Source organism: Eleutherodactylus coqui, chromosome 6 (genome assembly GCF_035609145.1).
Source record: "Eleutherodactylus coqui strain aEleCoq1 chromosome 6, aEleCoq1.hap1, whole genome shotgun sequence".
NCBI classification, from domain to species: domain Eukaryota; kingdom Metazoa; phylum Chordata; class Amphibia; order Anura; family Eleutherodactylidae; genus Eleutherodactylus; species Eleutherodactylus coqui.
The window spans coordinates 100,666,369-100,738,457 of record NC_089842.1 but is presented as its reverse complement, the minus strand read 5'-3'; the positions used below and the strand labels follow the sequence as shown (position 1 = coordinate 100,738,457).

The window sequence follows — 72,089 nt, the reverse complement described above, 5'->3', positions numbered from 1 at the left end:
AGTCAAGATAGGAGGTGGATGGTGGTGCAAGAGGGAAAGGGCTTCATCAAGTTAAAGGAGATGCCTCGAGGAAGCAGTGAATTTTTTTTTTTGCCCAGTCCCCCCCCATTAAGTACACATTACTAAGCCCCCCTGTAAATGACATTTCTAGCTGGTTTATACTTACCGTTCCAGCAACTTATAAAAGTTTCCCCAAGATGGCCGCCGGCTCTTTTCCCGTCGCTCGCTGCAGCCCGACGTGCGCGCTCCCGAGACGCTGCTAGCTGTGTCTCCATGACAACACGACGCCCCGCAGCCGCCGACCGGACCCCTGGAGTGAACACGGCCGACCAGTCACCCACCGCCAGGCAGAAGGTAACCGGCGCAGCCCCCCCCCCCCCCCGGCCCAGCGCTAGTTCCCCCGGCGCAGCGACAGCCCCCCCCCGGCCCAGCGCTAGTTCCCCCGGCCCAGCGACAGCCCCCCCCCCCCCCGGCCCAGCGCTAGTTCCCCCGGCCCAGCGACAGCCCCCCCCCCCGGCCCAGCGCTAGTTCCCCCGGCCCAGCGACAGCCCCCCCCCGGCCCAGCGCTAGTTCCCCCGGCGCAGCGACAGCCCCCCCCCGGCCCAGCGCTAGTTCCCCCGGCGCAGCGACAGCCCCCCCCCCATCGCAGCGACAGCCCCCCCGGCCCATCACTTACCAGGACAGCTGGACGGCGGGACAGCTGGGCGGCTTCTCCGGACAGCTCGGCAGCTCTGCACCTTCCTCTAACAGAGGAAGGTACAGAATGGCCGCTCCAGCGCGCTCCCGAGCAGTAACAGCTCGTCTGCGCATGCGCAGAAGAGCTGTAGCGGGGAGCACACTGAAGCGGCTCGTGCTGAAAGGAGAAGACCGGACTGCGCAAGCGCGTCTAAAAAAGCAAGCTGCCAGCGAATTTAGACGGAACCATGGAGACGAGGACGCTAGCAATGGAGCAGGTAAGTGGAATAACTTCTGTATGGCTCATATTTAATGCACAATGTATATTACAAAGTGCATTAATATGGCCATACGGAAGTGTATAACCCCACTTGGTTTCGCGAGACCACCCCTTTAATGCAAGTGAGTAATTCTCTGAGATTTATATATTACAGATAGACCCTCATAAAATGGCCTAATTTAGATGATGAGGAGCTGCTTATCTTGTAGTACTAAAGTTTACTATGTCTTATCTCTGCATATCTTAGCAACTGTGATAGTGAAAACCCATGATGGCCTTGTACAGATGTGGAAATGAATGGGATGCAAGGTGGAGGCCCAGATGGTTGGATATTTTAGTTACGTTTTTTTTTTTTTACAAAAAAAGGACATGTTGTGGTATCGGGACTGATCCGAAAGGGCGCCTTCTGCTTACTGCAGATGAGTGGACCAAGCATGAAGTTTCTGGGCAGTGATGTATGTACAAAGAAGAGAGACCCATTATGGCCCTGGGTTTTGTAACCCAATAAGGACTTATTCACATGAATGCAATTGGGATACGTATTACGTGTGCAAAATTTGCGCGCACAATACACTGTGAATAGAACCCATGGGTTTCCTCACATGAGCGTATTTTGCACATGCATTTCATTATGAAAGAAAATACACAGCATGTTGTATTTTTGTGAGTATAGTGCACACAAATAGCACATTAAACTTCATTGTCATCAATCGGGAGCAGCCATGTGTGTTCTCTTTTGGTTTGTTTTTTTGCGCATGAAAATATGCAGGGCATGCGCATGTAAAAATGCAACTTCCATCATGCAAATACACAGCACAAATATGTGCATAAGCAAGCTGACACCCATGTGAAGTGAGCCTTTTAGAAGGGCCTGATATTTGTTTCTTCCCCCACCCATCCCTTTCCACAACCCTTGGGAAATTCTCCACCTCCTTGTGTGCTAACAATACTGATTCTTGCCACCTAATAACAGAGGGGTAGAATGAGCCAAGATTGGGTCCCCCTCTCTTCATAGGGCTGATGGCAGCTTCTTATGCTACCCCTATGGCACATATGTATTTGCCTTCAGTAGAACATATTATATTCCTCTTCACTGATGATCAATCTATCGACAAATCATCTTGCCTTAAACAAACATACCCTAGATGTGCGTTGAGATCTTTAATCCCAAGCTTCGGATCAATGTGGGTAAGTGACGTTGGACACTGATGTTGGGTGGTAAGAATTAGCTTTCAGTCAGTATTTTCAAATCTACACTAGAGGTGAGCGAGCACCCAAATGCTCGGGTCCGTGTTATTCGAGTCAAGCTTTTCGTAACATTCGAGAGCTCTACTCGAGTAACAAAGCCCATTGACTACAATGGGAGACTCGAGCATTTTTGTATGTGGGACGCCGGGTCCCGAGCTTTTTTTTTTCCTCTCTCCCTCTCGCCAAAAAATTTGCCAATGATGCGCGCTGCATCGTGGTGGGGAGGGGCCAAAAGAGGCACGTCACAGCGGGGAGTAGCCAAAAACTGGGTCGGGGTCGAACACGGCTTAATGCTCATTCGAGTAGCGAGCACAATCGATTACGCTAATACTCGAATGAGCATCAAGCTCGGCAGAGTATGTTCGCTCAACTCTAATCTACACGATGAACTAATAGACCCAACTTTGTGTCCCAGCACAGGACTATATCGTCCCCAAACACCACAACAGAATATCAATGAGCCACCCATTTAGGGGTTGTGGTGGGGAAAGTAAGTCAGACAAACCTTTTTAGCAGGAGAACCTTCCTGCTGAAGTTCAAACAACGTTTTTGTATGGTGGCCTTAAAGGGGTTGTCCCACTTCTAGCTATTGATTACCTATCCTCAGAATAGGCTATCGGTACTGTTGTATCTTGTCTCCACCAGAAGAATGGTTGGAGACAAGCTGCATGCCCACAATTTTGATTGGCTGGGGCAGAGAATGGGTCAAGGCTGTCTCCGCTGGTACCCTGCCGGTGTCCCATGTGTGCGCCGAGCTCCACTGTCCTACATCCCCTGGCGACCACCTTCCCTTGCAACTTTGGCGCTGTGAGTTCCCTCCCGTGCATTCCCCCGCTGTGAATATCCCCGCCTGGCATCCCCTGAAGGCGGCACCGCTCTGGCCTCCTAGCTCCGCTCTCATATTCCGCCTAATACTAGTCTGTCACTTCCTGATCTCTAAAGAAAGCTAATATTACAGGCAGGATTACACGGACAGGTAACACATATATGTAGATAGCACAGGACCAACCATTCACAATGGGTATAAACTGTGACTTTCCACTCCCCCCTCTCTGTAAAATGACCTCTGCACAGGACATAGAGCATGTCTAGAACATCTATTTACAGTTAGTGAGGCACTCGTGTCCATTGTGTGAATGGTCCATGAAGCTGCTGTAAAGCATCTCTCCAAATTCTCCTGTTGCTATTAAATGCAGTTGAGGAATGGCAGCAGTCTCTATTGTCATGTACGGACAGAAATCTACAATCAGAAATTGAAAACCGATTAGAAAAATGGAATAGGTTTCACTATCTGGTTTTAATACAAAAAAAAAGGTTTTTTTTGTCCCTTTTAAGCTCTAGTTCCATAAGACCACACAATTCTTTTAAGCACTCTGTGGTTCTGTTCTCTGCTTCACTATTAAGTTATTTTTGCCCCCAGTGGCATAATGACCATGGCCACAGCGTGTGCGACCATGAACAGAGCAGGAGGGGAGGCGGCCAGGGTGACCACTCCGCTAGTGTCGATGTTTATTTTTTATTGGCCCTTTTAGGGGCCGGTAAAAATAATTATATAAATTGAGCAGGTGCGGACAGGCTGCAGCCAGCACATTCACTTACTAAACTTCCATTTCAGGCTACCCGCTATAGCGCACAGGGTTCCGGACTCCCCTCCATGGCGTCTGCGTTCACACAAGTACTGTATGTAAAGTAGATGCCAGGGAAAACAGTTCAGTACCCTGTGTGGTATAGGGGATAGGGTGCAATGGAACTTTAGTGATATGCTGGCTACAGGCTGGCAGGGGTTTACACTTTGTGGGTTACTCTTACTACTGGGCCCACTGTAGTGGTCACTATGGGGAACACGATTACTATTAGGGCCACTATAGGAGGATGCACAATTACTAGTGGGGCCACTATTGGGGCTACTATAGGGGGTCACTATTACTATTGAGGTCACTGTAGGGATCACTATTGCTCTGGTGGCCACTATTACTATTGGGGCTGCTGTGGTGGAAACATTTACTACTGGGGCCACTGTGAGGCTCACTTTCTATTATGGTCGCTCTGGGGGTCACTACTACTGTTGGGGCCACTGCATGGACCACTGTTACTATTAGGGCCGCTGTGGGGGTTCCCGTTACTATTGGGCCCATTATGCGAGTGACTATTACTAGCTGGAAACACTAGAATAACAAAGTTAATAACAATGTTGTGATAAGCCATGCCCCCGAACAATGCAAACTGATCATTTCCGTATGACCCACTCTCTTGCTAATGTATTGAGGCTTTACATATTTTCATGCACTACTTATCAGTAGGTGGGAATGATGTGGCAGAACCGCTACATTATAAGGGGTGCACAAATGTGTAAGCATTACAAAATACACATTTTTCACATCATATTTTTTTATAGCTTGTCTCAACATATTTTAGTAAAGAATTTCCTATCTAATGACCTAATTCCTGGCAGCCATTAATGTTATCACACCCAGTATAATTACTTCTCAATCCACAGTGTGAAATTAAGCGTGTTTTTCCAACAGTCAATAGGGAGCAGTAATGTTTTGTCCCTGTCTGTCAGTTTCTGACAATCCCCAATCCCTCTAGTATGTATATCTCTCACATGCCGTCAGATGCCATTCTAAATGGGAATAATGAGGGGAGTTTCGTCAATGGGTATATTTATATATAATTAATTATTTAATTAAGTACGGATGATATTTAGGGCACACAGAGGTCGCACTGTTAACATAGCTCAAATCTATAGGGATGTTATTGCCGTACAAGGCCAGAACTGCCTTAGCACCATTCAACAGCGGTTATTTGCATTGCGTGAACCTGATCTTTTCCCGGGGCATTTAAAGGGGTTGTCCAGGGTTAAAAAAACATGGCTGCTTTCTTTCCAACACAGTGTCACCATGGTCTGTGAGTTGGGTCTGGTGTTACAGCTCAGCTCCCATTCACTTCGCTGCAATACCACACACTACCCTATGGACAATGATGGCGCTGTTTTTGGAAGAAAGCAGCCATGTTTCTCAACCCTAAACAACCCCTTTTTGTGATTAAAGCTGGGTAAAAAGAAATATTGAGGATCTATTTTAAAAAGTTTGGCCATCTAGACCTTCATTCGTTTTTGAAGATCTGGTCTGTCATTTGTTATAGTGGAGAATGGTCAATACCCATCATCAGAACAGAATGTTACTGGGGAAATGGCCACTGGTCAGTCCTCATAAATTCTCAGGTGAATATTTCAAAATTTTTAAAAAACTTTTGTGAATGGGGAAAATATAAGGCTACGTATACTGTAAGTGTCGAATAGCCAAAGCAGTATGCTGATATTTTGAGATGTGTTGTCATCTCTATGGGTAAGGCCCTATTCACACAAACGTTTCATCGCAGCTATTCTGCCACGATATATGTTGGCCGAAAATCGTGGCCATCTGAAGCATTGGATCCCAATACGTTTGATCAGATGGGCGATTTTCTGGTGCGTAAAATCAGCCGTCCGGAAATGATAGCACATACGCTGCGGATTCCAGATGGCCATTTTTACATTCATCCAGAAAAGATAGGCCTTGCCCTATCTTTTGGCCGTGATCAGCCAGCAACTTCCATAGAAGTCTATAGGAGCTGCCAGCAAGTGGAATGAGAAGGACATACACCACATCCAGCTGTCTGAATGGGCAAGAAAACGTGAGATTTAGCTTCGACTTGGTCACGGTTTTCTTCCGTTCATGTGATTTCTGATTACAATGGTCAGCCGAAAACGCCTGTGTGAAAGAGCCTAACATGAAGCTTCTGGGCTCAAATGTAAAATTTGTAACAGGGCCCCCACCTACCCTGCGCCTTTTATAATAATGCTGATTTCTTATATGGCAGAGGGACCCCCTCAGTCGTGAGGGCCCAGGTATGACAACTGCTCCTGCATCCGCTATAGCTGTGCCCCTGGGCAACACTACAGCTACTTTGGAAGATTTAATAAATGTCCCCTTGTTGCCTTGATTTTCCAGCCTGTAATTATAGCTTAGTAATAAACTGGAGATGTTACATAAGAACATTAACCACACACCTCAGGTGAATTGCAAGACAGGTCGTAAAATGCAGGATTAATAAGTAGCACCTACACCCCAAACAGTTGGAGCATAAGGTGAGTGTATTGATAAACATAGTACTTTACAAACCAGAATTATATGTATCACATCTGTTTCTGGGATCGTTAGGTAACAATGAACTTGGTGCCTATTACTGTATTCATAGCAATGTAAGGGTGGATTCACATCTGTGCTCAGGGTTCCGCTTTCCTGCTCCGTTGGGGTAGCAGGAAATAGGAATCCACATGGCCAAACGGTTCTGTCTTAGGACAAAACCATACAGCGCCTGCCGGTCCCCATTGACTATTAATGGGTCTGCCCACTTTCCGCCCAGCTTTTGGACAGAAACACCCTTGTGAAGCTTCTCCAAAATCCTGTGCTGGCTTGGTTTTCAATTCCGAATCATTGCTCTACAGACCTGTATAAAGGGTCGAGCATAGATTTGAAGAAATCCAATAGGTGGCGCTGTAGAGGTATTGTTCCCTTATTTGCATATTACCCAGAGAAGGCCTTATAAGTCTCCTTACTCATCTTCTTGGTTCTCTCCCTAAGGAGTGATTTACCCTTCCTGGCCCACACCATAGGCCTCTCACTACCCAAGCCAGGATCTTACTGCACACTGATGAGGGGCAAAACCCTGAAACAGCTGTCTGTGTATGGATTCTGGCTTGGTTTTCAATTTCTAGTCATGGCTCTACAGACCTGTATAAAGGGTCAAGCATTGATCTGAAGGAATGCTGCCTTCCAATAGGTGGCGCTGCAGAGGTATTGTTCCATCTTCCTTATTTCCAGAATCCTAAATGCTAAATTTGCCTAGTGATGTATTGACACATTCTCATATTACTGCAGCATATTTGTTTTCCTGGGCTCGGGAAGGCTGGGTGCCAATGAACATGGTGATTATTACAGTCCTTATGAAATTAGCATCCAGCTAAATTTGGTAACTGACACATTGATACATTCCATGCTCCCTCCCATATTACTGCATAACTGGGTGTATTTTCTTCTTAGGACTCTAGGAAGGCTGGGAGACAGTCCCTATAGTTGTCAGAGAGTTTTACTAGCAAGAGATAAAACCGAAAGATGGTTGTAAATAATACCAGGTAATATGGCCGATCAATAATCCCAAACATCTGATAATCCAGCACCTACCAAACCCCATTGATGATGCCACATCAAAAGACTTTTAGTGTACATGCTTCAGTAGTATTAGAAGATGTAGGTGCACAGACTACGCTGTCCTATCTCTCACTTTATGTTCAATCCTTTTTTTTAGTTAGCGCATAGCTTTAATTTCGTGTGTGAGTAAACGCTAAGGAAACTCCACCCAATTTTAATTAAACAGCAGAGCGAGTAATAACAGGGATTTCAAAATGGCATCATGTAAAGGTATGGGTGGATTTTCCCTTTAGAATCTTGTAAAGTACATTATAAAACAGTACATTATCAAATATCATTAGATGAATAGTTTGTATCTATCTGTCTATGTTAGATTACACAACTTTGGGCACAGCACACTCCATTCTTCTAAAGAGTCTGACATTGACTTGCAGGAATGCTGCCTTCCAATAGGTGGCGCTGCAGAGGTATTGTTCCATCTTCACTATTTGCATATTTCCCAGAGGAGCATGCATGGCCATATAAGTCTCCTCACTCGCCTTCTTGGTGCTCTCCTTCCAAATCCAAAGATCGCTGTCACATTGCCTTCATCACAAGCAATGGAACTGAATGTGGTTACATTGCTACCTTCATGTTGTTGTGACTGTGATGCAGCGGTCACAGTCCAGAAACTTTGGATTTCTTTCAGCTGTAGTGTCGCGATCGCAGTATATTGCATTCACTTTCATTGCTTCCGATGAATGCAGTCTAAAATCATCATGTAGCTCTAGTCTTCCACCGACCTTGAATGGCCTATAAGTCTACATTTTGATGCATTTAGTACATGAACCATGAAGTTTAGGAATAACAGAATTATAGGGCCTGTCCAGATGGGTGTGAAACTGGGATTCAGTATATGAAATTCTGGGAAGACAGATAAGAAGCAGAATCTAAACATATAAGGTCTCCTGCACATAGTGAAACTTTTATGGTCCCTTTAGTTCTTTTATTATAGAGCCGCTGGCACTCCATGTGTTGCTGTATGGTACCTGTATACAACACTGTATTCTCTCCTAGAAGCAATGCACATATGGGACAACACATCTTTGATAATATAGCTTATGATGATAGCATATGATAAGCAGCTTGGTGTGAAGAAATCAGCTGTGGGAGCAATAATTAGAAAATGGAAGAGATACAAGCTGCTTGCCTATTGCAGATTCAGTCTTCCCAGTTTGGTGCAGAGCTACAATTTTGTTTCCGGTGTCCTTCGACAGCTCTTTGGTCTTCATCATAGTGGAGTTTGGAGTGTGACGGCTTGAGGTTGTGGACCAGTGTCTTTTATACTGATAACAGGTGCCATTACTACAGGTAATGAGTGGAGGACAGAGGAGCCTCTTAAAGAAGAAGTTACAGGTCTGTGAGACCCGGAAATCCTGCTTGTTTGTAGCTGACCAAATACTTATCTTCCACCATAATTTGCAAATAAATTCGTTAAAAATCAGACAATATGATTTTCTGGATGTGTTTTCACATGTTGTCTCTCATAGTTAAAGGGGTTGTCCCGCGCCGAAACGGGTTTTTTTTTTTTAACCCCCCCCCCCCCCCCCGTTCGGCGCGAGACAACCCCGATGCAGGGGTTAAAAAAACAAACCGGAGAGTGCTTACCTGAATCCCGGCGGTCCGGCGTCTTCATACTCACCTGCTGAAGATGGCCGCCGGGGTCTGCTCCCTCCGTGGACCGCAGCTCTTCTGTGCGGTCCATTGCCGATTCCAGCCTCCTGATTGGCTGGAATCGGCACGTGACGGGGCGGAGCTACACGGAGCCGGCATTCTGCACAAGTGGCTGCATTGAAGAGAGCAGAAGACCCGGACTGCGCAAGCGCGGCTAATTTGGCCATCGGAGGCCGAAAATTAGTCGGCACCATGGAGACGAGGACGCCAGCAACGGAGCAGGCAAGTATAAAACGTTTGATAACTTCTGTATGGCTCATAATTAATGCACAATGTACATTACAAAGTGCATTAATATGGCCATACAGAAGTGTATAGACCCACTTGCTGCCGCGGGACAACCCCTTTAAGGTCTACCTATGATGCCAATTACAGGCCTCTCATCTTTTTAAGTGGGAGAACTTGTGCAATTGGTATCTGACTAAATACTTTTTTTTCCCCACTGTACCTAATCTGTTACAACTGGTTTAGGCAGTACTCATTTTATCCTCCCCCACCCTTCCCCCCCTTCGTAAAAAAAAAAAAATGATAGTGTCCATTATATAGTATGACAGGAAGCTAATAATTAATCACCAGATTAATCACCAGGGTAAGAGAAAGGGCAGTGTTGATGGCACTTTAAATGGGAGATCTGGGACTCAGATACTGAGGATGGGTCATCAATATCAGATCTTTGGGGGGTCTAACTCCTGCTATTTGATGGGACCATGGCTTCCTTCAGCCTGTGACATCACATTCATTAGTTGCATAGCCTTTCAAGTGAATTAGATTGAGCAGCAATACCAGGCACTGCTGGTATATGCAATATACAATGTATGGAGCTGTGCCTTGTAAACGATGAAGAGCGTGGGGGTATACCCGAGTGTTACGGGCATTTCAAACAGCTGATGAGATACAAATAGGTTATCGCATAGTAACATAGTATACTAGGCTGAAAAAAGACAAATGTCCATCCAGTTCAGCCTGTTTCCACCCCCTTCCCCTCCCAATATCTCTATGTTCAGGGTAGGATGGTTTGTGTGTGTGTATATATATATATATATCAGTACAATGGGCATGACTCATGATGATCTATAGCTTTCTGGAATCAAGAAATTTCCAGAAATTTGCTGACGTTTCGCAATAACATCCATATCCTGTGTCTTGTTCTCCCTAATTCGTTCAGTCATAGTAGAATTTTGCAAATGTTGGCAAAAAATAAAACGTGTAGATTTTACAAAAAGAACATTGAGCAAAATCATGTAAAAAACACAAACTCAGTTTCCCCTGTCTGGGGCTCTGCCCGAGTGAGTGAAGACAGCTCATAGAGTAGAAAAGGCTTATTGCACTGCACAGGAAATTAATGGAATATCTGGAAAATAAACGTGGGCTGACACCATAGTATAAACATAGCTTACCGGACTGGGTGGAGGCTCCATTACTTGCTCAAGAGATCCTACACACAACAGGAGGGACTCATGCAATAACAGGTGAACACACCCGAGGTCAGGACAAAAAGTACAGAGCAGTCCAGAGTCAAACTTCCAGAATCAACCTCTACCATCATAAAATCCACAATTAGGCTATATTCACATAGCCGAGTGCTAATTCGGTCAATGAAAAGCTGCCCAATGTCACTGCAAGAGTATGTGCGGTTTACATCAGTGTCTGCGGTGTTAACTTGCATCCATTTTTAATGCAAAAAATGGAAGGTGTGCTAATTGATGTAATTTAAAGGTGTGTTTAATTGCAAACTATTGATAGGCATATCAGTAGGCTAGTCTATCAGTAGTAGATCAGTGGGGGTATGCTGCCCAGAATCCCTACTGCTTAGCTTTCCGGACCATTGTGCTCTTGCACTGAGCTGATTTCCCCCGGAAGTAAACAGCACCATTCTTACTGCAGTGGCCAAGTTTGGTATTGCAGGCCAAGTTACCAATGAAGTGAAAAGGAACTTTGCCTATAATACTAAGCCTGGCCACTGCAGCTAGAACGGAGTTGTCTGCTTCCTGCAGAAATCAGCTTATTGGTTCAGAGAACAGCAAGTCAGCAGTGGTCCTGGGTGGATTCCCAACAATCTACTATTGATGGCTTTTCCTCCAGATAGGTCCGTCAGCGGTTTGTAACAGCACAACCCTTTTAAAACTTCCATTAAAGTCAATGGGTGTGTGAATAAAATGGAATGTCCACATTTTAACACACCTATTGACTTCAATGGGCAATTCTGGTCCAAGAATCACAACAGAACAGAGCATGCTGCATTTTTTTTATAAGGACCATGGTACGTGAAAAAAAAAATTGCACATGTGAATATACATATTGACTGTAATGGGTTTGGGTTCTGTCAGCTTTAAACTCTGACATTAAAAATTGCCCTTAATTCAAGTACTTTAGATATCTTTTAGGGCAATACCTTGCTTTGTCCTCCAGAAATGTCCTTTTAGATCAACAGATCTATTTTATGGAATTTGTCACCAGTGAGGACCCCTTTCATTTAAACATTTACACCTGCTAAGTAGTTGAAACCCTGCTCCTTTTTTGTAGAGCGCCCCAACATAGTATTCCCATGTATACAATTTAAACAAAGTGTCATGCCACTCAATTGGCATACACAAGTGGTCTCCACTCTGTGGTTCTCCCACTGTTTTGAAACTACAACTCCCAGGATGCCCCAGGCTGTCAGTACATGCTGGGAGTTGTACTTTTACAACAGCTGAAGAGCCACTTGTTGAGTGAGGTAATAAATTTACTATCCCAGAAGTTTCTATCCAGTCTCTAATTGCCTGTAAGCCCCAAATGGTTTCTGTATTTCGGCTTTTTTGAACATGGTCATGCACAAACATCATGAAACACTCCTTCCATGCCAGCTGTTGAAATGTACTTGATGGTACTTAATAAGACTTACATATCTATAAAATTTGAAATAAAACTAATGAAACAGGTTTTATTGCCTAGGCATCGTATAATCAAATGATAAACTTGTCTCTTGTATTGATTAGAAATGTCTGGCTGCTTGGTTACATTTCTCGTTAACATATTACTGTGTGAATTATCTCCAGTGTGCTATAAAGTCATGAGTGTTGGTATATCCTGGCACCAGGGACATGTGGCATATTTAAGTGTTGATATACAACAAAAGCCGAAGAACCATGTTCCAGAGTGCTTTTTTCTGTGGACATTTCCCATCTTACCCTCCAACAATTTAGGACAAGCTCTGTTCGTTCTGCAGGAAAAGGACATTACAGTTTTAGGCCTCTTTACCACGAGCGTATATCGGCCCGCCGTTTTCACGGACGGCCGATATACGCTATGATCTAATGCATTGGATTCCAATGCATCAGATCACATGGCCGTATTCCTGTGGCGTGTAAGCGCCTGGCCGGGCTAATATAGCGCCAGGAGCTTTCACGCCGACCAGCAAAGATAGTCCTGGAACTATCTTTTGGGACGGAATACGTAGTGCGCTGCATGGGCTCTTATGGAGGTCAATGACAGCGGCCGGAGAAGGGAGGTGGGAGGGAGTTTAGCAGCGTGACTGCTAAACTCCCTCCCTCTTCTCTCCTCTATGGCTGTTTGCAATGGGAGGGGGTAGAGGTGGAGGCGGAGCTATGCTTTGCCCCATCCCGCCCCCTTTCATTGCTGGCTGCAGAAAAGAGAAGGGGGTGGGAGCTTAGCTCTGCCCCCACCCCCTCCCATTGCAGACAGACGGGAGGAGAGATGAGGTGAGGTGAGGTGAGCCGACGAGGGGGGGGGGAGGCCCAAAGGCATTGCGGGCTTAGCGTGTATGCGCTGGGGCCCATGCTGTCTGAATGGGCGCACAAACGTTAGATTTGTGCGCCCGTTCACACATTTTTACAGGACCGTCGGGCGCACGTAGAAACGCGTACTGCCCTCTGAAGCAACCCTTAGGCAAACAGATTTTGTTACTTTTGTTGTCTGCAGCTCTGGTTCTATCAGGGCTACCAACATGCACTTACAGAAGCAGAGCTATAATCCTTTGAAGTGGGGTCAGGAATACTGACTTTACAGCTCTCACTTTTCGGTCAGCGTGCAGAGAAGAGCAGGAGGAGAGGGTGGACCAGTCGGCAGCAGAGAAGATCTGTGATTGTCCTGTATATCTCCCTGTCCCAAGGGAGGGGTGATATGAATTTTTGTTCATATTATCATTCCCCATCACCAGAGAACAAATATCAAAATCATGCCGAATGGGTCCTTTTTTGCATATGGTCATACTAGCGCCCAGCTGAAAGTACCATAATCAGCTTAAGGCTGGGATACGCCTGCGGATTTCTGCCGTGGTAGTAGCGCGTTTAAAAACGCGAGTGCGTGTGAGCAATTGCGTAATTCCGTGGCGGAAATCCCGAGGTCTCCATTACTACTAGATTAATGAAGACCTCCCGCGGTGGAAAAACGCGGTGAATTAGAACATGCCACGATTTTTTTGCCGCAGCGGAAATCCACGGCAGAATCACACATGTGAGCATTGAGCTATTAGGTTCAATAAAACCTAATAGCAGCGGAAATCCACCGCAGGAACCGCAGTGAAAATCCGTTTGTGGGCATTAGCCCTAAATAATACCACCAGTTATAATCAGTACCATAGATTTCCAACATATTAGGGTCATATAACAAATAGTGCCTAATTATCAGTGCAACATAACTAGTTTTCTCAACTCCAGTCCTCAAATACCCCCCAACAGGTTATTATTTGAGGAATCTCATAACGAGGTCTTCTGTGGATCATTCCTGATGCCCTGACAAGACAGGTCTGGAAACATGACCTGTTGAGGGTATTTGAGGTCTGGATTTGAGGAACATTTCTATATAGTACCTAAATAAAACCACAATATTGGGCCTAATTAGTAGCGCAGCACACGGTGGGATGTGAAGGTCCATCTACACAAGCAAATCTGTTAGATTTGAAAGCCAGTGAGCGACTGCGCACAATAACCATTTCACGTAAATAGGTGAAACGACTAAACAGCTAATAGTTTATGTGAACTATTCCAACACTTAGTAACACAAATCCTTTGATTAATAGCCACCATGAGACATTTTGGTAATCTTTTTTTGCTGTACTACTTTTTTTTTCAAAGACATTTCATTTTTTAAAATTATTTTCTGCAGCCATCTTCTGAGCGTAAAACCATAGTATAACATCATACTGCGATCAGGCAGGTAGTCTATCAAGCCACCCCACGGGGAAGGATTGATAGGCATTCTGCCATGACAGCCCTGGGGCCTTTCAGAAGGCCCTCGGCTGCTATGACACCTGCACAGCTCCCTGTGATCTCATCTTGGGTGGGCCATACAGGACCCCTGAATATCATTCGGGGGATTTAAATGCTGCTGTTAGAATTGACAGCGGTATTTAAAAGGTTAATAGCACCGATCAGCTGCATCATGATTGCAGCTATTGCTCACTGGTGTCAGCTGTAATAATCAGCCCACATTGTATGAAGAGAGGTAGCCCCGCGATCTCTCTTCATACATACCTGACCCCGCATGACGTAACTGTACGTCCTATAGCGGGAAGGGGTTAAATTGCAGCATTATATCTCCTGTATGTTAGACATCTGCAACAACAATTCCAAAAGACGTTCTTAAGTTCTGCAGCAGAAAACTTTCCGCTACAGAATTTAGTGGTTTTGAAGTAAAGGCGCAGCATTCAAGCTCCATAGGGATAATATAGTGACGCAGAAATGTCTGTGTGGACTAATTCCGTCCCTTGTGAAAGGTCCCTTGGGAGGAACTACAAGTTTATCGTAGATATGACACCCTTTCTGCTATCATCACATTGTGTCCACACCTCTGACTCTATAATTGCCATGACGAAATGATTCTTCCTTTGCTTTAGCATTTAAAGATGAGTGTCTTAAGTGTGTGGTTGTAAAATACATGGCATCTGAAACGCTTTTCCATGGCTGTATTTGACTTGCATTGGAAGAGATAAGAGGTCATGCTGTAGATGGCTAGATATGTCTCATGGTCATTTAAACCCATGCTGGACATTGCTGAAGGTTGCACTAGTAGACCAATGCACTACTATCTGAGGTACATATGTCATGTGGGAGGGCTTAACTACTGTTTACCCTTCTAGGCCATCTGTAGGCAAACGAGATCCATGTACGCAGCCGATTTCTGCACTTGTGTACATCAGGGCTGGTTCCTGGAAATCATCAATGGTATATACATTACTAATTATAATGGGGTCCACTGTCAATGCAAGCAACTGAGTGGTGGCCTCCCAGCCATCTATTGTATGTCTAGTATTACCTTGGGCCTACCAGAAGCTGGTAGACCAGTTGGATCCAGTATATATGTATATTTTTTAGCTTTCCTCATAATGCAGTGAGTAAGGGTGAGAATACACAATGGATGGAAGTGTTGATCAAATTGAGGGTGCATCTAATGTAGAGGTGCATTATAATCTGTGTACACCTACCTATTTTGCCTCCAGCTTAAAAGGGCCATTCCGGTGAAATTTTTTCTTCATTCAAAAAAGTAGCTACCCCCTTAGTATATATAAATCAGCTAGTGTAACCATGGTTAGTTATTCATTTCTATCTGAAACTTCCAGGCACTTTCCTCTCAGCTGGTCATGTAATCTCAGTTCTAACTAGCTCAGATTTATGAAATTTATGTGTTCAGTTTCTAGTCAGTTTCTCAGTCTGATGCTGTTACTTGGAACCTATGACAGAATTTGGTTAAGGGGGTGACACAGGCACTCCTGTCAAGTCAATGATGATGATGATGATGATGACACAGCTCCTGTCACACAGTTAGAATAGAGGAGATCACAGCTCATCCTCTTGTCGTGGATTTCCTTTTGCGTCCAACAACTTATTCAATTAGTCATTTTGTTATACAAGAATACAGGTTCATTGTCCATTACCAAAGGCCCACAGTCCAAAATATAGATATGTTGGGTTTCCACTACACTCTTGACTGTATACTTATGGTCTGTTTATGTATGTGACTATAGAAGCTAAAGATAATAAAATTGTCCTTCCTGCAGGCAAAAATGGTATAGCCTCTAGCTAAAGCTGTGTTGAAGGATCATGGGATTGAGGTGAAAGCAAATTTTATCAAGAACCATCTTGATGCTAAGCATCAGACAGCGACTGCTCTGTATGGGAGACATCCAGTGTGCGACAGGAAATTAGGCGAGATGAAATAAAAAAAACAATCCAGTGTATTAAGGCCCATTTAGAGACAACGATTATCGCTCTAAAGGGGTCTTTCGAGCGATAACAGTTGTGTCATTTACAGTGCAAGATGATCGCTCAAACGTTGAGCGATCACCTTGTGCTCCCAGCGGAGGGTGCAAAATACAAGCGGGGCCGCTTGTCTTCTGGATACAGTTGTTTTGCCTGCTTGGAGTGCCCGGCTGTTATACAGCCGAGCGCTCCAAGCGGAGGATGCAGAAGACAAGCGGGGTGTCCCCGCTTTTCTTCTGCATCCAGCTGTTCTCTGCTTGGAGCGACCGGCTGTTATATGGAGAACAGAGCTGGACAGCTGTGTTCTTCATACCCCGCCTGTGATCAGGGAGCGGGATACAGCTAAAACAATAGTATCAGCTGTATCCCGCTGTGAATCCCTGATAAGGCTCATCATTGTGTTTCAGCATGCTGAAAGACAACGATGAGCGACGGGGTAACAAAAACTGCACGAGGTCAAGTGCAGTTACACACAACGATTATCGCTCAAAAGATGGCTTTTGAGCGATAATCGTTGTGTCTAAAGGGGCCTTTAGCCAGAGTTGCCCTTTTAATTTTATGGCCTATTTTCACAAAAATAACCATCAAGTTATAATCAAGCCCTTTTGAACAGTCTAGCTATTTGGATTACATCTTTCACGCCTCAGGAATGAGACACAAATTTCATAATCCCTTTGCCTTGAAGAAGCTGTTCATTACCACCCCAGCTGAGTAATACTACCCATGAGGAGTGGAAATGAAAATTGCTTTGAAAAACAAAAAAAAAATAAAATTCTGGCTCAGAGAAGTGGGCGTCATTCTTTATAACCATGAATCATAGTAACATAGTATGTTAGGCCGTAAAAAGACATATCCACCCAGTTCAGCCCATCTTCCTTCCCCCGCCCATGGTAATCAAGTTGAACATATTTACCACACTGGCAGTAATAAAATGATGCTTCCTACGGATTATGCATCTGAATAGATCAAGAAATAAGCTGGCACCATAAGCAATGTCATAAATAAGTATATTATAGCTTTATTAATTTCAAAAAGACATGATAACACAGTATTATCCAAAAACAACAAAATGAACAGAATCATTCTTTGTCAAATACTGTACATATGCCAGAATATCAGTGCATTTTATGCGAATATTTATACCTTCATTTAGTCTGTATTAAAAAAAAAAAATGTAACTTAAATAGTTAATTACACATCAGTTTCAAACTGTAAACAGCATGTGTATCACTGAATTATGAGACAGATACAGGGATTGATATAAAACACCAGTGCACAGTTAAGCGGGGGTGTTACCCTCAGCAACCAATCAGGTCAATGCATTAATTTTAGACAAATTAGTGGTCATCTGATAGGTTGCTACAGGCAACATCACTGTTTAGACTTGTACCAGCTTTTATAGATCTTCCCAACAGTGTTGTATCTGTTTCCCCAGCAGCACCTCTTTTCCTTTATCAACATTCCAAAAAGATGGGGACAGTCAATCAAAAAAAAAAGTGTAGGGATGTAGATCCTTCTGCCCTTGGGTTTGGGCACTGCACCATTCCTGACCATAATTTGCTCATCCCTGTAAGTGTGACACTGGAAACTGCTAACACATCTCAGTTTCTTCTAAATATTTAAAATTTAAGAAAAAGAAGCCCATAAAAAAAGACGACAGGAAAGAACGCTTACTTACAAAAAGGCACAAACATACATCTTCTGGTAGCCTGAGGGAAGATAGTCCTACTGTGGTTTCTGAATTAATACTCCTGGTATGGTCCGTTAGTCACCACTGGGTGTCTTGGTATACAAAGTTCCTCTTAAGGCTAGGGCTATATGGCGACCTGGTTTACACAACAGCAAGTTTCAAACAAGTCGGACAACCACAATGTTTGGAGATTTGGTGGTGAAACAAAACTAAAATCACACATGTTCCAAGCTTATGGCTGGCAAAGTTGCATGGAAGTTGTTGCAAAAAATCCACTACTGCTGTTGTGTAAGGTCACAGGTTAACTTCATTGACAATCATTAGATATGAGGACAACGCGACACTACAATCTTCATGTCATGTTACCTGAGTGACCATGTAGCCCTAGCCTTAAGGGTATTGGTTGTCTAGAACAGAGGCCATCATTTTAGGGACAAAGTTGGTACATACCAAAACTTTGCTGGCTCCAAAGAGTGTATAAGGGCCTACAGGTGGTCGGTTCTCAACGCAGCTCTGTTAAACACAACCAGTGGGTACCACTACTTCATCATGCAACTTAAAAGTCTGGTTTACCAGAAAAATGATGCCCATTTCACTTGGAACCAGAAATACATTTCCTCAGCAATCTCAATGGTTCTACATGGCTAGAACAGATTTCTCATATTGAAAGTAGCTCATTGAATAAGAAGTCAAGATGTTGCCTCCTGTATAGGCAAGGACCAAGTGATCTTTAATCCCACTATTGGCCCAACTTTTTTATTCCCTTGTGATCTGTAAATGAAAGGGATTGTAGTGTTGGCAAAATGGATAATGGCACCTGTGAAAGACTGTCAATTTATGCATTCACCCCTGGTTGTAAATAAATGGCTAGCAACAGTTAAACAGGCATATAGGATTTTCTCCAAATTGAAATATAACTTTTGGCTAAGGTTCAGAAGACTGTATTAAGAATTAGTTATAAAGTATAGCATCAGAGGCCACCTAACAAAAAAACTACATTTTCTCATCAGTCCCAAATTAGAGCTCAAATACTGTTTGGCAAGAAATCTTTTTGAAACTTGGATGAGTCCTCTGCCCAGACCCAAATTCTCCCTCAATGTTGTCTCGGAGATGAAGTGATAACCCTAATGAGCACATGTCACTGTCCGAAACTCACCCAGCCATTACCAGTAGCCTACACTGTTAAAATTATAATCCAATGTTGTACAAATCTGGACCAAAACAAAGTAGTCCATTTTTTGGACTAGCCCATTAGCCCCAACAACCATTGCCCTCAATCATACGTTAATGCTCTGACCTCTATAATGTGTCAGGTATACAGTACTGTGTAAAAGTTGTAGGCAGGTGTGGAAAAAAATGCTTCAACAAAAGAATGCTTTCAAATATAGAAGGCACCTGATTGACAACAACCCAGAAGGACAACAACCCAATGTCATTAACAACTATCTTCAGCATAATCAACAAGGAGTCCTGGAAGTGATTATATTGTTCTAACAGATGATCTTATCACCGTCCAGTCGGTCTGGGATTACATGAAGAGACAGGATTTGTGCAATCCCACACCCGCAGAAGATGTGTGGTTAGTTCTTCAAGATGTTTGGAACAACCTTCCTGCAGAGTACCTTGTGGAAGTGTACCTAGAAGAACTGATGCCATTTTTTAAGACAAAGGGCGGTCACACCAAATGTTGGTTTACATTTCTCTTTTGTTCATTCACTTTTGCATTTTGTTAATTGACAAAAATAAACTAATAACACTTCGATTTTGTAAGAATTCTTACAACATTTTTCTTCCACACCAGCCTAAAACTTTCGCACAATATTGTAAATTCACACTTTTTTTTTAGCTTTCTGCTCATCTAAAACAGAGTCCTTTGAATCAGGGAAAAAAAAAAAAAGAATATATTAAAAAAAATCCATATATTTATACACAGACTGTACATACAACCACACACTGACTGCTCTATTGACCTTGGCAAGACGTTTGATGCCATGTCACTCACTCACAGCAAGCCTGTGCATAACTTCCTGTAGAGAAATTGTGCCATATGCCAACAATCATGATATTTGCTATAATTTTTTTCAATGCACAAGAGGAAAAAAAAAATACTGAATAGATAGCATTAACACAAGGCCAGCTTGTGCTTTAGATCTATTAATATATTAGAAAAAGAGGGAAAGAATGAACAGAGAACTTACTGGCAATCTAGAATAAACACTTTACTAGAAGTGGAAAGAACACTGGGTTTTCTTCAATTCACTCTTTGGACCATAAGAGGAAGGCAAAGCAGAGTCTAACAAGCACGAAGAAAGTAACGTGAATAGGAGCTAATTGTTCCAGTCATCTACATAGTAGAGGCAGTCAATTTGTCAGTCACTTGTCTTGACTATCCAGCCCATCAGAACCAGTGATAAAGACACGAGGCACTCAGGTTGAGGTTGGACAACCACATCTCCGATTGGTCAATCTCCAAGAAAGTGACTGCCTCCACTATGGTTTTCTAGGTTGACAGATCCATGGAAAATTTCCCATTCAGAACATCTTAGAAATTCCATTTGTTTGTGCTTTATTTACCATCTAGAAATAGATCAAATAGAAAACTGTGTCCTAACATAACACACAGCTAGCAGCTTGTTGAGCTTCAGCCTACGTTTAAGTCCAGATCTTCAGACAAGTTAAGAGGCAAATGTTTGAGGAAGAGTTAAAAACAAAGTAGGATACACAAATACTGCACTATTCTTCTTGAAACCTAAAAGTTTTCATAAAATATCAGCAGTACATAGTCACAGGGTCATCTTTTTATAGGTAACTGCCCAACTTATCTTTACTGTAGTCTACAGTATGGGACCGTTCAGCAGTGACTTAGGCTCCTCGCCCACTCATCACATTGGCACAACTACAAAATTATACCTCACATTATTTTTAATAAGGAGACCATTCATAGACTCCATATCTGTTCAGTTTTTGCTTCATGGAAACCGAAAAGGATCACTTAGAACTGAGAGTCTTTGTTTTTCTAGTTCAGTTTGCCCTTCCTCCACAAGGTAACATCCTGTAGTATGCTATGACCTACTCATTCTATATATTACAGATCAGCTACAGAGAAACTACATCCGCAAGGTGTTTACACTTGGTATGGTTATTGTCCAAATTAGCCTTGGCATCTGACTTTGTAGAAGCTGAAGATAGGCTACTGTCACTGGACCATGATTCTGAGCAAGCATCTTTAGAGTCTGTGAAATACTTTTCATATCAGTAAAGGTACGGCGGCCTCTCTGGTAAAAGATAATAATGTGTTGAACTAACCTTCTTTCCATTTTCTATAATGGGCAAAATGCAAGGGATCTTATTGGTGGACCCTTCACTGTTATGTCTTTGAAGAGCTTTGCTGCTAACATATTTTGGGTCTGGTGCAAAACTTTGAGTTGGGGGCATTACACCATTGAGGTATGAAGGCAAACTCTTCGGACTTGGTGTACGAGAGTTGCTCCTAGACAAAGGTTCCCTTGGTGGCACCTTAGGAGGCCGGTCCTCATCGCTGTATGTGTTTGAAGGAACTTCTGCTGACCACCTTCTGTAATCTGGATTTATTGGCCTAGGAGGTATTGGAACCCTTGGTGGAACCACAGGTTTGTCTTCATCTGAATTAGGAGAAGTCCTATTTGCATGTATCCGAATAGCAGGTTTATTATATGATCCAGCTGGCCCAGAATGAGACCTCCTTAGTTTTCTGTGTTCAGGTTTCTGAGGTTTTAAGTTTTGTACACATCCAGTCTGTTGACATGTTGGAGTTTCATCTGCTTTTTTGGTTGCAGATACTGAATCAAAATAGGCATAATTGATCTGTCCACATCCCCTGAAGCTTCGTCTGCTTGGAACACCATATTTAAATGCCAAAGGTCTTCCGTCTTGTATGAGCAAGTCCGTCTCAGAACTCGTAATAAATTCAACCTCACTATCGGCCTCATCTACAGAATAATCTTCTGAAATCGGAAGCGGTGGTAAAGGCCTCGAGCTCCGATCATTAGGTGGAATGGAGTAAAACTGTGGCGGTCCACTTTTAACAGGTGTTAAAGGGGGAGTCCTCTCTGATCCACCATTCACTGACAGTTTCTTAAAAGAAGGAACAACTTGGTCATCTTCACAGTTTCTAGAATGTTCTATAATAGGCATGCCAAGATGAAGAAAGTTAGATTTCTTCATGCAGTTTTCAGAGCAGCAATGTCCATTCAAGGTGGTTGGCCTAGAATGTTGACCTGAAAAAGACAACCATAAATTTTACTGTCTCTCCCTTCATCTACTGGTATTCTGTTCTAACCTTTTGATGATTGCTCACTTGTAAATTACATTATATTACGAGTCTCTGAAACAAGTTATTTCTTTAAAATTTTCAGAAACAAGCATCTTAAAAAAAAAGGTGCTGACAAAAAGTGGATTTTCCCACAGCAACCAAATCGACTTAGGGCTCATGTCCACGGGCAAAATAAGAATTAAAATCCGCAGCGGATTTTAACTCTTCTCCTGCCCGCGGATCCGCACCCCATAGGGATGCATTGACCACCCGCGGGGTAGATAAATACCCGCGGATGGTCAATAAAAGTGATTTAAAAAAAAATGGAGCATGGAAAAATCTGGACCATGCTCCATTTTCGTGCGGGTCTCCCGCGGGGACGGCTCCCGCGGGCTTCTATTGAAGCCTATGGAAGCCGTCCGGATCTGCGGGACACAAAAATCATATTTTACTTACACGCTCCGGTTCTTCTCTTCGGCGCCGCGCCATCTTCTCTCAGTCGCGGCCGGATCATTTTGCTTCGGCCCGGCGCATGCGCGGGGCACGTCACCGACGTCATCATGCACATCCGCCGAGCCGAAGAATGAAGATCCGGCCGCGACGAGAGAAGATGACGCCGCCGCGAAGAGAAGAAACGGAGCGGATGGGAGGTGAGTTAATTCTTATTTATTCTCCTTTTCAGCGCTCATGTCCGCGGGGCAGGAGGGACCCGCTGCAGATTCTACATGGAGAATCTGCAGCGGATCTGATTTTCCCCGTGGACATGAGGCCTTAAGCTTGTTATGGTAACAACTCTACTTTATATTGACTACACTTACTGCATCTATAAGACACTACTTACCAATAGAGGAAGCTTGCTGTTGAGCAGGGGATTTTATAACATAGGGCATAGAATCCATTCCATAGAATGTACTGCAAAAGAAGAAAAAAAAAATGTAAGATCAGCATCAGAATCATTAAGGTCTTTCTGAGATGGGCAAATACACAATGACTATACGATCGTGTGAGAGAGAAGGTCTAGTATCTGAATACACTCCCATTCATGTTCCAACTATAGATCCACACACACACACAGCCACAATTATATACACAACCATTTAAAGTAGCCTTTTCCAGGAAATCCAGTTTCTAAAAGGTATGTTGCCTAAAGCTTGATGGATAATAGTCTGATGTATGCTATTAGAGCTACTATAGGGGTGGAACTTAGCTTTACTAGACCTATGCAAAGCCCTTTCAAAGAATTCCCAGTGGATGCAGCTAATATGTTTATATATGTACTATAACTAAGCTATGGACATACTACTTATCTTTTATGCTTCATTATGGTTTCCAATTTGACTGTAAAAAAACGGTATCGGTCTGATTTCTCGGCAAATTGTCCAGGAGGAGAATAAAAAAAAACAAAACAAAAAAAACCCTGATTGGCAAGCCTGTTTTCATGTCCTGCTCAAAAGCAGATCTGGCATTGCTAACATGAAGTTACAGTATTTATGTTTATGATGCTAATATGAATAGAACCCTGAAGGGACCAAACAATCAGCCGAATCATAAAAGGGTTTCCTAACAGCAATGGGTTCTTCCACCTAGATTGACTTGAATGTTAGGTCTCATTTTAAAAAGACTTAGTTTTACTGTGCAGAATGTTATCATATCACTCTACTTACTTCTCATACTCGTTGTGGTTGGCCCAACATGATTTCCCGCACAATAAACCCTGTGCACTGTGCATAAAGCTATTTTTCAATGAAACGTCTTGAGTTGCAAGCCCAGCTGTTGTCATTGTGTCTTGTTCCTTCTAGACTGCAACTATTCACAAAGAGGTCCAGACATGGGATCTATGAACAGCTGTCATTCCCTCTACTGCAAACGAGAAAAAAAAGAAAGAAAGAAAAATAATTATACAATGATGTAACAATCTAAACACATGGAGACTACAGAACAGGTGTGATATCACCACGCCAACATACTTATGCAATTTTATGCAGATTTATAAATCACATACGTCTGCCATTCATCATCAAGAAGAGCTTAGAACATCAATTACATTTAATTACAGCTGGTTGTATGTCCAAGGACATTGACGAAGAAGATCAAGCGAAGAAATATTACTGACCTACATTAGATATACTGTGACTAGAGATGAGCGAGTGTACTCACTAAGGCAAACTACTCGAGTGAGTAGTGCCTTATGCGAGTACCTGCCCGCTCGTCTCAAAAGATTTGGGTGCCGGCGGGGGAGAGCGGTGAGTTGCGGGAGTGAGCACCCTTGGAGGACAGCAGAAGACCCTTTACAATATTTTCTTAAGGTGCTCTGCTAATCCCTACCAAGTGTGTCAGACACTAGCTCAGTATTTAGACATAACACAGCTACACAAACATACGGGTGGTGCAGATTTGTTTATAACCGCTGCACGAATGAGAAGCAGAACTGTAGCAGGATTGATTTTTGCTTACATTCATGGTCAAAATTTTTTTTTTTAATACATCCTGGCTGCTACATCGAAATACTGTGAGACTATTCCATATTCCTGAATGCAACCTTGTGATGGACAATAACCCTACAGAGCAATGTTTTTCTTGGGAATTAATTCATTCATGATGAATGAATTCATTAAGCTTAGAGTTTGCTTACATTTCTTATAAACGTTTGTATCAAATGGTCCATATAAAACAAACGCTCCCTTGTAGTACACATTCTGAAGTGAAAAACTGAAAATGGTTCAGGGGCCCCAATGCAAAATCTATAACAGGCCTAAGCCACCACCAATTATTTACAATACTCAGTATTATTATTTACAATACTCTGCACTTGCTATATCCAAGTCCCATCAAATGATAAAAACAAGCAAAAATTCATTTTCATTAATCTGAGGAGATGGTAAAGACTGTAATACTTTTGGAAAAACCATGTAATAGCCAATTAAAAGGGAAAGGTCCTCCGAATAGAAACCCCGCTACCGGAACCCTGAATGATCAGGTGTCAACTTCAAGAAACTAGTATTTATGTCAAACACAATGCCCGTGGGACGAATCTGGCCTGCCACCTTTATGTGGCCCGCCATCCATGCAGCATTCCACTCACCCAGCTGGTTTCAACAGTCCAACGGCGGCAGTGAAGAGTGTGACCACTGACCTCTTCCTCGTAGAGACTAAGTGTGCAGTCATACATGGAGCGCGGATGCCGAGGGGAAAGGTCAGTGGTCACAGACTGAGCAGCGGTCACCGCACCGAAGCTGCAGGCTGAGTGAGTGGAATGCCTCTGGGGATGTTGGCCAGCCAGAGACCAATACGGGGGTCGTAATTACTACTGGGACTACTATGGGGGGCACTTTTACTACTGGGGTTCACTATTATTACTGGAGCCACTATGGGGGACGCTATTAAATGGGTTTTTTCATAACTTGAAATTGCTTCACAATGACGGTGTACTTCATGTGACTGCTATAGCCAATCAGTGGCTATAGAAGGTCACTGCTGTGGTTAGTGATTGGCTGCGGCAGTGACATGTTCTGTTCAGCAGCAACCAGGAAGAACAGAGCGGTTGTAAAGCAATTTTAAGTTGTGGGAAAACACTTTAAGATTAGTTTTCTAAAGTAAAAGTGAATAATAATAAGTCATAGCAGTCATTTCTATGGTTTGTGCCCTACTGCCAAGCTCAGGGCAACTGAGAAAAGCCATCTGGTATGATTAATGGGGCAACTTAAGATAAATAAAATTAAAATATCCGAGTTGTGATCACAGGGACATTTTTATAGATTTTCCATCCATCAAACCACTATAGTAAGCCTGGCTGATAACAGGGAACAGCAGCTTAGGTTCCAATCAACAGCTAATGGAGGTTTAATGTCTCTTTAATCCTTAATACTTTATTTGGACGTTTAACAAGATGCCAAGAAATCTTAACTGCCTTGTTTGCACTTTGCTGTTCCGATACATTAGGCCAGATTTCTATTTTGAAGAAGTGCTGTTAAAAATACTACTATGATGCTGCACTGTGTACACACGTTTCTATGGAGTCTCTGATGGAAAGCATAATTGATTTGGACCATTTATCATGGAGTCTCTTGTTTTGACTGCTGGCATCGGACTTCATCTGCGTTTTCTTCCATGTATGGAGGTCTAAGATCATGGTTTGTTTTTGTGACAAGCACAGAGTCCTGAGCACAAAATGTTCTAATCATCATCCTAATGGTGACGCCGATGCTTAAGATAACATATCCTACATGTAGAACTACAGTTCACCAGCACATATAAGGATCTGATCACACTGTCTTAGAACTACATCCCGCATAGGTGCCCAAAAAGTATAGGTGTCCCCAGTATATGCCAAAATGATAACCTTTTGGCAAACATCAGGCTGGTAGCAGAATACCCCAGCACTGTATGGAATGGTATAGCAAACTACGCCATTTCATATAGAGGCACAAAAAAAAAAAAAAAAAGTACCTTTTTTTTTAACTATGTGGTCCTATGGGCGATATATGCCACTGCATGCCTATATAGTCAGTGGCATATGTCACAGTCTTCACTTGTGTTTTACAGCGATACTAGACACAACCTTGAGCGGAAGAGTGAGCAGAGCCTTGCTGATTGAAGATGATGACTTTGTCACTTTGTTCTGGAAAAGCTGGATAGCCATTAACACGGCTGTAATTTCAGCTCTCACAGGGGATCCCACCCAGCTTTTCAAAAAAAGCCTGCTTTATAGATAGGCAGATATGCCATTCACGACCCAAGGAAAGCTGGTCGACAAATCCTGTTGGGCATGTTATGGGCATTTGGGTCAGCTGTCACTCAGACTTCTCAGAAACAGGGGTTAAGCCTACCAGCCTTTTTGCACTGGAAAGATTTGATGACCTGTAATCTTATAATTGACAGGAGGAGACAGTGCAGGTTGTATATCCACCCCTCCCTAGTCTATGAGACTGACCAGAGTCCATACCTGCATGAATCATCGTGCCACTGTAAGATAGGAGGAGATTCTATTTAGTTGTCAGTGTTCTAATTTGGGAATTTGCAGCTCTGGTGGGCCAAAGTTTCAGATTGTAGATTATAAAGTCCAACCAAGCATACATAAGGGGCAGGCCAGCCTTAGGATGTGACTTTATATTAAAGGGCTTACAAAGAGTTAGATAGAAGGGTGTTTTTTTCGTCAGGGGCACTACCACTCTTGCCCATATAATATTATATGCCCATTCCAGTGAATGAGGGCATTTGTATACAGGCCAGTAGTCACCCGAGCGAACGCTCAAAATGGTGATTCCAAAAGACCGTTGACCCAACAGGGCGAGTGAGTGAGAAATGCTCACTTGTTGGAGGCGCTTGGTTTTTAAACCCACCTAAAACTCAAGTGACTGTCGAACCACGTAAACAGGCGGCTGTTAATGTATAAATGACTGGTGTTTAGGCCGGGCTCACACGAGTGGGTTGTAAAACGTTGTGCGTTTTTAACGCAGCTTTTTACCGCTGTATCGCCATGTATTGAAACGATTTTTCACTCTGCATGAGTTCTTTTTCCCTTTATTTCCCGCTCTCTCGCTTAGCGACGTTGCAATGTAATTGTGCGTGTACAGCGTTTATTATGCGCCCATAGAGAATAGCGCTGTACTGCGCGTAATACATGATAAAATAGAACATGTACACATGTATTATACACAATGTATATATGCTATTGTGAATGGATCAATGACAATCAATGTACATTCACTGGATCCATTCACCGCGTAGTATGAGCGTGTACATCGTGCACGTAATACGCTAATAAATTATGCTCGTGTGAGCCTGCCCTAACTCTAAATGGAGTCCGTAGGCGGAAGAGATGTCCATCACGCTCCACCTGTGTTCTGTGAGGGATCATTACTCCTGAGTAAAAGCACAATAGCGGCCATTGTTAGGATGGAGGTCATCCGGTGTCAAAGTACCTAGACGCAATGCCAAGCCCAGTCCGTGCAGAAAGATGCACATTGTCTGAGGAGGGAAGAGGTGGTGGTGGTGGTGGTGGGGGGGGGGGGGGGTAGAAATAACAAAAATGGACTCCTTAAAAAGCACTCACTTTCTTGAAGCAAAGGTAAAACTTTAGGTAAAACTAAGGTTTGCCTCTGAAGCACTTCACTACAATATTTCTATTCTAGGAAACACCACATTTATAAGAGGGGCCATAGAAAGTATAGAAAGAGCCTAGTAAGCAGGGAAGGAGGGCCGACGGGGTGTAATCAGGATGAGGAGCCTTAGGCCTGAAGGGCCATATAAGCCCCTTCCATATTGGAAAGCAGTAATGCCAGCAGTAAGTGGCATCAAAACATCACAACAACCAAATTCCCATCCAAATCAATGCAGTCAGCAATTTCATTGAAATCAATGGGAAACACTTCCGAACGCACAAATTTCACAGATATGCAAGGTGCTCTTTCCTGAAAAACGCCTCGCATCCGCAGGTAAATCGCACGTTTCCAAGTGCGATACGGGCAGAGTTTTTTTACAGCCTGTTATGGCGCTTGCCCATGCGTAGGTAGCTGAAGGCTGATACATGCTGAATGATCCTGAACACCATATGGGCCCAAACTATATGACTAGTAAAAGCCTGTTCCAGGACGGCAACCGCAATGTATGTATATGTCCTCAGGAAAACTGAACATCTACACCTCTTAGCCTGATGTGACGGAGATTGTTATCAGAACAATGTCTGAACCCTCATGTGTATACTTTATATACCACCACACTATATACAGGATAGCCATGGGAAAGTAACCTGGCACCATGCGGTTATGAAAAGCGGTCTAAAAGAAAATCTGTTGCCCATAGCAGCCAATCACAGTGCAGCTTTCATTTCTTATACTGCTGAGGTAAAATGTAAGCTGCGCTGTGATTGGTTGCCATGGGCAACACAGATTCTCTTTTTTCATAAGTTTGTTGTCCATAACAACGAAACGCAACACAGCTTTCATTTTACCTCAGCAGTGTAAGAAATGAAAGCTGCGTAGTGACTGGTTGCTATGGGCAACAGCCAAGAGAAAATCTGTGTTGCGCATAGCAACCAATCACAGCGCAGCTTTCATTTTACCTCAGCAGCATAAGAAATGAAAACTGCGCTGTTCTAATGACATATGGCACCACATCAGGCTACAAGATTATATATATATATATATTAAATCCCAGTAGCACATTTATCATACTGTAAACCATACTACTACACATCCCAGCAACGAGTGCTGTCCACAGATGGAGACAGTAGTAAAGTCTACGGGTTTTTGTAATTAATTCTAAATAAGCTACATTGAGTTCATTATTAAGCAGCATAAACATGTAGTATTGTCCATCTACTTCTCCCTCCATGTACAGTCAGACATCAGGAAGCTAAGTGCTCATCCGTTACTACACACAAGCAGCATCATAGATGGACACGTCCGCTGCAGTCCACCTGCCCACCAGGACCACGTACCACGTTCAGACCGGGGTAGAGAGCAACATTTGTTAACGAAGGATGAATATAAAGTCCTCACAGTCAGGCCTTATTCACACGACCGTATGTACGCCACTATTTAGCCGCGTCAAAAAGGAAAATTGGGCAAAAATTGTGACCATCCGAAGCATTGGATTACAATGTATTCATTCATATGAACGATTTTTGGCCATGTAAAAAAAAAACTAAATAAACTGCGCCGAGGAAAAAAACAAAAAAAAAAACAAAACAAAAAAAAAAACGCACATCGGCAACAGTTTTCACTCACTGAACGCTGGAGGCTCCCATGAACTTCTATGGAAGCTGAAAAAAAAGGGAGGGAAGGGGAAGTTTAGCTGCGTCCAACGCTGTGAAGATAAAACAGCTGCCGCTATTTAAGCATTAGTAGTCATTCCGAGGAGTTCTGCTGGCTGAGGGATTTCCGCGCTACAGCGTATTTTTTTGCCGATACGAGGCAGCTGCCCGTGTGAACGACAGAAAACGTACGGCTAAAAACAGAACTTGATTGCGGCAATTCTTCATTCCTGTGATTCTATGGCGCATACAGGCGACCATAAAAACGCATGCAAGTGATGCAAGGCAGTTTTTTTTTTCCCAAAACGCCTCGCATCCGAAGAGAAAATGCATGTTGGCGAGCGCGATGTCACGTGTCATTCACAGCCCAATATCGCAGTCGCCCGTGTGAAGTTAGCCTAACTAATATTCAGATTCTGATCATCTTGGAGAGTGCAGCCAGACAGAAGTCAGATAAGTATTGGTAAGCGGATGCCTAATACCTGGGAACTGACAAGTCTCAAGGGAAGATTCGAGAATGGTCATTAATGAGCATTAGGGGTCTTCAGATACATGGCTCCCCACAGATGCAGAGATGAGGGGGCTTGAGGAGGACATATAGGAGTGTACAGATGGATCCTTGAGTCTAGGCCAGGACTTTCTTCAACCTGTGGCAATACCGCCACTTAAGTCACAGGCTGTCAGGACATGCTGAGTGTTGTATTTTTGGAGAGCCATATTTTGGGGACCACTGACAGAGGTCATATTTAGTTGGAGTCCACTACTTTATATATTGCTAATATCATAAGCCGGAGTTGTATTTGTTTTACAGGGGAGATCAGTGTCCCACCTAGAATAATTATCTGTAGTGAGTGGATAAATGGCTGTGGCGCTAACTTTTAGATGACCAGGTTGCAAGAAGGGAATTAGCAGAGTAATGGGACTTGACAGAAAGTTCCACCACCCGCCCAGCAATGACTTGCATAATATATCTATGTGGCAAGTTAGGTACATCTAGTGCAATTACACACTATAGCACAATGACTGTGCTCCATTATTGCAGCCGTCCACGACTTCTGTACTCGTAAATGTGTGTTTTAGGCCTCTTTCACACGGACGACAGCGCTATCGCCGCGAGAAAAATCGCAGGATTTTGTAGCCTGTGTGAAAGCAGCCTTATTCTGAATACCAGGTATATCTACTCTTCCTCTAATTGAATAGCTTAACACTTTCCTCCCCACTATATTCGCCCACTAGGTGGCACTGTTCAACTGTTGTCTGCTGAAGTAATATGCTGCACCCAAAAAAAAAGTTAATATACCTCAACAAAGTAACTCAGACACTTATTTTGCCACATACACAAGGTATTTTCATGTTAGATGATAAACAGTCCCCATATCTCCATAGTACAGGCCTTTATCAACACTGTGATCTTTTGCCATGCTCCATTTAGCAGCAGTGGCCTTACGGGTATTTAACACATCCCAACCCCCACCTGCACCACTGCTTTAAGGCCCCACACATAATGGACAGTATGTACATAGATCTCATTTAAGCTCATCTGTCAGCGATTGTGTAACTAGGGTCTGCTCCAAATTCCCTGTGGAATTCCAAAGTTTTAATGAACACTTAAAATATTTATACTTGCTGTAAAAAAAAAAAAAAAAAGAAAGACAGAAAAAAAGAAAAAGGTTATTTTTGTTACTCTTTTAAAAATGTTGCTAGCTTCCAAGCGTAGGGGGAAAAAACATCTCAGGCCTTGCCTATGACAGACAAATGGAGTCTTTGTGTCAAACGAGGTGACCTGCCTTGAGTTTCTGTGGAGAATTGTGAATGGCCAGTATTATGAATGTGGGGAACGCTGCATGGACAGGAAAGAAAAGAGAGGGGAGGGGGGAGAGAGGATACAAAGTAATTATATACTGTTGACAAGTCAACTTAGCAGATTTGTGGGAAGCAAAATAATGGCCCTGAAACGAGTTAATAGATTTCAGTAAGGTGGTTGGACATTAAGATGGATTGTACAGTCATACATTAGATCTCAGAAGCTAATAAAGGCTATCTGGTTACTGAAAATCCCACAGCACAAGAGAACATGGACATGGGCAATTTAAAAGTTGCACCCAAGATGTGCGGACTGATATGCTAAACACCACATATTGATATGTACTATTCTTGCCCGAAAAATGGACTATTAATCTGAATAAAGAAAGAAAAAGCCAATAAGCATACATCCATTTAAATCAATAGGTGCCATTACTGTCAGATTTTTGTGCATAGGTCAAATAGTATAAGTATGAAATGTCAGAGTCAACCAATATCGATTTTGACACCCTCAACCAAGTCATAAGTGTCAGCATTCCTTTGGTTGCAGTATATGTGTGGTACTTGTCCATTTACTACCATTGTATACTACAGCGCCACTGTTGTATTCAGGATTGAATTGTAGTTTTACTGCTTTCACAGATTGGGGATAGAAATATTCTGGAATGAAGACTTCAGACTAAAGAAATAAGTCTGGCAGGCTAGGGACTGGACCGAAGAGGGGGACACTAATACTGGGTCCTTTACTACTAGGGGGCAAAATCCAGGAGAATAAATGGGGCCTATTTGTAACAGCAATATATTCATTAGCAGACAGTGGTGGACACCCAAAAATCTGGACCCTCTATGGACATCTTAAAAAAAAAATAAAATTAAAAAAAAAAAAAAAAACAAAAAAAAAAAACACCACAATAATTACCGAGTACCTGCACTTTCCGCTTCGCAGTGCTCCTGCTTCGTTGGCCTTTTTTTCGTCTCCTTCCGGTAGTCGAAGACAGCCCTATGTCGTCTTCAGCTGCTCAAATGAGCCGAAAAAGGCCGACGAAGAAGGAACACTCCAAAGGTGAAAGTGCAGGTACTCGTTAAGGAAAATAAAATTATATAATGTCTGCAAACACGACTCCAACTCATTGAAGCCAAAATGTTTAGTTTGCAATTTTTTTTTTCTGACACATCTTCTAAGCTTCCTTTCGTTACTCAGCCATGATGAAGGGAGGGATCTGTAATTAAAAGGTATCACCTTGTGCTAGGTCACTGGCATATTATTAATGGAAGACAGTAATCAATTTAAGGAGGAGGCGCATATTTCTGTGACATATATCATTATCACGCACTGCCCTTCCTAATTTCCTTCTCACTACAGGCAGTTGTTAAAAGTGGTTTTCCAGGCACAGCATGGAAATTCTGAAAATGCTGAAGTCTAGGAGGTACAGCTAGGTAGTGACACCTTGTACCGTACAGCCAAGTAGCATGACCTTCCGGCACTCTGAACTGCACATGAGCAATACAGCTCACCACTTCCACTCCGCTCCTCCCACCATGCACTGCTCACAGGATGTTGGAGGCTATGGACAGGGGAGGAAGTAACAAATGTAGACGTGATGTCAGAGGAAGTTAAGATATTTTTCCGGTGGAGGGTCATGTGAAGGAAGTAGATAGGCCAGGTACAATAAATCTATTAGAAAATTACTTGCTGTGATGAAGTACATTAGATTTTAAAATGTTAGTCTGTGCCTAGAATACCCCTTTAAAAGGGGAAACCACAATCCTACAATATGCACTCTTACCTCTAGGTTTTCAAACTTACTCATATATGAAATGACTTTCAGGATATTTACAATATATTTAGTAAATGTCCCCCAAATAAAAATGAGAATGAGAAGAGTCTACAGGTTTCACTACTTAGTTTAGTTCTCTCTAGTTTAGCAGTCTTAATTCTAGCAATCAAGATCAGCATATCGTTGCACTTCAAAATACAACTGTAGTCTGCCATACTGTTTATGAGTAAACCAATTGGTCTTGTTGTATGAATACAGTTGCAATATTCATTAACAAGTCATTTGTCTATTGAGGGCTTGGTTAGACCCATGGCAGTGCACAGTGATTGATCTCCATCTGCAGCGTTTATTGGAGTGAGTCAGATTGCTGACCACTGAATATTGCATACCTAACCCTCCACAAAGTTTCCTGGGATGCATTTATTTTCTGGGTACTTACCCCAGGCCAGTGCTAGCCTACCTACAAGCCCAGGATGTTCCCCAGAGTATGCAACTGGGAAATACATACACAAGCCCCTGTAATCGAACTGAACACATTTGCATAGAGCACACCTTGTTTTCTACACAGCCTTCTGTTTTATCACTTAGTCAGTAGTGGACAAAACACATTTTTATTTAGTCTTTTTGCAGTTTGATGTGAAATTCATCAGCACCATCTGCTAATCACTTTGCAGCCATTCCTACAGCTCCCATGGGGTATCATTTGCATAGAAATAAATGTGGGAACTAGAAAGGAAGGTAGCAGATTAGAAAATTGGGATACTTCGTTTGGAACTAAAGATTTCCGGAATTTAGTAATAGAGAAAAAAAAAAAAGAAATGGAAGATCACAGTCAAGTATCTCTTGGTAGATAAAGGAGTTTTCCAGGAAATTAAAAAAAAAATTCTAAGGGGTTGAAATAAAGAGAAATTGAAGGCTCACCTATCCCGGTAGTTCACCGTCCAGCGCTGCAGCCCTGATGGCGTTCATTGGGCATAAGACCGCTCAGCCACTCACAGGTTTCAGCGGTGATTTTTCTATGGTCACTGAAGCCTGAGCATCACATGCACAGTGAACGGCACGTGACCGCCCGCCGCTGCTTTCGGGTTTCGTACAGATCACAAGAACGAGATCACTGTCTATTAATGCCCGACAGAGGTCTGTGTCAGGACATATACTACAAAATTTAACCTCAAAGACCAGACTTTCATTCCATGCAAGCTTGTGGCCATTTGTTTGTGAAAATGAAGGCTGCCAAAAAACCTTTCTAATAAAGCAAAGCCTGGGCAGAAAGGTTAATACCCATTGCCCAGAGAAGAAAAAGATGGCAAAATCATCACCACCTAAAAGGGCACATGACTGCTCAGCGGCAATTCTAATATGGCCACTAAGTCCCGTGGGCTGCCGAGTGCTCATAGGAATAATGACCGTGACCGCTGCCTCTTCCTGGGTCCATGGGGCAAGCAGGAACGCTGATTGGTTGCTCTAGGCTACAAGACCACATTTCTTTTGGGAAGTTTTGACACCCAGTGTTGTCCTTTGTGACCAATCAGATTACAGCTATTATTTCTATCAGGCAGGCTACACAATAAAAGGAATATTGATTGGGTGTTACGGCCAATGCCTTCACTTTCCTTTGTACACTGTCTTATACATTAATTTAAGGATCTGCCCAGCGCTTGAGCCATTAAACATGATATTTCACTGAACATTAGACGTTCTGGGCGAAGAGACTTTTTCGGAACTGCATGCAGGAAGGACAGCAAAAATAAACAGAAGCAGTATCATGGGAGATCGGAAAACACATCTTTTTTTGTTATTCTGCAGACAGGGGCACTTGGCAGTCTCAAGAGGCTCAAAAGTCAAAACATGACATTTTCTTTTAGAACGCAATGTACTTGGCCTTAGAATTTCACCCACCTCACATACAATTCTGATTATAGCATGGCACCAAGTTTTATCTCAAGCAATGATATATGCATAAGGGTTCCTTACGAGGAATTGCCCAAAAACAAGACACAGTGATTTGTCAATCTCACTGCAAGTGAAAAATTGCTCATGTGAATAAACACATTGAAATCAACTGTACGAGTTCCGTCCATATTACTATCGGGCAAAGCTCGTACGTGAAACTTGCCCATGTGAATGCAGCCTTAAAGATGAGCGAATCCATACTCCTCCCCTGATTCATAATGCATCCACTATTGAACAAGTTGATTCAAGGTTTTGTCATGCACTTTTAAAACAAACCATCTGTCAATTGACTTGCACTTTGTGTTCTATGGACTGGCAAACTAGATTACCATACTCCAATGTACACAGTCATGGAGTATGGTGAAGTCTTCACATACTGTACACTGTATACCAGCTCTTAAAAGCATATTTTTAGCTCACCTATATCACCCTGTCCAACACACCCAGGACGTGCTGTTATATTTCTCATGACTAATGGGGAGGAAATACTGTACTAGATGAATGAGCAAGGGGTTATTTAGACTATTTGAATTCTAATGGCTGTGAAGGTAGAAAACAATTACACAATAGACTCTGATGATGCATGCATCCTCCTGCAAACTTGTTCTTGCTGTCAGTTAAGTGACCCATTTGCAGGAAGGTATACCATAGTAATATACAGGAGAGATACAAGAAAGAAAGGTAGGAATGGAGTGGTGAGGACAGAAGTAGGATTTGAAGGCCTAGAACCTTGCAAGGTGCAAAAGTTACTGCTAGGCCCATCAGTTTACCAAAAGTGTTATTACACTGTACAAGTCTTATATACACTATAAAACGTATATAATAATAGTACTCGGTCTAGCAAGATTACACCACTACAAAATTAGCCAGCCCTACAACACCATTTTAAAAAGTTTTCTGGTAGAAAACATGTAAGACATTGCCTGTGTTCTTTTTTTGTTCTAAGCAGTCTGTGGAATCCCTTTAAAATTCCTTTGCATGATAAGGGTCAGGTAAGGCCATCACTGTAAGCTTGGGTGGTAGGGAAACTGTGGGTCTGTACTGCTCTTTTATATGGCAGGAGCTGTACTAGACCCTACTACTGTTCTCTTATATAAGAAGGGCCTATACTGGACCCCACTACTGTTCTCTTATATAGAAAGGGCCTATACTGGACCCCACTACTGTTCTCTTATATAGAAAGGGCCTATACTGGACCCCACTACTGTTCTCTTATATAGAAAGGGCCTATACTGGACCCCACTACTGTTCTCTTATATAGAAAGGGCCTATACTGGACCCCACTACTGTTCTCTTATATAGAAAGGGCCTATACTGGACCCCACTACTGCTCTCTTATAATGAGAAGGGCCTATACCGGACCCCACTACTGTTCTCTTATATAGGAAGGGCCTATACCGGACCCCACTACTGTTCTCTTATATAGGAAGGGCCTATACCGGACCACACTACTGTTCTCTTATATAGGAAGGGCCTATACCGGACCACACTACTGTTCTCTTATATAGGAAGGGCCTATACCGGACCACACTACTGTTCTCTTATATAGGAAGGGCCTATACCGGACCACACTACTGTTCTCTTATATAGGAAGGGCCTATACCGGACCACACTACTGTTCTCTTATATAGGAAGGGCCTATACCGGACCACACTACTGTTCTCTTATATAGGAAGGGCCTATACTGGACCCCACTACTGTTCTCATATATAGGAAGGGCCTATACTGGACCCCACTACTGCTCTCTTATATGAGAAGGGCCTATACTGGACCCCACTACTGCTCTCTTACATAAGGGCCTATACTGGACCCCACTACTGCTCTCTTACATGAGAAGGGCCTATACTAGACCCCACTACTGCTCTCTTACATGAGAAGGGCCTATACTGGACCCCACTACTGTTCTCTTACATGAGAAGGGCCATTTGTACTAGTAGTTACTTGGAACAAACTTCCAGCAGACGTGGTTGGAAAATAAACTCTTTTACATATATAAAATAAAATAAATTTAAATATATAAAAATAAATATAAAATAAAATAAATGAATTCAAGCATGACTGGGATAACCATAGATCTAACCTAAGGGAAAAAAAAAAAAGTAAATAATATATGGGCACACTAGATGGACCATGTGGGCTTTTTTCTGGCATCAATTCTCTATGTGGTTATCCACCACAGATTTTTTTTAAAGGTAGCTTGCAAGCCCCTATTAATAGTTCCCTAATGTGATAAGAGGTTTAATCCAATATAATATTCCTTTCTGTATTATAATATGCTGCCTTAGTATCAATTCTAGAAATAGACACTTTCTTGGCTTTTGCCAGAGTAAACACAAGAATCATCTTCATCCATTTATCTCCACAGAAGCTATGCCAACCACTGCTTATTTCAATAAACCTATGCAGTGTTATGCCCTTGGTATGAATCCAACCAGGCTGCTGCTATCTGCAAGGAGATTATATATTCTTATCAAGTTCAAATGGTTTCCTTAACTAGTCTAAAAGTGAAGTGCTGGCTTATATTTAAAAACTGTTCTGTTATGGCAATAGGAGGAAATTCGATAGTAAACTCTTCAGTGACATGAATAGAGATCTGATTGTAGAGGACTGTGAATTACTACTGGGATAATAATAGGGCTATTGTACAGGTCTGGAGCCACCAAGTCACATCCAGGAGTCATCCTCTCAACAGAAAAAAAGATTAAGTAAAAACATAATAATCACATATATTCAAAATGGTCAGTGCATCTAAGCAATGTACTGCAAGCACACCTGCAAACAATATCTCACCTACAGAATCCATGGCTTACTTAGAAACTAAAAGGTGTAGGACGCGCAAAACTCTATGTAATCTATCTTTACAGAACCTAGTAACATTGACTACATTGACTTCAGGTCTATCCCAATTTGAGTCCGGTTTATGCTTATGGTAAATCTCATTGTGGAACCAACTGAAAGGGCAGTTTAAAAAAGTTAGGAATGCTGTAAGATACAGTTTTTTCAAAACATTGGGTACAAGTCTTGTACTGGTTCTAAGATGAACAGTGAGACTTTACCTTCTTAGATTCTTCCTGCTACAATAGTGAAATATTACCACACTTTGAGAATGCTACTACCTTCATAGTCATAACTATTTATTATACAAGAGGTCTTAATCACAACAAAACTTTACTTTACTTGTGTTCCATAAATATGATGTAACACATACTACCGCGTTTCCTCAAAAATAAGACAGGGATTTATATTCATTTTTGCTCAAAAATATTTCTTTTTTTTTTACATGTACAGCTGCCTGGACACTATTTAAAAAATCATGAGAGTGCTTATTTTTGGAGTAGGTCTTATTTTCAGAGAAACGGGGTATATAGTTTAAGCCCATCAGCCAATAGACAATGGAAATAAAAACAGGTAGATGGCCATACATTGAGAGATATAGTAAGCAACAAATTGCCCCTTCTTACACCACCCCTATACACCAGGACTACCAAATTTTAGAGTATATATATATATATATATATATATATATATATATATATATATATATATATATACATACACACACACATTCTATCTCTTTGCAGGATATTGTTTCAACAATTCACTATATAGTTCAAACATGTATCCGTGATTCACAGCACCCGGAGCAATGATGGGCCCACAGATCACCATAGGACTACCCTACTAAGGACGGTTTTACAACTTAATGATTTCTATGTTCTGTAGTGTTTTGAAATGTCATTGATAAGGTATCAGTCCACTGTTAAGAACCTCAACATGTTGCCATTTACTGAATGACGAAATCCGCAGTGACAAGATGACTAGGTACAAGCCAATATACTGCAAGATTACAAATTTACAATCTCCACCACCATTGAGATAAATCAGCGAGTCACCATTATGGCTCACCAGTCATAATCATGTGAAGAACATCACTCTACTATCAATTGTGTAAGCTGTCACTTACAGTACCCTGACAGAGAGGAAAACAATCTCAATGTCCTAGTGGGACAAGTTTTGTAGGACCAAACAGACAGGCATATTCCTCTGCAACACCCAATATGCAATGCAACAGAAGTTACTGTGGGTGATGGATGCCATCAGAATTACAAAGGGTTAAATCAATTAGGCAAAACTCTTACATAAGGGGAACATGCAGATAACATCAGTGGTGTGTATACAGTGCAGAGTAGGATCATAGTCCATGTTATATGTTTGCAGTCCTGATTACTTTAGAATTCGTCCTGAAATAAACAAGAGTGGAGCCTGTAAAATAAAAAACCCAACCTCACCTTTCTTCACCCCTGACAGTTGCTTCGCAACCGTTCCTGTCATACCTGTGTGGCAGGTGCACCTTTAGCCAGTGACACACCTCCTTAAAGTGACACTTCCAGCCCTAAATCTTACTTAATATTTGGAATTCATAAAGGCAAGATTTCTTCTACAGATAATACTGCTTTGTACTTGCACAACAGCCTCCATAGATAAGTGGAGCATGTACAGGGGATGAATCACCAGTCGCTACCTGTATGCTATACATTACACAAATGTTGAGATCATCGCGGAGGAGTAGAATACAAACATTTATCTGAAACCCCTAAAACAAAACAAAAAAACCTTTATGTACATACAGTACATAACAAAAATAGCGTACTAATTAGAAACTAGCAAAATCCTGCAAATATGGTTCAGCTGTGGATTACCAGGAAACCCCTGGATGGTGACGCTGGACTGCGAAGTGAAGATCATAAAGTGGTGGCGGAGTAAAGAGGAGCGCTTTCAATATGTTTTAGGGCTCTAATCCTGAGTGCCAATAGCCCTCTTGCAAAAACTTGTTAACCCACCAAGACCACTTGCTTGGCATTCTGAATAATCCAATACCTATATGGCTCCAGATTACCAGAACATGGACATACTTACATATTGATAAACAATATATATACATATTCCATCTGTGTTTTGCATACCGTAATACAGAGTTAATGTAAATCTATGCAAGTATTCACATGGCTGTATTTTTCACATTTTTTTTTTTAATGGAGCATGACCTACTTTTCCTGTATTGCTTTTCTTTTCTATTGGACACATACAGATCAGTATAAAATATACGGAGGCAAATCTTGATGATATACGTCATCTGTACCACATCTGCAATACTGATCCGTATTACGGATGGGTTACAATATACTTGTCTGAACTCAGCCTATATACCAGTAATAGTAGTTTGTCAATGCCTGGCAATTCTAGTTCCCTAGCAGCTGGAGAACCATACATTGTACACCTCTAGACCCACACATAGCATAAATGTTAAAGGGTACCTGCACTTTCACCTTTGGAGCACTTCTGCTCAGTTGGTCTTTTTTTGGCTCCTTCCAGCAGCAGAAGACAGCCCCATATAGCGCTATATGGGGCCATTATCAGCTGCAATCAGACCAATGAAGCAGAAATTAAAGTGTGGGTACTCTTTAAGGTTTATCATATAGAATGTGGACATCTATAGGATGTAGTTGGAACCTTTCGGATTACAGGGTTCCTACTTATTTGCATGCAACAAAAAGTATAAGAGATCTTGCACCTAGAATGGCCCAGGATTCTGACAAGTCTGACAACAGCCCCAGATAAGCTGCAGCAACAACCCTGCTAGACTGGATGGTAATATATATATATATATATATATATATATATATATATATACACACATACATACACACACACATACACACATACATATACATACACACACACACACACACACAGAGTGTAAGCTCTGGGGTCCACTGCTATCATCAGTCCCAGTGTTGATCAGCATTGTACAAATATCCCTCTGTTTGCAAAGCACTAGGATAAATATAGAAATTTCATGAAAATTCCAATATGCTGTTGGAAATATAGCCATGCATTTCAAGCAAGTTTTACATAGGACTGCGGGTAAACCTGCGGTGTTAGCATAAAGACACGGTTCAATGACAAAGTCAGCTCCACTACGTCTACGTAAGGGATCCTAATGTAGATTTCTGCTATTGATTGCGTGGACAGCCATCCATTCTTTCCCTGTAGGAGAGCAGACATATGTCCATGAAGGTGCAGCCGTTGCAGCGTGCTGGCGGCTCGTACCTGTAGACGGCGGGCGGCTCAGCTCATGTTCAGATCTCGTGCGTTTCCTGTGTGTTCCGGTTCTGGATTCCTTCACATTCCAGGCTGTTGTACAGAGCTCGTTATGTCCTGCGCCTGACTCCGCACTCACTAACTAGTGTGTAATTCCTGCTGCTGCTTCTACATGGAGGCTCGTTTATATGAATGGGATGGGCAGTGACATCACCGACAGACGCCTACCACTAGGTTGTGCTTCTTAAAAGGGCAACAGCCTGCGTAGTGTGGGGGTGGGCCCAGGAAAGAAAACTGTTCTCAGCGATGGATACTAGTGTTATATCATATTATTACAGTTCTCTGCAGCCCCCTAGATGGCAAGTTAGGAAGTGTTATAAGCTTCCTAAAAATGTAATGTTCATCCATCTATCTATCTAACTCATATCTATCTGTCTGTCTAACATCTATCTATCTCATATCTATCTATCTATCTATCTATCTATCTATCTATCTGTCTCTATCATATCTATCTATCTATCTATTTCATATCTATCTATCTATTTCATATCTATCTGTCTATCATTTGTCTATCTATCTATCTATCTAGCTATCTATCATCTATTTATCATCTATCTATCTGTTTGGCTATCATCTGTTTATCTATTATCTATTTATCATCTATCTTTCTCTCTCATATCTATCTATCGCATATCTATCTATCTATCTATCTATCTATCTATCTATCTATCTATCTATCTATCTATCTATCTATCTATCTCATATCTATCTCATATCTATCTATCTATCTATCTCTCCTATTTATCTATCTATCTTATATCTATCTATCCTTTCTTTCTTTTTCTTTCTATGAATACATAGAGAAGCCTGAAAGATAGAGAGATATTCTGCGACCATTCGCAATTACTTTCCACGATGGATTGCTCGTCTTCCGCTGCGGATATCCGCATACGGAATCTGACCCGTTTGTGTGAGCCTGACCTCACTCTGGAGGTCTCCTTTGTATATTGCACTTGTTTCCATGCAGTGCAGCCTCCTGTCTGTTGCTTATCAGGCACCATCTTGAGGTCGTATTTAGACAACTATAAGCACAAATACGCTTGCCTCAAGGCAACGTATTTGCGCAGTGAATGGGGTTGATTTCCGTGCGTATTGGTGCATAGTACTGTACTTTTGCACACACAGGACTTGTTCCTATACACACGTCCTGATTTCAAAGGTTATTTAGTCTAATGAGGTCCAGATATGTTCTGTTTTTTAATGGAATTGTGCAGCGTATTACAAACTTGCATGTGTATTGGCACACCTCCCAAAGACTTCTATGGGGCCTTTGCTGCGCTATATGCAGAAAGTTAGAGCAGGTCCTGTTCTTTTGTGCGCGTATAAAATGCACGCGCAAAACATGTTCAGGTGAATGAATCCATTGACATCAAGGGTTCTATTCTCTGCGCATTGCATGCATATATTTTGGGGTCGTCTGAAGAAGCCCGATGGTGAGATCTTTTTACTTTCACTTTTAGATTTATCCCATGATGCATCAGCACAGCATTAATTGAGGCTGTACTATTTCTGCCTGCTAGGTGGATAGTTTAATTAACATTACCTTCTATATTCTTCTAAATAAGCTACTGACCATAAGTATACAGAATACAGGATGAGCTGTGATCTCCCCTATTATATCTGTGTGACAGGAGCTGTGTGATCATCATCAGTAACTGTGATAGGAGTGTCTATGTCCCTCTCTAGGCACTTTCTATGGTAGGGTACATGTAATAGCATCACACGGATTGCTAAACTAACTGGAAACTGAACACATAAACTCCAGTAAATCTGAGCTGAGATCACATGACCATTTAAGGAAAAAGAGGCCAGCAGTTTCAGAGAGACGGAATACCTACGGTAACACTAGCTCGCTTGTCCCCTTAGTGACCTTAAGGACCAATCCATTTTCATAGTCGCATTGCAAAAGCCAGCATTTTTTGACAGAGCTGTATGAGGCCTTGTTTTTTGTGGTCCGAATTGTATTTTTTAATGGCACCACTCTGGTGTACATATAATGTATTGTATAATTTTTTTAATGATTTTTTTTTTGGGGGGGGGGGGGGGGGAGAACAACCCAGACTTTTTTTGGATTTTGTCTTTACGGCATTCACCATTAGGTAACAAACAATATAATTATAATTTTTTTATCTGGATCAACACAAAGTTTATATAGATTTTGTATTTTCATTCTAATTTAGAACAACAAAACCCACATTTTTAAAGAAAAACAATTCCGTTAGAAGAGGTTTATGCCTTTTCAGCCTTTTTTAAGGTCACAAGGGCAGTACTAGTCCTGGGAGGGTTATCTGTAAATTCACTGCCACCAGTCATTGGAGCCCGCTTTATTCTAGCACAAATGTTATTTGGCACCGGTGACAGATTGGGTTGTCATGTACTGCACTAACTAGTACATGTGATTCCTAAAGTGGACTGTTTTCATAAACTTAATCAACTCTGCATTGCGTTCCTTTCCAAAAATGTGCACACATTCATCCTGTTTCCCTACAGGTGCATTCCCAGCCAGGGGAGCTTAACATATGAACTTGTCACCCACAGCAAAACTATTCTACTGATAAAGTTTGTAGGTTGACCAGGAAAAAAAATCACCAAAAAGAAAATGTTACTATAATGTTGCTGAGCTCTTCAGGTCAGTGGGAGCTGTAGTAAGCTCAATACGGATTGGTCCCCCTAGAGGAATAAAGGGCGACAAAGAATTCTAAACTAATCAGAAGTAAACATGTCAATGCAAAAACAAGTGTTCAGTTTCCCTGTAGTGCCTCCGCAGGAAAAACTGAGTATTACATTGTACCCATTGAAATCAATGGGATATCTGTATAATGTTCGGATATGCCAGGTCCTCAAGAGCAACTCCTGCTCTATGAAGTCACTATGTTTATTTACTTTACCAAATAGATGGGGGGGATTCCATCTGTCCTCTGATAACTACCCCATTGTATTTACGCATTAGGGAGACATTCAGACTTGTTCTGTCAGGAAATATCTGTCTACAGCTGCTTAATCCTGCAGTATAAAAAAAACTAACATGCTGCACCGCAAATGATAAATTAAAATAATTTCTACCCAAAATTTGGGGGGTTGTTGATCTGAAATATTGATCCAGGGATTACTCTGACTGCCATTATGGAGTCAGAAAGGAGTTTTTTTCCTACAAATGAGCTAAAGTGGCTCATTGGGTTTTTGTTTTGCCGTCCTCTGGACCAACAAGGTAGGGGGTGGGAGGGGTGGGGTTGAAACAGGCTGAACTAGATGGACATTGTCTTCATTTGGCCTAGCATACTATGTTACTATGTATTAGATTCTAAGAAGCTAGTTCAATGGTGACAACCAATAAGGACGCACTTCCTATTGTCACTTTTCCAAAAAATGTCTGCCACAGCTCAATCTAGAAAGGACATTATTTCTGGAGCAGAAATGTAATATTACATAGCAGATATTGAGATGCATGGCCATCCATTTATAACATAGATGGCTTGTGTCCACCAAAATAGATGCTGCTCTTACAGAAGGGGGTACTAAGTGGCATATGGACAGGGGTTGTCATAGAGCATGTAGACAGGTGTTACCTTCATAAGACATTCCGGTGCGTAAAGAACCTATTAAACCTTTTGACTGAAGTCTGTTAGGACAATTAGAGCAGATTTCCTCTAGAATGCAGTCTCCCTCAATTAAAAAAAACAACAAAACATTATGCAAGTTCTTTCTTTCTAATCATGTGATCTGCTCGCTAATGCTTGCAATGGCTCGCAGATTGTCGACAGGTCATGTTATTCATTAACTGTACCTGCTATTTACCAAAACTATTTGTATCCCCTAAGTTATGAACATCTGCTTGGAAAATAAAGCTGTAATGTTCCAATTTGGAGAACAAAATCTACCAGTTATCGTACAACTGTTAATTAACTATTGGGTGCTTGTGTTGCATCATGATGGCTGTGGCACTCATGGGTTAAACTACACTGATGAATCTGTTTCATCTAATCCCTTCATACCAAATTTTGTCATTTTTTAAATAAAACCAAAAATTCCTCCCCCCGCATTATAAAATGGAACACTTGATAGAGTTTGGGTGTTTATAAAAAATTAGGAATGTGAGCGGGAGGAGGCTGACAATCTAACAGGAAATTCCAAGCCCAGTTCCTCTATTCACACTTTCACCAAGTCACCCACTTGGTCTAAGTTAATAATGTTTACTTTTGCCCACTCGGAAGACAGGAAAGTCTTATATCCAGAGGTAGGAGAGACACGGCTCTGTGTAGCTGATAATGGCTTATATACAGTTAATCTCTAGTTAAAGAAAATGCTAGACCAGCGAGTGGAGGTCACATACATTAACCTGTTCATGCTCCAAATACCATAAGTGCCATCCACTTATGGTGTAATATTTTAATTAAATGCTTTCACTATACGTCCTTATAAAAGGTAATGGAAAGTAACACTATATTGGTTTTAAGTCCAGCATTCTGCGCTGATTAAAGGGGTTATCCAGGCAGCGGCCGCCAGGATACACTGGGCTCGGAGCAGAAGCACTGTTCCAACCCCTATGCAGCAGCCGGCGCTCGTAATTGCAAGCACGGCTCTCATTGAAATCAATGGGAGCCCAGCCTGCAATTACAAGCACAGCTCCTATTGATTTCAATGAAAGTGCGCCTGCAATTACGTGTGCCGGCCTCTACACCTTACATTTCTTTATAGTGGTTCAAGTTTTGTTTTTCTGATACAAAGCCCCAAACTCTCTATATAGACATAGAATTAAAGGGGTATTTCCAGTTCAACTTTGCATACTGAAAGAGGAAAGCACTTCAGCCCAGCACTGTTTCCGTGGCTCCCATTGAAGTGAATTGGATCTATGGAAACAGCTTAGCACAGAATGCTATGCTGTTTCTGTAACTTCCCAAGTGTCGTAAAAACTGTTTTTTTTTAGCTCCAATCAGTTCAATGAGAGCTTTTGAGTGAAGTGCTCGGCTCTTTTGGACAGGTGTTCGGAACAGATCATTGGGTTTTCCTGTCTTGCCATAAAAAGTTGAGATATGAATACCCCTTTAAATTAAAAAATTCTGTCTGCCTGCAGCTAACACTAGGGGGAGTCTAGGAGTTTATGTATACTGTTATATCATTGGCTTCAAGTATAACAGTGTAAATTTTTATCCAGTAAGCTCCTAAACCTCCTCCAATAGTGACTATAGGCAGTCAGAATAGGATCATTTAAAGGGAACCTGTCCTAACGTTTTTGGACTATAAACATTAACTCCACCCCCCAGACACATTTGTATGTATTAGAAGAAAGCTCATCAGCCAAAAACTTATATTTATAATGTGGTACAATTATGCAAATGAGCATGTTTCGAGTGACAGAGGAGGGCTGCCGGAGTCGCAAGTCATGGAGACATTAAATAATTTATGCCTCCTTAACTACATGATCGCCTGCCGCTCATGTTCAAGTAGCGGTGAAATCCTCTGCCTCCGCCAAGAACAGATATGTGCACTGTGTGAAGGTGTCTAAGGCTCAACTTCATTTGAGCATTGCCAGTGTGCCAGAAGAGGAGTTTTGCAGATTATCGCACCCGATGGCGGCTCTCAGGCCCTGCATGCTCGCTCTAGGATTTCTATGTGACGAACACATTAATAGTTGAAAATAACAGAATTTAAAGAAAGCTACCTCTACTGATCATGAAAAAAATTCTGACAGAGCAGAGGGCCACACAGCACAAGTGCAGGATTTCGTCCATGACTTTCGCTAACGTCAGTGGCAGGGGTGGTGGTCATGTAATGTTGGGGGCTTGCATAATTTAATTACTCTGTGATTCGGGGTTCAGGTGGCCCTCCTCCATGACTCAAAACATGCTGATAAACACAATGGAGGGGGGATTTATTCAGCAAAATGCACCAGAATTTGGGCACAAACTGTGCCAAAAAGTGGAGAACATGGTACAATCTAAATTTATGTGCTTTAGGAATAATATACACCAACAACATTTTGTGTAGTTGAGTCAAAGAAACCTTGCATTCTTAACATAAATCTGACCACTTGGGGCACTATTCCTCTGTAAGTAAATAAAATTAAAGCGACTCTCCGATTTTGTGGCAGAATTCTGTCCCAGGACCAAAGGTGGTGAGGGGGTATATTACCTGTACTTGTTCTTTCTTGCTGTCCCACTGATCTGTTGGTTGCAGGTCCCATTTTCGGCCATATGAGATGGTCGCAGAGATTTTCTAACAAATGCATACTGTGCACTTCTCTCTGGTCGAACATTGCTGATCACTTGATCCTTGATTCCCCACAATATTCTAAATCTCACTTTGCAGTCAGTGATTGAAAACGGTTGTAAGATGGACTGGATGAGGACAGGTTTTCAGCATTAGCATATAAACAGGATATACAGTAAGTCAAACCAGTGTCTTCTCCATAAGGAAAAGAGACCAACCTGCAGACAACTTGTTTGGGTTTTTTGCCCCTCATCAGAGCAGGGTGGGTATTTGTTGGCTGGGTGGGAGGCCTTTTTTTGTGGGTTTGGGAGACAGGGTACCGTTTCTCTTTGTGGAGACCACAAAGTTGTCATAGGGGTTCTTATAGACCAGGCAATGCACCTTGGGAAAAAAAAGTATGCAAATACACTTTACTCCAGGAAGAAAAATCTGCCTCCGTAGTGCAAGCTATTTGAAGTAGCTACTCTATACGTTCACGTTTGAGCCTTTAACAAATCTTGCAAGTTAACTTAAGACAAAACCCAAACCAGTGTCTATAAGAAAAAGAGACCATCCGCAGACATCTGTTTCGGGGTTCTTGCCCCTGATTAGTGCTAGGTCCACCAGCGTGAGACATTTTTTATAAATGGCTCTCTACTCTGGCTTATGGAAAAGGAACTGGGTGGTCCTGAGAGCTTCTGACATCCATTTACACTACAAAAATGTTCTCAATATTTTAGGGCAACTATGCATTTATATTTAAGGCACACAACATCTTTCATTGTATCACTGTAATAATAATTACTGGAGTTTAATTGAAAGTTTGTTGAACCGCATGGATGACCTCAGGTAGTAACCTCATTGCGAAGTAAATAAGGGCAGCTGTTACCCAGCACACTTGATGCCCTCCTAAGCCATGACCTCACTGACCTATCCGCTCATTGAAACCCTATTTGTTAAACTAATGATCGACAGCTGAACTTTGCTTAAAACTGTATTGACTAACATGTTGTAAGAGTTTGCTACTACAGACGATATATTATGCTGCTTTAATTGTGCATAAGATGACCTCAGTGCTGCCTTTGTCTACACACTGTGAAGGATGAGTAGTCGTTATCTTCTACATGAAAAACATGTCTTTTTCAAGTGCAAGAAAAATACGTACTCTAGTTGATCCAGTATTGGCCAATGAACCATTGTTATAATAGAAAACCGGGTCTCTGTACTAACATTCTAACTTGGCTCCCATTATGGTAGTAGGTTGTGTCGCCATAGAAAGAGTTTGTTTTCCCCTTCACAACCCCCAGACCAATTCCCTACTCCTTGCATGCTAACATTGCATTTGTTCTATTGAAGGGAGTCGTGCATAGGTTCTTATCATCATATGTGAAGTTACGTAGGCTGACCTACACATGGGTAAAAAATACAGTTGGCATGTAAGTATACAGCCAAGAAAGAGTGGCTTCTTATTGCCTACCCAAACACCTAACACCTTTCCAGCCCTTCTGTAGCTACACTCATTCTTAGTCCTAGTCCTCCAAGCACCCCACTATAGCTACTTGGGCTATCTCTATGCCACATATGCCTTTGCAATTAACCATTAGAAGCACCAAATTTCTTGCAACTCCTAGCATTGATGAGGCTAGATCAAAGTTTCATTGGGATATATGGTAAGATTAACTGGACCTATGAGGGGTTTGGTCAGATCTACAAGTGGTTTGGCTGGAACTAAAGTGGTTTCCTTTGATTTGCCAGGGGTTTGGTGAAACCGTCAGTAGACCGATCGGAACTTCTAATAGTTTTGTGAGTATTATCCTTGATCTTTTAGTGGTTTGGTTGGATCAGTGTGTTATTTGATTGTTTCTTCGAGAATTTTGGCTGGGACTGTGAGTAGCTTGGTTTGATTTATGAGTGGTAGAATAAGTTGGATCTGTAAGGAATTTAATTGCTTTCACTAGTGGTTTGGCTGGAACTGTGAGTGGTTTCTGCTCACCGGTTAGAATTTGGTTCCGTAGGTTTTTGTCTGATCCTAAACTGGTTTAGTTGGACCTGTCAGTGGTTTGGTTTGATCAGTGAGTGATTCATGTATCATTTGTCCATGTATTGGTTGGAATTCAGTGGTGTAACTATATGGTTCACAGTGGTTGCAGTTGCGACCAGACCCCATAGTCCAGGGGGCCCACAGGCCTATTTGCCACATAAGGTGTCAGCACACAAGGTTGTATGCTTTGGCATATACAAGGTCTGGATGTCAGTCAGCATCTGGACCTTCTATATGCTACAGCACACCGCGTCAGGGCCTTGTGTGCTGGGTACACTTCTCATATTTTAACCCCCAGTTTGCCCTATAGCCATGATGGGGTTTCCAGATCCTCAGAAAGAGCCCGTCTGAATGCAAGAGACCCTGCATCAGGGCAGGAAGTTCATCAAGTTGGATGAGGTCAGAAGGAAGAAATGCATATTCTTGGGAGGGAAGGAACACAGGAATGGCTGATTTCTCAGTATTCTTATAACATGGGGTTCAGCTAGGAAATAAGTAGTTAATAATATGTGGTGTAGCATACAGTATCTATTGCTGGTAAATCCTTGACATTCGCATAGGAAATTCCAGTTGTGCGGGTGCTGTATCTTCAGGGTCTAGTTATATGGCACGCTGGGACTTCTAGCTCTACTTTAGAGGAAGTTTTTTTCATGCCGTAGTGTTTGTACCAGTGGTCTGCAGCCTGTCACTATCCATCTGTTGTGGTACTATAACTCCTAGTAGGCCACAAAAGTCTCAGACTAGACTACTTTTCTGGTTTTACTGTATGTGCTGTTACATTTCATTGACACGCAAGAAATTGCCAATGTATAATATATATATATATATATATATATATATATATATATATAATAGAATAAATATTGCCTAACTTCCCCAAAGATTAATATGACTACTTTCACATAGGGGCAATTGTCTTTCAGAAAATGGAGGCACAATGCGCTGGAGATGAACGACTTCCTGTTTACACGGACCAACTCGGACAAGTGAGTAATTTCTCGCTCAGTGCCCTGTCAGTGGTCGCATGAACATTAGACGGCTATCACCTGAATTTGCAGTTTCCAGTGATTGAGATTTAGTCACCTTCTCTGAAGGATCTCTTTAGGCCTATGCGAATGGTCCCTAGGACTGTGCTGATGCCTACACTCCATGTAAATGAAGTGGATAGACAAAAGTGGGTACAAACCTTAAAAAAAATAAAAAATAAAATTTAATTTTCCCTTTTTAGGACAGATTTGTACAGAATTAGCAAAAAAGTCTTAACATGAGACAATATACATGGAATTTAACCAAAACAAATCATTTAAATTTAGCAATGTTATAAATTAATAGTTAATATAAATACGTGAAATAAAGAATAATTGCACTTTATTTTATCATGTAACAACTTTTTTCTCGATTCAGCATCTCCCTGATATTTTCATTATTGTCCGCTGCCTACACAATGCTATGATTGAATATGATGTAGAAAACATAAGCTTGTCCTATAGCAGAGGGGATTTCTAAATGATTTCGATAGTAAAATAAAACGTGTGGGAAAATTAGTGGGAAGCCAGGTCTTAATCTCGGTCCTCAGAGAGGTGATGTTATTTGTATATTAGGATATGCACATTGTAGTCTACTTACATCGGGAACAATGTATCTATTGTACATTAGATTTCAGAATGTAAATGTTATTTGCCTAGTAAATGCAGTAAATGGTTATAATATAATCCGACAATTTTGGGACTACAATAATGACAGATTATTAGATTTTCTTGACTATGGGATGACATAAGATTTATATAAAACCAAAGGATAAAAATGTTTGTTTCTGAAACTTCAAGTCTGCAAAGGAACTTTGCGTAAAACAAAGTCTTTATGAACTCATAATCTGTTTTGGATCACTTTGGTTTCCTACCCTGGACTATCATTTACATGTCTTGTAAGACACCAGATGCCATTTGAATGCATGCAAAATTGGTTACATGCAGTCAGAAAAACATTGAAGTAATTGAAAAACATGCAAATATAGAAAGTAGCATACATAAGGGTAGATTTATTAGGACTGGCATGCTATATGCCAGTCTTAAACTGACGTCAGTGGGGTAAAATGCACTTCTTAATAAATTTCACATATATGAGATCTAGAACCCAAGAAATGAAATCTACATTTGATTTTTGACATTTTATTTAGCACTTGAGGGCTTAAAACATAATCAATTTGTTATAACAATATTGACCTTATTTCTTTGATAACCCTACTGCTTTTCTTAACCCTTTCCAATCCAATTTGTATCCTGGTTTTCCTAGAGGGCTTACTCTTTTTCTGCAGTTATACAAGGGCGCTATATGCTGGCTAAAGCCAGTACTGCATGAGGTGGCACGTTGGATTGGCCCTGACAGCAGAGAGGCTGGCAATATACAGTAAGAGAACCCTGACGGACGTCTTCCTACATCTGAGCTGTACAGCCTTAAAGCATAATGTCTTCAGAGGTCAGACAGTGGATTGGAAAGGGTTAACACTAGAGATGAGCGAACGTACTCGTTTTGAGTAATTACTCGATCGAGCATCGCTATTTTCGAGTACCTGGCTACTCGGGTGCAAAGATTCGGGGGGCGCCGGGGAGCGGGGGATGGCGTGGTGGAGCAGGGGGTAGCAGTGGGGAACAGGGGGGGGGGGCTCTCTCTCTCTAACACTCCCCCCACTCCCCTCTGCAACCCCCCACTCACCCACGGCGCCCCCTGAATCTTTTCACCCGAGTAGAGACGTACTCGAAAATCGCGGTGCTAGAGTGAAAAAGGGGCGTGGCCGAGTACGTTCGCTCATCTCTAGTTAACACTTTTCTAAAGAGTAATACAAGGTCACTAATTTTAGGGCAAAAATGGCGTGCGCCAAATTTTTGACTTTTTTGCAACAAAGTATTGGTGCATACAAAAAGAAAAGTATAGAGCATTAGACTTGTATAATAACATATTCAAACTTTATTGGACATGTCCTTTAAAAGCACTTATGAACAGAAACGCTATCCCTTATGCTTTGAGACCTTAGTAGGTCCTTAGTCATAGCTGGTAATTTATATCCTAACCCGCAGAGGGGACCTCGCTGAGATAGCAGTGTTACGCAGGCAGCATGCAGATCATTCCTCTATATCAACACCAGGGCAGGCATTTCTTTCATTGCTGCCATTCAGTTTCAACCCTACTACAAACCATACTGAGTATTTCTATGTGTCAGATTATACACACTGGAGCGGGAAATTCTGGCGCTCTTCCATGCTGTGATTAGACAGTAACAACTAGAAGTTACCCAGGCCCATTATAGCTGTGTGCTTAACCTCAAGATATGGAAAGAACTGTGCAGGACTCCACTCTTCAGAGGAAATCCATTGTTAGCAAGCAAGGAGGTGGGAAAATGGTGCAAGGGACATAAATAGGTTGTCAGAGGAGAACAAAAACCAGGACCCTGTGACCTAGGTGGAGAATCACAGCACCATAATGGGGGCCTGTTTTGATTTTTACTATGAGGACCATTCTCTTCTGTGTACACCATAGCATATAAGGAATATCTAAATTAACATACACCAAGCCCAGCAGCTTGGGCCTCAATATCACATCTAACATTCGAGCTGCCCTGGATGTAGCTTTGCTCACAGTTGTAGACTTGTTACAGTGAATCCAGAACTCGAGTCCTAAAATGGTCTTCCTTGGATCTGGGGAATCGGGCCAGAAGCGATAGACTGTGACAGCAGTTGGATCTCTTCAGGATTCCTTACTTGAGTGTGTTCAGCCGACATTCCGCTCTTAACCCACAAGCGCTCTATGTCAGTGGATCTCTCTACTTTGCATGAGCAACAGGGCTCCCTACAACCCATGTGGCACATGCCACCAACACTTCCCAGCTCCGCTCCCCTTGCACCACCAACATGCATAGGGACAGACAGTGACAAAGGAATATGCTTTAGTCCACACAAACCCACACCAGGAAGGGAAGACACAAAGAACCATGGATGACAACCATTCTGGTCACACACAGGAGTACAATATTGACCATGAGGACACCATAATACTTAAAAGTTCAGTACCACCCTTGTAAGAGCACCACTTTCAACTTTGTCCATTTTCTTTGTGCCCCAGCACAATACAGTGCTGAGATGTAGCGAGAAGTGAGTGAACCAGCGATGATTTTTATGGAGGCTGAAACTGAGCACCAAACGAAAAGCGAACAAAAAATGCACAATGGCTAGCATTTAGACTTAAAAATTTTACGCACTTTAACCCCTTCCCGCTCCATGACGTACCGGTAGGTCATGGAGCGGCGGGGTATGTTTATAACAGCTGACACCCGGGGGCAATAGCTGCAATCGGCCGTTCGGCCGATCGCGGCTATTAACCATTTAAATGCCGCTGTCAATTCTGAAAGCGGCATTTAAATCCCCTGAACATCCGCATGCCCCCCCGTGGTGAGATCGGGGGAGCCGTGCAGGTGTCCCGCCAGCAGGGGGCCTAATGAAAGGCCCCAGGGCTGCTTTACCAGACTGCCTATCAAGCCATCCCCGTGGGGTGGCTTGGTAGACTGCCTGTTAAATTGCAGTATGACGTAATGCTATAGCATTACGTCATACTGCAGGAGCGATCAAAGCATCGCATGTTTAAGTTCCCCAGGGGGACTTCAAAGTAAAGTAAAAAAAAATAAATCAATAAAGTTTTTTTAATTGTAAAAAAAAAAAAGTTATAAAAGTTTAAATCACCCCCCTTTTGCCATATCTATAATTTAAAAAAATTTAAGTAGTGCATTATTTTTCCCGCACGGTGAACGTTGTCCAAAAAAAAATAAAGAACGCCAGAAATGCACTTTTTTAGTTACCCTGTCTCCCAGAAAAAACGCAATAAAAAGCGATAAAAAAGTCGTATGTACTCCAAATTGATACTATCTGAAACTACAGGACATTACGCAAAAAATGAGCCCTCGCTCAACTACATCGACAGAAAAATAAAAAAGTTATTGCGCGCACAAAATGACCGCAGAAAATAATTGAAAAAAATTAAATGTCTTTGAAAAAAAAAAAAAAAGAGTAGTATAGTAAAAAAACCTATACAAGTTTGGTATCGTAGTAATCGTACTGACCCATAGAATAAAGTTATCATGTCGCTTTTGTTGCCGTTTGTGCACCGTAGAAACAAGACGCACTAAAAGATGGCGAAATGTAATTTTTTTTTCATTTTACTCCACTTAGAAATTTTAAAAAGTTTTTCAGTACATTATATGGTACTTTATGGTTCAAAATGTGTTTTTTATTTTTTGAAAACTGTTCAATCAACATTTGATGACACCAAATATTATCCGATAACATCACATTACTATTTTATGTCAACTTTGTATACCAAGACCTTAAACCGGATAGATGAATAAACTTGTCTTAGTATAACTTCCTTGGCATTAACTATCTATATGGTACTTTAAATAGCACCATTGAAAAATATAACTCGTCCCGCAAAAAACAAGCCCTCATACAGCGACGTCGATGGATAAATAAAGGAGTTGCGATTTTTTTGAAGGGGGGAGGAAAAAACGAAAATGTAAAAAGAAAAAGGGGCCGCGTCATTAAGGGGTTAATTCATTTCAGCGCATTTTGACTGACAATCTTTACTTGTAAAGATTTAGCTATGAGTAACATTCCATCCGTTTCCATTCACTGACAGCAAGCACAAATTTGTAAAATAGTGAGGAATTGAAAAATAAAGTATAAAACTCATTACTGTTGCTTAATCGTGTTTCCACTTTTATTACAGCGTTACGGAATAAGTTGTTGCTATATACAAAAAAAGTTCCTGTTGTTTAGTGAGGAAGTGATTCCAGAACCACCTTATCCTACGGCACTGAGGGAGATGACTTTCCATTTTATTAGATGGCAATTTAGATAAGTTTAAACTATATTTTATTTCAGCTCCAAGTTTTTAATCGATGTTTTATCTGGATCAGTAAATCATACCAATGTTTGAATAGACCTTTGAGATTAAATATGCAAGATAAGGAAGTGTTGCATCATATAACAGGGGTCAAAAGGCTTGTAGGGACAGACTGAAAACCTCAAAAGTGCTGGCTGATATTCAGGAATCTCAAAGAAATGGTCATAGAAATATATCAAAGAGAAGCACAGTAGAGGAACAAATAACCTAAAGTGTTCCTCCAGCCAACAACAAAAAGTTGCCTGAGTTGCTAAATCCATATGTGCAGCCGCTGTGCTCAGCCTTCCTCCTGGTAATTCCCTCGGTGATTGCTGCCTCACTGCTTTTTAGCTTTGGGGCAGACTTGTTACTAGTGACAATAACATAACTACACGGCTTACAGAAAGTCTAAGGGAGAACCAGCAACATACGACGCTCTGATTGTGTGGGCACTGCGATCAGCAGCACGACCACGGCTGTAATACACAGCCAAGCTGCTGCAGCAAATGCCAGCAATTGAACCCCTTAGATGCCACGATTGATAGTGATCATGGTATCTAAATGGTTTGACAAAAGGAGAGGTCTCCCTTGATTTCATGGGTATTAGTGTATCTTGACGCCACCAGGAACTCCTGGTGGAGTCAAGATTGACAGGGGTGACGCCCCCTGTACCTGACTGGCTGCACATCAGACTCGAAAAGTAGGTCGTGGAAGGGCACTAAAAAGCAGTGTGTAAATGAAATGCAGCTGGCCGTGGTGCAAACAGACAAACAGAAATACGTAACTGTCTGCCGGGGTCCCTGTCAGCTCAGTGGGCTCAGCTCCCTCACTGAAATTTCTTCCGCCGCCACTGGGAGTGTCATCTCAGAGGTCCATTGCGGCCGCTGCCTGCGAGGTCCGTTGCTGCTGCCACCTGCGAGCTCCGTTGCGGACGCCACCTGCAAGCTGAGTTGCGCCCGCCGCCTGCGAGCTCCGTTGTTGCCACCTGCGAGCTCCGTGTTGTCCATGTGCCGCAAAATGTGCCCACTGACGGGGTTTTTGGGCTCTAGCCCACGGCAGGGGGACCTACTTGCAGCTGTGGCTGGAGCCCGCCGGCCGATTTATCCCCTTTCTATCGTTTCTTTACTGCCCTTGCAGGACCTAGTGCAGAAGACGCTGTGCAGCCAATCACTTACAGGGGGTGTTTACCCCTGTCAATCTTGACTTCACCAGCAATTGCTGGTGGCGTCAAGATACACTAATACCGATTACATGATCATGTGTTGCCATTGGGCTGTCATGGCAGCTGGTTGCTTAAAGGCCCATTTCAACTGGACGAATGTCAGGCAAACTATGCCAGACACTCGTCCCCGCACATACTCGCTCTCATGCTGCTGCAGGAGCTAGTATCGCTGGCTCACAGTGGGGATGCTGGAGGAGATTTCTCTCCTCACGCTCCCCCGCTCCTCTCCATTGACTTAACATAGTGTCCGTTCAGTACTGAACGGCTGCTATTTAAACTGAGCGATCAGTGATCAGCTCAACGTTCATCGTTTATGCAGCAGAAATACGGCCACAGCATGACTGTAAATCATGTGAACGGGTGCAAAAAATATGCCGTTTGTGCACCTGTTCACACGGTCCAGGTCCGGGGCATATATGCAGAGCCCGGGTTTAGCTCTGCTGAACTGCCTTCCCCTTTCTGCCCCCTCGCCGTCTCTTGGCAAGGAAAGGGGCAGGACGGAACGGGGCGGGAGCAAGTATGCTAAGCTCCCACCCCCTATCAGCCCTTTGTCAGCTGCCAGCAATGGAAGAGCCACTAGCTCTCGCCCTGCCTCGCCCCCTCCCATTGCAAACATCCGGCAAGGGATGGAGAGGAGGAGGGAAGGGGGTGGGAGATTAGCAGACATGCTGCTCAACGCCCTCCCACCTCCCTTCTCCGGCAGCTCCCATAGGCTCTCATAGGAGTCTATGGGAGCTGCCACCGTATTCCATCCAGAAAGATAGTTCCTGAACTATCTTGCCTGGCCAACATAAAAGCGCCTGGCCGAAATGCGCTATTTTTGCCGGCTGGGTGCTTTTACGCCGTGGGAATATGCCTATTTGAACTGATGCATTGTAAACCAATACATCAGATGGGCAGCGTATATTGGCGTATACATCAGATGGGCAGCGTACGGGCATGAAAGTGCAACCGATATACGCTTGTGTGAATGAAGCCTAAAGCAAATATTGATGCCATACTGATGCAATTTCAACTGTAATACGTCCGTAATGTGAAACTATATTATGGTTGTTTACAAATTCGCTTGTGTTAAAGAGGTTTTAGGCCGCCTGAACACGAACAGATTTGCATTGAGGAATCTGCGGTCGGCATCTGCAGCAAATACTGTTCATAGCATACTATGGAAAATCTGGGTTTCTGCGAGTGAAGGAAAAATCACAGCACGCTCCATTTTTGTGCGGTGTCCGCAGAGGGCTTCCATTGAAGTCAATAGAAGCCGTCCAACCCATCTGCAATTGACATTACAGATTGGTTGCCAGTACTCGTGTAATTGCCTAGTGACAGCGCGGGAAAAGTAAACATTTAAAAAAAAAAATCCGTAAAGAAGAGAAATGACAGGTACGCAGGCTCGCCAGCCGGGCATGCACAATCTGATCCGTTTATGTGCACACAGCCATATGCTGATAAGCTTAACACCTTGCAATACAGGAGTACTGTAGTGTATTATATGAATTATCAACCCAGAAGTGGAACTAAAAGAATATGTTTAAAAGCTTTAAAAAAATACCAAAAAATTACAAAAAAAAAATGTCCCTCTTAAAAATTCTTTATTATGTAAAAAACGTAAAACAAATGCGCATAATTGGCATCTCTGCATTTGTAATGATCTAAATAATTAAATTATCACTTTACTTAAGGGCTCATGCCCACGGGTGTTTTTCACCACATACCGGTATTACGCGTGTACCACGTGAAACGCAGTGCATGGAGTCAATGCAATTCAATTGACTTTCATTGATCAATGCACATGAGCGTGTAGACACTGAGCATGGATACATATGAGAAATAGATCGCAGCATGCTCTACTTCTCTGCGTACCATGCAGTGTGAGCCCTGTACATTTGTATAGACAGCGTATGCAACATTGTCCATACGCAATTCAAATTGGGCCGCACATGATTTGTCCCATCAACTGGGGGTAAATCTGCATGCGAATCTACATGAAAATCTGTGGCAAACTCTTAGGCTCAGCTTCAGAATTCTGCCAATGACTAAACTGTTAGAACTACGTTGGAAAAATCCGACATGTATCTGACAGTTAAAGGCCATGTCAACATGTTCTAAGACCCTTTAACAGGTCTGATCTTTAAGGGGTCAAGACACACCTCCTTTCTCATCATTGGTTTAGGGTGCAATCAAACGGACGATATTCTCGTGTGAGTTTTATAAGATGCGCACAAAACTCACATGAATATGAAATCCATTCTTTTGAATGGATCCATTCCATTCTTTGCTTGCACCCCCGCTGCAAGGGAAACATTGCAGCATGTTCTATCTTTTGGCGTTCCAGCAGAACGCCTCACCCATTGTTTTCAATGAAAGACATTGCATGGCATGGCATGCTGTGCGATGTGCATACGAGTACCTTGTGATGTTTCCCATTGAAGTCAACGGGAAACACTTGCGATCCTTTCACGAGCTTGTAGCACAGTTTCATAGAAGCGATGTGATTTTAAATCTAAAACGTGTCACACCGCCGTGAAAATCACATGTTGGCAAGTGCGATATCGGGCCAAATTACTAACGCACTGGAAAGGATGTGTTATCCCAAAAATGACAGTAGTATGCGCAGAAACGCACACAACATGCTGATTATGGCCTTCTCCAATCTTTGTTCATGCGCTAATATGTTGCATTGCGATGAGTGTATTTGTGCATACGCTCATGTGACGCCACCCTAATTGCTAGTGGTGATAAAGTAATAAGAACTGTGTCTAGCTGCCCCCCTTCCCTCCAAAAAGTGACGTAGAACTGACCATACACATGACAGAAAATGTAATAATCTTGATGGGATACACTGACAGTCTCGTATGTGGGGCCTGCTGACAGTCGCAGATGTGTGCAGAATAGAAGGATTGGGCATGCTGGATTTTAACTTGTCCGAACCTCAGTTCCTGCAGGAGATAAACCACTGCCAGAGGTGTCTGGCAGCAACTTATTCCTATTTCCCATTATAATAAGCTTGCATAAGCTGAGCAGGCATGTTTATGGTGGAGTTGGCAGAAATGGCTTCCTGCAATATAACTGTGTTCCAGGGCATAATTAGGGTTAAAGGTAAAGCATATATGGAGTACTGTACGCTATATGTTGGCATAGACATTTGGTTAGTTTAATATGTGACCTTGAGTCATACAGAATTATCAGATGTTACCTCCATACATTCTCCCTTTGTTAGAGATTAAATATGGTATAATCATTAGTCATTTTCAACCTCTTCAAACATGCCATGTAAGAGCTGTCTGCCTCGTTGTTTACCTTGGCACCATGTCCACATCTCTATCTTGGCTTTAACCTGGGCTGATGCAACATTTTGAGTTCCCTCTGACAAGACTTTCATAATCAGTCCTTGACATCAGCCTTCAGCTGCCAGGGCGGATTTCGTAGCACTGTGTGTACTTTGTGTAGAAGAGAGAGTGCAAGAAGCTGGAGTATATTAAGACTCCACCGTATGTTGGGATCAGTAGAGCTGTCGCATTTGCAGTCAATGGAGACGTGGAGTGTTGAGCTACTATCCAGTTTTGGAATTATGATGAATATTCTGCATATAGTCTTAGTATATATACTACAACTCCTCTTATATTAAAAAACATAAAAATGTAAAAACATTCCTGCTTTTTCATAGACCTACAACCATTAGTGTAAATAGAAGAAAGGAGCCCCATGGTAAAGATCAAAATGGGTCTCCAAATACGGTGCCAGGTTTTGCCATCCACGACCCTTCAGCCAATGCACCATTTCCTTGTTTGCTAACAATGCAGTTTCTCCAAGAGGGGTAGTCTAGCACAAGTTGTTGTTATTAAAAAAAAATCAAGCACCTAGAAGGAGTTGTCGTTTTGCTGCAAAACTTGGCATGCAGTTACATCTCAGGCATATATGCACATGATTAGAGTTGTGATGTGATTTGATGAACGGTCTTGCCACCTGAGGCCCTAAAAGTTATTCCTTGACCTATATAAAAGCCATTAGAGGCTACTTGTATGTAGTGGACCTCTTTTTCCACTTGTGTAGAGCATGTTGACCATTAGACATGGCTCTATGACGCATTCCAAGAGATTTGGTCCTGTTAAAAGGGGGTGCATTATTGGAATGCGGGAAGCTGGATAGTCGTATCAACGAATTGCCCACCACCTGGGCCATTCTGATTAGACTATTAGGAAGTATTGGGACCAGTGGATGCGTGAGGTAACACAAGGTGACTGTGCTCAGGATGTACTCGACAGACCACCAATAGAGAGAGTCATCTGATCTGACAAGCAAGAGCAGCTCCAACTGTTTAGTTGTCTGCCATCCAGAGACAGATGTCAACATTGTTACAGGCCCCTGTGTCTGTTGAACCACTTCTAGGTACTTGACTGAAGGACATTTGGTCTCATGGCACAGATTACGTGTACTGCCTTTGACACCCACCCACTGTTGCCTCCGTTTGCAGTGGTGTCATGAATGACTAAACTGGACTGCTAGGTAGTGGAACTGTGTTGCCTTCAGTGGTGAGTCCAGGTTTAGTTTGGGTACTGATTATGGCCATTGTGTCTGGAGATCTAGGTGGGAGCACCTCAATCCTGCTTTTGCTGTGGAGGGGCACACTGCCCCCACTGCTGGTGTGATGGCCTGGAGGGCCATAGCATACAACAGTTGGTCACTCTTAGTAGTGGTACAAGGGTGTCACAGGAATGCCTCCACAACATTGCCACACTTCTGTGGCCTGTGCAGTTGCCAGATTTATCACCAATAGAACATGTATGGAACCATCTGGGACATCAACTTCGACAGCCTACAAGTTTGTATGATCTAGAGGCTCAGTTACAGCAAATGTGGACCATTATGCCGCAAGACACCATATACAGCCCACCTGTATCACATCTTATATCCAAGCTAGAGGTGGTACAACAAGGTACTAGAGCCTCCATGCCCACCTGTATCACATCCTATATCCAAGCTTGAGGTGGTACAACAGGGTACTAGAGCCTCCATGTCCACCTGTATCACATCTTATATCCAAGCTTGAGGTGGTACAACAGGGTACTAGAGCCTCCATGCCCACCTGTATCATATCTTATATCCAAGCTTGAGGTGGTACAACAGGGTACTAGAGCCTCCATGCCCACCTGTATCACATCTTATATCCAAGCTTGAGGTTGTACAACAGGGTACTAGAGCCTCAATGCCCACCTGTATCACATCTTATATCCAAGCTTGAGGTGGTACAACAGAGTACTAGAGCCTCCCTTCAAGGGTTCAGTTTTCTTCATTAAAGTATCCTTTTGCTCTGATATTGTAATAATTTACTCATATCAACATTACAATCACACATAGAAAGTTTCATCCAATTCCAACAACTACTTCTAGGGGATGGATTTTTTTTTTTTACCAAAAAGTGTATATTGTAAATCTACATTACTTTGTACTTGACTAGACAACTCTTTTCCATTTACTAAGCTGAGAATGTCTCAGTACTATATTACTTTTATGAGAGTTCCTACATGATCCTGTTTTGTGCCATAAGAGCAAAAATAATTTATGACGAGTAATCTTGTACGCAGACGTCTTATCTGAACGTAATATTCTACTAATATTTTACTAAGATAAAGACCAGTGACCTAATTTTCTTCTATTTTCTTTCCTTCTTTCAAGTAAAGAATGTACTCAAAGAAAAGGAGCACTTAGGTGACCCATGGCACGCATTGATAAGATGACAGCAGGCAAGGACTACAAAAAATGTATTGATACATGTGCTGTAATACTCACAAGTAGTAAAGAAGATATCTGACGTCCTGTTGCATATGCATACAAAAAACAAAAGTCAGCACTTCAAACAAATAAATGTTAAGGTGCACGTAAGCCATGGCTGTGACAAATACAGTAACAGAAGCACGTGCCTCAGGACTCATACACTTTTATATCTGAATAAAATTACACAACTGTTGCTTACTATACTAACCACATAAAAATGCAAGGTTCTTAACACATATTATGATCAAAGCATGTTGGCCCATCTGCCACAGGTACCTAGATTTAAAAGACACCTCTCTGTAGGCCAAAGGCCTCCTAGGGACTCAGGGAAAGCTGGATACCTGGCTATATACTTGCATTAAGCCACCTGAGACAAATGAGTGAATGGAGTGCAAGAAAAAAGTGAGTAAAAAGCTTCCATTTTTACGTGATTAGTAATCAACAGTTGTGCAGTTTTATTCAGACTTCTGGCTTAAAGAGAGGTGTCTTTTAGAGCTTGGTACCCATCCAATAAGGTTAATCTAGATGTGGCGAATGGTCCCACATGTCTTAGGCCGCCTGCACATGACAGCCCCGGATTCCACATGTGGAACCCCGCAGTGGAACCCAGCCCTGGGAGCAACAGCGTCCGCGCAGTTCTGTTACTTTCAATTTTCATCTGTACTGCGGATGGTAAGCACGCCAAGCCACCGGACATGCACAGTACAGATTTTCTCTTTTTAACTCCTGCCTTTCCCGCGTCATCGTCTAGCGATGACGCAGAATCCGTGACCTTTCCGCAATGTGATTGTGGAAGGGCCGCAGATCGGACGGCTTCCATTGACTTCAATGGAAGCGGTCAGTGCGGAATTATTTATATCCCTGTTCATTCCGAGTTGAACAGTCCAATGGGAGATACTATCAGTGATTGACAGCTATCTGTGTATGACTGTACAGCATGTTTGAGCTGACAGACTTCCTTTCAGTCATAAGGGATGTTGGTATTTTTATTGACTACTACCACTGCTGTGACTGGCACTGAAAAACAATTCACCAACCCCATCCACAAACTGCATAGAATATGCGGTTTTCAACTTTTAGTTGCAACCTAAATTATGTTATTATGGTACACATAGGACACATAAACTAATAGGTTAGTTGTAAATTTCTGCAGGAGAAAGCAAAGTGAGGAAGACCCCAGTTTCACACTCTTGCGGTTTTCATTAAAGGAATTGTCCACCTTGCACAGCCTCTTTTTGATAGAACGGCCCTTAGACGATAATCTGATAACAGGGTATCCCATTGCTTGAACCTTTAGTCGTAATCTATGGGAGAACCAGGTAGCAAGTGTTCACTGCAGTACCACCACAAGGTAATTGAAGCATTTTATGGTTCTCTTTAAAATCAGTGAAATGCAAGAAAAGAAGAAAAGTGCTATAATATGCAAGGTCATCACCGGTCTTTTCTGGCCATAGGCCAGTTTACCCACCACCACCACACTCACCTTCTTTGATTATGTAATTGCAACTGTTTGATAAGTTGTCGAGAATGTGCTGCAGTCCTTATATTAAAGGAAACTCCTTCCAGGTAATCAACAGAGTAACATAGGAAAGTAGAACTGTAGCAGTTTTTGGCACAAGCACGATGACAGGTCCGGTAAGTAGAATGAATGGATACTAAGCAACGCATTTCAAATCCGCACTGGATTCTTCATCAGGTATGGTATCTGAGACCTAATTGGAAAAACATATTTTTCCAGCGGATCTCAGATACATTAGCTGATGAAGAATCTGGTGTGAATTTTAACTGTGTTGTTTAATATCTATCCATTCTACTTACCAGGCTTGTCATCGTGCTTGTGCCAAAAACTGCTACAGTTCCCCTTTCCTATGTTACTCTGTTTAAAACAGCTTGCTATCAATGTAAGGCATGGTCGTGCCTGGTCCTCCAGAGCAACAGACACTCTTTTTTTTATCAACTCTGCTTTTTGGTAGGGTGTTTGTGTATTTGGCATATATTGGTTATACTAAAACACAAATGTGATTACAGATGATAGAGAGTTGAGGAGATAATCAGGCTATATCCTACTATCAGGCTGGTGGCGGGTGGGTTTCTTCTGAAAGAGGAAAACATTACCTCAGATCTGTTGCCCCATATCATAATAAAAGCAATCCAAAATTAGCAAGCAAGCAGGTTAACTTGTATCTAAAGTCTATCTCCTATCTATCTATCTATCTATCTATCTATCTATCTATCTATCTATCTATCTATCTATCTCATATCTATCTATCTATCTATCTATCTCATATCTATCTATCTCATATCTATCTATCTCCTATCTATCTATCTATCTATCTATCTATCTATCTATCTATCTATCTATCTATCTATCTATCTATCTATCTATCTATCTATCTATCTCTCATATCCATCTATCTATCTCATATCTATCTATCTATCTATCTATCTATCTATCTATCTATCTATCTATCTATCCCATATCTATCTCATATCTATTTATCTCCTATCTATCTATCTATCTATCTATCTATCTATCTATCTATCTATCTATCTATCTATCTATCTCATATCTATCTAGCTCATATCTATCTATCTATCTATCTATCTCATATCTATCTATCTATCTATCTATCTATCTATCTATCTCTCATATCTATCTATCTATCTATCTATCTCATATCTATCTATCTATCTCTCTATCTATCTATCTCATATCTATCTATCTCCTATCTATCTATCTATCTATCTATCTATCTATCTATCTATCTATCTCATATCTATCTATCTATCTCTCTATCTATCTATCTCATATCTATCTATCTCCTATCTATCTATCTATCTATCTATCTATCTATCTATCTATCTATCTATCTATCTCATATCTATCTATCTATCTATCTCTCATATCTATCTATCTATCTATCTATCTATCTATCTATCTATCTATCTATCTATCTATCTATCTATCCTATATCTATTTATCTATCTCTCTATCTCATATCTATCTATCTATCTATCTTCTATCTATCTCTCATATCTATCTATCTATCTATCTATCTATCTATCTATCTATCTATCTATCTATCTATCTATCTATCTATCTATCTATCTCATATCTATCTATCTATCTATCTCATATCTATCTATGTATCTATCTCATATCTATCTATCTATCTATCTATCTTCTATCTATCTCATATCTATCTATCTATCTATTGTTTTTCTATATTAAGTAAATTATTTTAGGTTTTCGATCTCACTCCGTCTCTACTATGTTTGTGTATAAAACGTTTATGAAGTCACAAGTCTTGGAATAAAATCTGTGCCCACAGTATTTCTGGTTCCATAAAGAAACGTTATCTATGCAGCCAAAACCAAATAGTAAATATTACAAGGAAAACATGGATTGTTGTTGGAAGTGAATAAGGAAACTGTATCCGGCTGCTGTCGAGCTGCGCACATAAAGTGTGGTTTCTTACATCCCTCTAGTATTTTATGTGCTTTTCTGTCCAATTTGGAATTTATAAAGTGTGATACTACTAATGTAACTAAAAACAATCATGTTTTTGTTTTGAATACAACACAGCATCTGTTTTGACACTCACTAAGGCCTCCTGCACACAGATTTCCTGCAGAATTTCCGCCCGTGCACGCTGCCATAGAATTGCATTAGATAACGCAATCCTATGCAGACAGCCGCAATCTGAAAACTTGCGCGGTAATCAAATTGCAGCATGTCCTATTTCTGCGCGAGCCTCACAGAGGCCCGCACAGAATCGTCACCTCTGATGCACTGGCTCTGCTACAAGCATGCGCCGGGTGCCTGCCGGCACATAGCAGAGCGGAGGAGACGGCAGAGCAGGTGAGCCACAGTGGTCACTGCAGGGGCATAGCTCGCATCCCGCTGTGAGAATTCTCCCAGCGGGATCCGACTCAACCATCTGCAGGAAGCCTAATGTGACTAAAAATATAGAATTGACAAATCTGTTTTTTAAGGGGCATTCACTAACTGGAGATAGCCTCTTAGCAAAATCAAACTGCCTTCCAGGCTTCATCACTGCTGAGTACAGGCTCTTGCTTTTTGAGAAAAACATTCCCATTTTTAGTTGTTAGTGGAGTTTTACTGATCAGTGGGGGTCTCACCTCTGAGACCCCTGCCGATCTCCTGTTCTCTTGTCACTGCAGGGGTTGCTTCCTTCTCAGCACTGATGTCACTGTGCAGGAAGCTCTGGCCAAGTATGTGGTCAGCACTCCATTCACTGCAATGGGAGTGACAGAAATACCCAAGCGGGTATGCCTCATGTGTACTGGGCAGTCACTCTCATTGAAATGAATGCGGCGCTGACCACGCTTGCTCAGCCGGGGCTGCCTTCAGAGTGACGTCACTGCAAGGGAAGAAGTAACCACTGCAGTAACAGGAGAGCGGGAAACGGGGGCCCCGTTGTTAAAATTGGCAGAAGTCAGCAATGAGACCCCCCACCAATCCCTGATCCTGTGAATAGCGGATAACTTGTTATAATGGTACAGCCCCCTTTATGGACCTTTTACATGGCATAGTTATCGTTCGAATAATTGTTAAATCAAGTGTTTTTGCTTGATAATTGTTAGGTGTAAACACGTGCAGCAACCGGACAATCAGTGTTAGATTCAAACTCTTTCAAGTCGACCTAAAAATCACTGTTTGTCTACAGAAAATGCTTACATATAAGCAGGTGTCATAAAGATGTAATGGCTAGCAAGCAGTGGCAGAAAGCTTGACTAAGGCCTCGGTCAGACGGGCGTTTTTCGAGCGATTTGCGCATGCTCATGCGATCTGCGCATATATAGAACCATTGCTTCGCAATGGGATTGGTCACATGGCCGCTTTTTATGCGACGAATCGTGCCTATCTGCGTTCTGCGATTCCTTGTGTTCTATATATGCGCTCAATGGGCCCTTCCCGAAAATTCATCCCGCGCTCGCCGGCAGCCTATTGCTTTCAATGGAGCCGGCTGTATTGCCAGCTCCATTGAATTCAATGGGCGAACATCGTTCTTCTCTACCACAGTTGTTACAGCTGTGGCAGAGGAGAATGATCTTTGTAGTATATTTTCTCAACGGGGTCTGTGCTGCTGCCGTCGGCCCCATTGAGCGCATATATAAAACACAAGGAATCGCAGATCGCAGATAGGCGCTATCTGCGATTCCTCGTGTCTGGCCCATTTCGCCGAAAACGCTGCTAGCTGCAGATTTTTCAGTGAATCGTCGGCCCCAGTCACGTGATTTGCGGATGCGCATCCGTCATGCGATCCGCAAATCGCGGCAAAAACCGGTCGTCTGACCGAAGCCTAAAGACGGGTTAATAATCCAATGAATGATGAAATTGACGAATATTGTAAATGCATGTCAAGCAAACAATATACGATCGCTGCTTCACTGCTCATCGCATGCTCGTTACTATTTATCTTGCAATGTAAAAGGGCTTATAGTCAAAGTCATGACTCTACAGCAGCTACTTGGCATCAGTGACAGTAAGTTAAAGGCAAACAATCTTCTGGATTTTTCCAAACACTTTACATGTCCATGGAAGCTGAGTTATTTATTAAAATGTCCTCTGGCAGCTGCGGTGTGGGTTATAATGTTCTGCAGCAGCTGAGCAGTGCAGTGAGGTTCAATGTTCTGCAGCAGCTCAGGTGTTTATTATGAGGCTTTGCAGCCTCAACATAGTAATGGTATACCACACAATAATAGTCCTCTTATGTTCTCCCATATACTAGTTAGCTATTTTGGTACCCACCCACCACCACCACCATTAATAGTGCCCTCTTTGTGCCATGAAAATATATAAAAAACTCTGATACTCACCTAACTGCGGGCGTAAAGCAGCCTGTTGCTTTCAAGAGTAAGTGGCGAGGCAAGGTTTCAATCGCTCTCTGCTTCACCATAGTTGTCAACTGGATGCACATCCCGAGGAAGCATTTACAGTTGAAAATGGTGGTCACCACTTGATTAAAGCCAATTAAAAAAAAATAGCCATTCTCTCCATTCCCAGTCCACCTCTGTGTGCTGCACTCCTGCTACATGTGAGACTAGTCTTATGATGCTCTGCATCTGCTGACATATTTTTTGATGTTCTGCAGAATCTGAGATATTTTATGATGTTCTGCATTTAAGAGGTTGTCTGGAACTTTTTTTTTTCTATTGATGACCTATCTTCAGAATAGGTCATTAATAGATGATCAGTGGAGGCTTCCCGCTTGGGATCCCTGGCGATCATTCCATTGTCGACACCAATCTCAGTACAGACAGCACAGGAAGCAGACTACACGTCCCTATTGCAGCAATCCAGTTTAGTAGTGCAGGCACAGTTCCCATTGAAGTCAGTGAGTGCTGTGCTTGTACTATCAAACTATAACAGAAATATGTGCTTCAGCACTTCTACATATTTAATATCTGAATAAAATGACACAACTGTTGTTTATACTAATAGCATAAAAATGCAAAGTTCTTAGCGTCCATTTTGATCAAAATATGTGGGCCCATCTGCCACGTCCAGGTGAACCTTATTAGATTACTCTAAAGACACCTCTTTTTGTGCAAAAAGCCTTTAAATAATTGAGAAAGCTTCATACCTGGCTACATACTCTCACTGAAACACCTCGGACAGATAAGTGAATGGAGTACCTGACAAAAGTGAATGCGGCCACTGCACCACCAATGCACATGCAGCAGAAACAAGACCAGTGCTTTCAACAAGTAATTAAACATGAAGGTGCACATAAGCCATGGTTGCGACAAATATAGTATTTTTACGTGGTTAGTATAAACAACTGTTTTGCAATTATTTTCAGTTATTAACACATTTTGGACGCCCCCTTTTTTCCCATTTTTGTTTTTTCCTCTGCCCTTGTAAAAAATCATAACTCTTTTATTTATTCATCGACGTCGCTGTATGAGGGCTTGTTTTTTACGGGACGAGTTGCATTTTTCAATGGTACTAGATTATGTACCATATAATGTACTGAAAAACTGTAAAAAAATTTTAGTGGAGTGAAATGGAAAATAAATAAAATTCCGCCATCTTTGAATGTGTCTTGTTTCTATGGTGTACACACTGCAACAAAAATGACCTCATAACTTTATTCTATGGGGTAGGGCTTATTTAGACGATCGTATATCGGCTCAGTTTTCACGCCGAGCCGATTTACACTGTCCTTTTCTGCAGAAAGGGGGATGGAAGAGCCAGGAGCAGGAACTGAGCTCCCACCCCTTCCCCGCCCCTTGCCACTATATGCAATGGGAGGGATGGCACGGGGCGGAGCTAAGCGCCAGGACTTAGCTCTGCCCCCATCTCACCCCCTCCTATTGCAAATAGTGGCAAGGGGCGGGGAAGGGGTGGGAGCTCAGTTCCTGCTCCTGGCTCTTCCATTCCCCCCCCCCTGCAGACAAGGACACCGTATATCGGCTCGGTGTGAAAATCGAGCCGATATACGGTTGTCTAAATAAACCCTTAGTTTGAATACTATGATACCAAATTTCTATAATTTTTTTCAGATATTTAATTTTTTAAAATTATTTTCTGCTGCTATCTTCTGACAGCTATAACTTTTTAATTTTTTTGTTGACATAGTTGAGCGATATCCTATTTTGCGTGGGACGTCCTGTAGTTTCCGTTGGTACTATTCTGGAGTACATATAAGTTTTTGATCGCTTTTTATTACATTTTTTCTTAGAGACAAGATGATCAAAAAAGCGCAACTCTGGCGTTCTTTTTTTTTTTTTACGCGACATTCATTGTGCGTGGTAAATAATCCATTAGCTTGGTAGATCAGAATTTTACAGATGCAGCGACACCAAACATGCATTCTTGTTTTATTATTTAGATTCTTTTATTATAAATATGGCAAAGTTTTTTTTACTTTTATTACTAGGGATGAGCGAGTATACTTGCTAAGGCACTACTCGCTCGAGTAATGTGCCTTAGCCGAGTATCTCCCCGCTCGTCCCGAAAGATTCGGGTGCCGCCGCGGGGCGGGGAGCTGCGGGGGAGAGCAGGAAGGAACGGAGGGGAGATCTCCTTCCATACACACCCCAAACATGCAGGACATAACCTTAAGTCCTGTGACATTAAGGGGTTAAATGTGTATGAGTGCCGAAGCACATATTCCTGTTACTGTCTTTGTCGCAGCCATGGCTTACATGCACTTTACATTTAATTTATTTGTTGGAAGGGCTGACTTTGTTGCTGCATGAACTGCTTCCTGCACTGACAGCGGTGTTGGGAAACAGCTGATCAACGAGGATACACACTAGAGTTCTTGAATAACCCTTTTTGCCAAGACAGAAGGAGCATTACATGCCAGTCTATATGTGGTTGATAGAGGAGAAGGAACCTTTTCTTTTGCAAAAGTTATATGTGACCAACTTCTTTTGCAGGCATAGATAACAAGCAGAGCCTATCTAGGGCCACTTACGTCTATAGTCATTAGGTTCTGGCATCAGACTGCGATATCTATACAAATATCAGCTACAGACATGCAAATGGAAACATTTTTAAAGCAAACGGTATCATTTTTCTGGTATTGGTAGATCTATATAAGTACCCCAGTGTAACTTAGTTGAATGAAGTCTCCCCAGACACGCTCACGTTCTAACTTCCCCATGTTGCTGTAATAAACTGGTCGTAACGTACATGAATTAGTCCTGGCGTAATTACACAAGCGCATTATTTACCCTTAGAAGGGAAGTATTACTTCTGTCCTGGACTAGTGCATAGTGGATAGGCAGCAATGAGGAGTATGGTTTTAGAATTAGGGACATGTCACAGTAAATGTGCTGATGCATTCTATCACAAACATTGTCTTCTGTAGAAACCATTTGCTGTATTTTTCAGTGTTTTGAGTTAATTCCAGCATGTACAAAATTGTACTATGTAAAGCACTTGTTCTGCAATGACAATTTCAGAAACTTGAACCAGCAGCTTAAACTGGATCCAAACATTCCCAGACGAAAGGCAGTTAGACAAGGACTTCCTTTCATTTTTGTGACATTAGACAGAGGTTAAAGCATGAAGATGTACTGTATGAGCAGCGGTATGAGCTGATCCATTTATGTAAGACGTCTTGTCTTATTCCTCCACTCTTTTTGTCATAGATTCTAATTTTAAAAAATTATATATATATATATATATATATATATATATGGCAAGGGACGTCATCAATCAA

At 42.1% G+C, this 72,089-nt stretch overlaps 1 protein-coding gene across 1 annotated transcript; it reads right to left on the bottom strand.

The window, feature by feature from the left end:
- Window positions 1–17,302: 17,302 nt before the first annotated feature.
- On the bottom strand, window positions 17,303–41,825 carry ERRFI1 (ERBB receptor feedback inhibitor 1). Its single transcript, XM_066607279.1, has 4 exons — window positions 41,687–41,825; window positions 23,953–24,148; window positions 23,130–23,200; window positions 17,303–22,253 (listed from the first exon to the last, which is right to left on the bottom strand). Exons 2-4 carry the CDS (start codon window positions 24,066–24,068, stop codon window positions 21,250–21,252), a joined length of 1,191 nt encoding a protein of 396 aa, XP_066463376.1. The 5' UTR covers window positions 24,069–24,148; window positions 41,687–41,825; the 3' UTR covers window positions 17,303–21,249.
- Window positions 41,826–72,089: the final 30,264 nt, after the last annotated feature.

Coding starts and splice junctions, on each gene's coding strand:
- ERRFI1 (XM_066607279.1), bottom strand. CDS start 24,068: ATGACAACAGCTGGGCTTGCAACTCAAGACGTTTCATTGAAAAATAGC. Junction 23,201..23,952: donor AACCACAACGAGTATGAGAA/GTAAGTAGAGTG, acceptor CTTCTTTTGCAG/TACATTCTATGGAATGGATT. Junction 22,254..23,129: donor ACAGCAAGCTTCCTCTATTG/GTAAGTAGTGTC, acceptor TGTCTTTTTCAG/GTCAACATTCTAGGCCAACC.